At 40.6% G+C, this 60948-nt stretch overlaps 5 protein-coding genes across 6 annotated transcripts; all 5 read left to right on the top strand.

Moving 5' to 3' along the window:
* Positions 1–10952: 10952 nt before the first annotated feature.
* Positions 10953–14151, top strand: cfap97d2 (CFAP97 domain containing 2; the record flags this gene model as incomplete). Its single annotated transcript, XM_083995989.1, has 6 exons — positions 10953–10991; positions 11132–11221; positions 11397–11477; positions 12437–12555; positions 12647–12827; positions 14038–14151. The coding sequence occupies 6 exons, from the start codon at positions 10953–10955 to the stop codon at positions 14149–14151; spliced, it is 624 nt and encodes a 207-aa protein (XP_083852115.1).
* cdc16 (cell division cycle 16 homolog) lies at positions 14122–23356 on the top strand. Its single transcript, XM_083996268.1, has 18 exons — positions 14122–14315; positions 14509–14563; positions 14861–14958; positions 15117–15155; positions 15270–15410; positions 15693–15852; positions 15983–16077; positions 16680–16813; positions 17792–17871; positions 17989–18038; positions 18119–18192; positions 18293–18418; positions 19119–19271; positions 19942–20005; positions 20128–20189; positions 21014–21149; positions 21491–21581; positions 22538–23356. The coding sequence occupies exons 1-18, from the start codon at positions 14268–14270 to the stop codon at positions 22789–22791; spliced, it is 1860 nt and encodes a 619-aa protein (XP_083852394.1). The 5' UTR covers positions 14122–14267; the 3' UTR covers positions 22792–23356.
* Positions 23357–25360: 2004 nt separating this feature from the next.
* upf3a (UPF3A regulator of nonsense mediated mRNA decay) lies at positions 25361–28915 on the top strand (the record flags this gene model as incomplete). The annotated part of the gene is made up of 10 exons (XM_083996260.1): positions 25361–25501; positions 26491–26597; positions 26706–26812; positions 27047–27145; positions 27261–27371; positions 27479–27534; positions 27624–27782; positions 27888–28021; positions 28254–28554; positions 28727–28915. 10 exons carry the CDS (start codon positions 25361–25363, stop codon positions 28913–28915), a joined length of 1404 nt encoding a protein of 467 aa, XP_083852386.1.
* A 2321-nt stretch (positions 28916–31236) lies between these two features.
* On the top strand, positions 31237–34486 carry p2ry8 (P2Y receptor family member 8). The gene is made up of 3 exons (XM_083996350.1): positions 31237–31328; positions 32588–32907; positions 33477–34486. The coding sequence occupies exons 2-3, from the start codon at positions 32615–32617 to the stop codon at positions 34171–34173; spliced, it is 990 nt and encodes a 329-aa protein (XP_083852476.1). The 5' UTR covers positions 31237–31328; positions 32588–32614; the 3' UTR covers positions 34174–34486.
* A 423-nt stretch (positions 34487–34909) lies between these two features.
* On the top strand, positions 34910–42707 carry asmtl (acetylserotonin O-methyltransferase-like). Of its 2 annotated transcripts, none has more exons than XM_083997109.1 (15): positions 34910–34965; positions 35896–36011; positions 36542–36673; positions 36766–36813; positions 36898–36962; positions 37037–37101; positions 37248–37356; positions 37716–38064; positions 38148–38390; positions 39044–39206; positions 39327–39526; positions 39633–39765; positions 39854–39994; positions 40454–40576; positions 41483–42707. In XM_083997109.1, exons 2-15 carry the CDS (start codon positions 35919–35921, stop codon positions 41686–41688), a joined length of 2070 nt encoding a protein of 689 aa, XP_083853235.1. In that variant the 5' UTR covers positions 34910–34965; positions 35896–35918; the 3' UTR covers positions 41689–42707. The 2 variants fall into 2 exon arrangements, with proteins under 2 accessions (XP_083853235.1, XP_083853234.1); XM_083997108.1 differs by having other exon boundaries at positions 41011–41613.
* The last annotated feature ends 18241 nt before the right edge of the window (positions 42708–60948 follow it).

Below are 60948 nucleotides of genomic sequence, written 5' to 3'. Positions count from 1 at the left end.
ATGACAGCGTCTGTATGAGGCAGGTGTTGTGCTATATGTGCGCCGCATGTCAAAGAGTCCCTTTTTATTATTATTATTCACACCGATCATCTGCAGACCGTTTATTCTCGGCGTGACGTTTCTTTGCTCTCAGTTCTTTTAAGTTGTTGCAGCGCCGTGCAGCCAGGTGGGTGTTAATGAAGAAATTGTGCATAAACGCCACGCTAAAGTCACAGGTGTTAAGAGTCACCTGCAATATGCTCGAGTGTACCATGTGTCAAGTCATCTACTCTCGCTGAAGCAGGGCTGCAGAGTACCCACAGGGCACTGCAACAGATCACTATAATGTTCAGTCAGTGGATTCAGTTCAATTCAATTCAATCAGCTGCTGGAAAAAAATGCATTTTTGATGTAAGTCTATGCAAAAGAGTTCATGATAGCAGCATGAAAACACTGTCAAACATATGATAGTCATATAGGGCAAGACTTTCAGCATAAAAGTACATCCTGATTTGACAATTCAGATATTGTATGTTCATGTTTCCCAGTTCTGTTTTGTTACTTAATCCCTGAGGACAAAGGGGCAGTTAGTGTTGCTCATGACGACTGTTTCCACTGTGTGACTACTTTTCTCCAAGGATTAAAAGATTTTCCATTACAAACTAAGGGAGAGGAAGATATTGTTTTCCCCTGATTGTGCCCGCCGTCACCAGTCAGGAGTTGTGGAACAAAAGAGTGTGTGTCAAGTATCGAATGTCAAATGTCAGTTTTCACTTTCAGTTTTTCCACCAAGTACTTTTAATCTTTTCAAAACCGATTTGTCACCAGTTCTCGATGGTTCTCTGTTGAGCGCGTTCTCCCGTACTTCAGATCTGGGACTTAATCACTCTGTCAGCACGACTCCCTCCCAGCACAAATGGCAAAAGTCAGTCTCCCTGCCAGTATTTACACCCATTAGTTGCTCAGTGTAGTGATAACCCCTCTCACAGGTGTTAGATACTGTTTGCCAGTAAGCCATCTTCGTTAAGCCACAAAATGACCAACATTATGGCCCTGGCCGGCAAGATCAAATGACCTACTTACAAAGTGTATTTTTTCCCCTTCCTTCCTGTAATTTTCAATGTATTAGTCAGGAATGAGTATTGAATCCACACTAATATGGCAGTGATACACTGTAAATATGAGCTTAAGGCTTAAGGTTGATACAGAATATTAAGGAAACGGTGTTGTGCATTAGATCTCTTCATTGATTCTTTAGTTTTTCAATTTACCCCACATGTATGTAACATGTATCAATTTGACATGTAATACTTTTAGTTATGTGGTTGCAACACATGCGCCTACATTTCATGGACAAGCAGATGAACTCTGCATGCCATGAACGAGTTGGTATTGCAAGCTTTTTCTTTTTCTTCTTCTTTTTTTGTTCTTTTTTCTTTTTTAAAAAAATTCAATGTAACTTCAAGTAAGCAGAACAGAGAAACAGCCGAGGTTTGTGTAAATAATATTAACTACAGCACAGGAAGCTTGACGAGAGACTGGAGGAGTTCATTAGTGGGGTTGTGTTGTGTGTTCATCTCTGAATTACAGCATTAATCCACTTTAATGACCTAGTTTTGTGGCGCCCAGGTCTTGTCAGTTGTCTGTGATAACTGGTTCCTCGGGGATGTGGGCCACTTTGAAACAAAATGTTTCCTGATTGACTTTCTTTACACAGCATTACTTTTTTTTTTTTTTTTTTGCTGTGTCACAGTTTAAAGGCTATCTGCAAGGAATTTCTCGATTGATTTTTGAAGAGATGGTGACATTTCCAATTACAGTCACAGGTTGTACATGTTGTGTACATGCCAATTACATACTGTTCATACATACTTATCAGGTGCACACTCACATACTGTAGGACCCCCACCCCCCTCCACACACACACACACAGTTGTTTAAGCAATTTACATGTAAGGGGTCAAATGGACTCATTGTGGAATCAGCACAAGTTGGAGCAGTGAACTCCAGTCCTCTCCCTCTGCAGAGGCCTCTCATGTCATCCTCCCTATCGATCCGTCTACTGTAATGCAAAGTATCATCGCACCCTGGAGGATATCGTCTGACAATTTTGTCAGGGATCATTAGAATACTTCTTTTTGATTGCCCAGGCTGCAGCCAGCAGGAAGTGGCTCCCTTGTGAGTTTTTAACAGCCTGTTTTCTCCTGATGGGGAAAACAACTTGATTTAAGATGCACAGGGATAAATGGACAGGCTCCAGTTTTACTTATGGTCTCTGTGGTCTTGGATGGTATTGATGATTATTGTGAGATCGGCTCATATATGGAAGGATTCATATCATATTCATATGATATAAAGTTGTTTCAGGTAAAGGTCTCCGCACAAATTTTGGAATCAGATTGTGGATGGTTAAACTTTATTTAGGCAGGAAACACAATGACCTTTGTTGTGATGATTTATTAGTAGTATTTTATAATCATTAACTGCTAAATTTTAAGGAAATAGTCAGTACCTTGCCATGCTCCTGTGAAAGGAATGAATATTATAGTCCGTTGCATATTATGTTTTGAGCAGGAGTGTTTCCTTCTAATTAAATCGGTGGTTAAAGGCAAATGAATAAATTAACCTAAAAGTACTTCACTCTTTACCACAGGCTCATTTTTATCATGTTATCCTTGATAATGATAAATGGACTGTGATTGCAGCTTCTGGAAATCATGGGATCACATATTGTAAAACTGGACAGCACTAAAGATTAGATTACTATAACAATGAAGCTTATTTTCTGCTATTGTTTTGTGCATGTGATCGTTAGGAATAACAACATGGAGACAAATGGGTGAGAGCAAAGTCAGATCGAAGTCATTCCATCACTTATGTAAAAAAAAAAATGCAAGTTTCATAATTAGCCTGTTAAAGCTTAATTTAGAAAGTTGTGCTTTTGCCCAAGGCAGGGCCAGTGCTTTCAGGGAATGCTACACTGGGACCACTTGTTTTTCCATGTTCAGTATCAGTGTGAAAACCATCCGCTCCCCCCCCCTCACCCAGCGTGCCCCCAGCCAAGATGTCAGAGAAGGAGAATGAGCTGTGTTTGGCACTGCTTAGAGCAAGTGTTCACTAGAAAATGAACAGCTGCTGTGAACCACATTATGACCAAAGACTGTTCAAACACACACTCCCATATACATAAGCACAAAGTCAGTATACGCAAATAGCAACTAGCGTCTGCTCATTCCCACCCAGCTCTTTGCCCAGTAAGCGCCCCCTCCTTCAAGTTGTTAGCAGGTTATTCACTGATGTCTATAGGGACAAAGTTGAAAGGCCCGAACTACTCTCCCTGCATCAGTGGGAGCAAACTATTAGGATCTACTCATCATCAATCATAACAGAGTTGTTAGTTTTATCAGAGTGAGAGATTTATGTCATATACTTAAGGATAATGAAAATAGAAACTTTGTCCATTTTGGCTGTTGATATGCAAAGTAGATATTAGCACCCAGATTTCTGTCAATTCACTGGTACTTGGCTAAAATGCAACAGCATATGTGATGTTTAGACATCAGCTCTGAAACCTCTCCAGAGCACCCACATTGTGACTAATAGGGCAAAGACCAATAGAGCAAATTGAGGGATCCCACACACATAATAACCAACTCCTCTTTAAAATCCATTGTGACCAACAATATTCATTATTGCAGAGAGATAAGGTCAATGACACTGGCCCAGTGCAGATTTAGACACTCTCCACTGTATAAGCAAACCAGCCCACATTCAGGGAGTATTATAGTGCTAGTAATTCAGCCTAATTCAATCCACCAGGATGCACACTGTATGTTAATGGTCAGATGCTTGTGTTTCTGTTCTGTACTATAACTTTTCTCTTTCATCTGTGGTACATGTCAGTGTCATGGTCTGCAAGAAAAAGTATTTTAAAACAGCCATGCATACATCCATTAGCTGTACCCTGTATCCATGCAGGGTCATGGGGGCAGGGGGAGGATTAGCCAGTCTATCAGCCTCCAGAGCCTCCACAACTACTTTTGAAGACAAAATAAAGCAATTAAAAGATAGATAATAAACAATTCATTTCCAAAGAACTGACTTAAATCATTTCTGTCAGGGTTTACTGGACTGAGCCTGACAAAAGGTTTAAAATTAGGTAGTGTCTTGTTGTTCACAGACAGGTTGCCAATCATGAACCTCTCTTTCACTGTCACTGAAACCGCCCCAGCCAAACATTAGCGCACATTTCATAAATGTTCAATAAACCCTGTTGAGTTCCAGAAAATTCAACATGGAGATGGGATCAACTTTGTATCAATTTCAAGTCTTTAATGAAACTAATGGTGTCCATTTCAACATGGGGACAGGTGTTCCCTGGTTCTGTGGCAACTGAATTTGTCCCTTTTATTATTATTATTATTATTATTATTATTATTATTATTATTATTATTATTATTATTAAAATCCTCCCCAAAAAGCCATAATATCTATCTCTGGTTTTAATGCGGTCTCACAATGCTGTCTATATTTGGAGACATCTGTCACAAAGGCATGTGCTTGAAATATAGATGAAGATAGATGTTCTCAGTTTTGCTTTGGGGCGAGGCAGGAAGTGCCTTCACTGCATAGTCACCCCAAAGCATGAGGCAGAGCCCACGGTCAAATGGAGGAGTGAATAAGTGAGTTGATATTAGTGCTGAATGCTACAGTGGTCACTCTCATACCGAGCATCGTGGAGCTCTGGCACTGCTCTTTCTCTGGCCTTTCTCCCGATGCCCTCATCTAAACCTTACCAGAAGCGATGCATCAACACACACACACACACACACACACACACACACACACACACACACACACACACACACACACACACACACACACTCACGTCTTAATTATGCACAAGGCCTAAAATAAAGTCCGCTCTCCAATCGTGTCCTTTTATAATAATTTCTTATGGAGTTTCCTGTTCAGTAAGAATTGTCATAATCAGCATATTTGTTTCTTTGTAATGAAAACTCTTTACATTTTCAGCCTATCTCAGCTATTCTCCGCTTGCTTCACTGTTTAGCCTGAACCTACGGTGATTCCAGCAGCTGTATATTTCTCCATCTGTTATCCAAGTTGTCTTTTCAGTGTGTTTTTCTCAGGGAGATCCATCGCTCTTCTCTATAGGGTTGTAACAATGCCATTACATAGTTAAGCTCATGAAACCAGAGTCTACCAGAACATATACAGCCATGTGCGGTCATGCGATTGATTGTTTCCTGCAGTGCCAACAATATAATCAATATTTCAGCTGTTTCACTCCCTCTTTAGCCACTGATCTGTCATGTAGTGAACCAGTCTGTTCTGCTCTATACACTATCTTTATCCTGCTCCCCCTGTAGAGGAGAGTACAAGTCGCTGGAACAGCAAGCATAAAAGATTATCTTGTACGACTTGTACAAGAACAAAACGCAACAAGTAGGTGGACAACAACTGTGATACCATCAGGTTATTTTGAGACGTGGATGTTCCTTCCTCTTAAATTACTTTACTCCAAACTGGAGGTTCCAGGTTTTCTGGAGTATTCGACCTGCCATCAGTGGATGAAGACAACCACACTGTTTCACTTTGACACATTTATATTCACTGATTCTGCTGGACACGTAAGACTAACAGGCATACTTTAACCTTGTTATGTAAAAAAAAAAAAAAAAAAATGATGATCTTAAAACTTTTATTTTGAAGTTTTCTCAAACATGTTTTTTGTTACTACTGAGTTCATCACCTGAGGACAGAAACTATCTATTCCCTTTTTTTTTTAAGTTACACGTTAAGTATTTAAGATTTTTACATCGTGGGCCAGAAAATAAAATCCTACTGTTCTCTCTGTGCTGGCATACAATAATTCCTGATTGCAGAGCTGTTCAGCAGCCACTTTTCTTATGACAGTTTTTCTTGAGCTACTGAATGCAACACATGCAGACTTTTCAATTCAGTCCACACTTTCAACTGCATTAACCCACAACAACAAGAGGCGTCTAGTCCAAACAAGTTTCAAGTCCCTTTTTAACTCAGCAAAGAGTTTATTGTTTTCTCCTGTGAAGTACTTTGTGATGTCTCATGTAAAACAATGTGTCATTCAGTCAGTACTATATAATGCATAGTGTATACTGACACCTTATATTCTTCACGATTTGGACATGTTCAAATCGAATGTATGGGACTACGCTGTGTCCATGGACGTGTGGTCCTATAGATAGATATTACATAACTGGACTGGACTTAACTGGATTAAGCATATGAATTGAGGACATAGGGTTAGTAAATTTACATCATCATCACACTGAACTATTTTTAAGGTTTTCAAATGATACAGATTATTTTGCCCTTGAGAAATAGTAAAACAGAGACACATGTTAGGGATGATCCTGTCAGATACATACTAATTGAGAGCAATTGCTTTCTTTTGGCAGGTTTTAAAGATTCAAGCAAGAAGGACCTTGCCAGAAACCAAGGAGCCGAGATGTTCAGCAAAGGTGAAGTTGCCAAGGGAAACAGGAGAACATTTATAGTTGTGAACAAAACTGAGGTTACATTTAAGAGGACAAATCGGAGCATAAATCTGCATTTGTGTTAGTTTACTGCAGTCGATTAGTCCAGCATGTTACTGTACTTGGCCTCACTCAGGCTAATTTGTTATCCTCATAACTCATTCCACTGTTACGTAACAGCACTGTGGGTCTTTTTTAACTTGTAAAGACTGCATCTTTTATTATTTATACCCTTTCATAGCACAGATCTATCTGGGATATAGGCCTGTATGGGTTTGAGTATTAAAATGGGGCAAACTTCCTGCATTCAAGGAGGAAGTGCAGCATGTATGCGCCAAACTGTCATCAGAAGAGCCACTTTAAGAGGGATAAAGCCTATTTCCGAGTCAAAGCATCCATGCCTCTGTAGCTCCGCGGCATTAATGGAGCAGCAGGGCTGAGAGTATAGTGCCTTGGAGTCGTTACCTATTCTACCATCCATTAGCTGAAAATTGTGTTGGCTTTAAAACTACCATCTGTGTATCAAGTGAGAAGGTTTTTTCAGATTTTGTTGGGGTTAAAGTTTTGTTACTGTTAATCAGTAAAAATAGTTAGGTTTTAGTTTGTTTACAAAGGAAAATTGTAGAAGATACGGTAAATACAGCTGGGGCTGATGCTGCTGCTTCTGTATGCCAACAGCTAAGTGCCAAATTAGCAGTTCTTCAAATGGCCACTTGAGTCTGGTTCCAAATCCAAGTCAATCTCTATAGACTAACATGTTAAAATGCCCAAATTTACAGCAGTCATAAACACAGTCTGGTTTTGATCTTCAACACTATTTTCTAAAGCCAACTCCCATCTTTGTAGCATATAAACATTGGTGAGTTGGTGTTAGATTTTTACCAAATCTTAAAATTAAGTTTAATTGACCCCGAGTGACAGGTTGGTGAGCAAATGCTTAGCTGTGAGTTAGGTGGAGTCAGACACTGCCAAGATGGTGACATTGCCAATCCACCACCAATCAATTATGTACAGTCTATGGCAGTAGAACAGGATCAACTCCAAAAGGAGCAGTAACCTACAGTAGAGATAAGTCTAATGTGAGTTTCTATTTTTGAAAAGGTCAAGACAATGTTTGTAACCAATCTGAGAGGTGATCACTTAGAGAAGAGAGTTGTGTTGAGACACTTTCTATTGACAAAAGCTTCCCACCGCTTGACATTTGAAGCCAACTTGACACATCATGTCGAGGAAATTAAGCTTTAATTGCTCCAGCAAAATTTTATTCAATCTTAATCGCAAAACTTGATTGCGGGTGACTGCTGAGCAATACCTAACAAGCAGATTGGGAGCAAGTGTGATGCAGCCACCTCTAAACAGGATCTTCTCTTGGGACCTGTTACCATAGTCCCTTTCCATCACAGAGGAAGAAGAAAAAAAACTTCCTCACCTTGGGGAAACGCTCAGGCTCCCCTCGCTGATCTCACTGTGGTCGTGGCCACAGACAGAGAGACTAGGGGATGGTGAGCTCTAAGGGAACTCCTGGTGTCTGCCTCAATCAGTGTAGACAAAATTATCTTCAGTTGCATCTGACCCTGAAATGGCAGGACTTTTTTATGTCTTCTAATTTCTCTATGATTGTCAGAAAGTATCCTCATGCAATAAATTATTTTTTATTAGATTTTGGCTTTAAAATTAAAGTGTCTTAAAGCAGCTGAGATAGATGTATCCTACTCCTGTATATGCACACAGACAGTTTTTTAATGTTGATGTGTGTATCAGATCTTACTGAACTTCCACTCTCCCTAAGAGGCCGTCTTTCTTCGCACTTATTCCCACAACGACACGGTGAAAATCACCAGTGAGACTTCCCTGTAACTGGTAGGATCCCCTGCCATTCTGAAAAGGACATGAAAACAAGCTTCATTATCTTTAATGCATCATTATATCCCTTCATAATTAACAGTCATTCTGTTCTCTCTCTTTTTTCTTTTACTAAAAGGATATAAACAGATTTTTGAATGGTGATCAACAGAAAAAAAACAACTTAAACCAAAAACTCAGTGAAAATAATATGTGCTGGCCTAAATGTATTATAAATGTAAGATCAATACATGTATGAATATTTGCCCTCTTCATAATGGTGCACATAAATCAACACTGATGAAACCAGTTGTGGTGGAATTTTAATTTAAATGGAGAGCACCTATGAGTAATCAAGCTCCAACAAAGTGATTGATTTTTGACTCTAGAGTCTATAATCAGAGGTCCAGCTGCACTGGTGGTGAATATCCAGGCAAACAAAAAAAAAAAAAAAATAGACTTCATAAATGCAAAGGACGATTCATTCTACACAAACCCAGACCAAGGTTACTGAAAGTAGGAGTCACAGAAGGAGAATTTCTGAAGCCCTGAATATCTAGCAAAGTCATGAAAGGTCAGTCATGAAAATGAAAAGAGAGCTGAAAATGGGTCCATACCACACTGTCCTAAAATCTTGGGTTTTGTGAGAGAGAAAAAGCAGCAACAGAGGTCTCCAAGAAAACTGTGCATAACCACAAGGTTCACTGCCTACAACACACCTTCTGCGTGTGAATGTGTTTATGCGTGTATGTTTCTTTAATACAGGTCAAAGGCATGTCGATTAGGTGAACTAAAGACTGTTGCCTGAGGCTGTGAATAAGTGTAAGTGTGAATCGTTTAACCCTACCTCTTGCTTAGTGTGTGCTGTGATACGCTTCATCCCTCACAGATCTAAGCACCCATAGCTAATGGTTAAGTGTTCACTATAGAATTCGCATGCAAGGCTCTGAAAGTAAAAATAGGTTCTTCTGTCTGATAAAGACCATGATCCTATCGACACTGATTAGCTGAACTTTCGTGGGATCATCTCAGAATTGATCAGTACATCAGTTTGGTGTAAGAGAAACGCTACATCAGCAGAACCCAAAGTTTCCCACCATGAGGCCTGGTGGTGGCAGCCCCATGCTGTGGGGATGCATCGCTCTATAGCAGTCCTCGGAGGGCTTGTTAGGGTTAAGGGTCAAATGAAACCTATGGTCTGCTGCAAGAGAAGTAACAGCAACCGATGACTGAGCTTCCTCTATTTAACATTGACTCATTCACACAGGTACAAATTCATATCTACCTTTATGACGATAGATTCATTTCTGATCAGTGTCAAAAATGAATTAACTTCATCCAGAAGATCCACTTTGTCATCCTGGTATCCACCATCTGTCTCATCATCACGTCTCTTATACAACAAAGTAACAAATTAAACTGGAAATGTTTTATAGCTTATAATTCATTCATGAGGACTCTTTCCAAAGCACTAAGTCATGACTGCACTGGGGCGAACATTTAATTGTCCTGTGAGGGCATGTGTGAAGAAATGTCAGACACGAATAATTGCAGTACCCTCACAACAGCTTCTACAATCTTTAACAACTGTAATATTACTTCAGATACTCCTAAAAGTTAGTCCTGCAGAATCATTTTCTTATATGTTCAAGTATTAACATTTGCTTACATAGGTTTTGCATATGCATATGATATAATCATCTGTTATAGTTCAATCTATTACAGTTTCATGAGTGATTTGGTTGCTCATCCTGGCGTGGGATTTGAATTATTAACAGGGGTGATCTCAGCTGCACCATGAATAGTCATAGCTAGTTCAAACCAGTAGGGGGGAGTGTTGCAATGTACATGTTCATTCATGAAGTCACTTCAATGGGATTCATTCAACAAATCAGAAATAACGCTCCTTTGTGTTTTATTATTCAGAAGACATGATACTTAGATGCACATTATATTATAATTCAGCATGATACCACAGAATACTCTCTCTGTTTTGTGTATTGAATTGAATTGAAAAGTGTACTTTCTAAGTTACATTTGGTTTATGACAGCAGATTTTCTGTGGGTGTCTTGTGTACAAACTCTGTTATCACTAAGTGTGTAAGTTTAGGTTGATCTGAAGCAAGTCTCCAAGTAACTGTTACCAAGGCTCTAACTGTCTATGTGCAGCCAGTAGGAAACTGTAGTAACCTTCTCTCCCTTCTCTCCTGTCAGAATTAACTGTAATAGTTTGACATCTGACTTATCTAATTCGCGATCTGCCCATTTACAGTTAAAAATATCTCACACACATTTTGAAAACTCAGTTTGCCTCCCAGTTGATTTTCATCCTGTAAGTGTGACTAACGGTGTCTTCACAGAGCAGCTCATTTTGCAGTCACTGTCTCCACAGCCTCCTCGCTAATTAGCCTATCTCTATGCCTTTTCTCTGTGTGGAACTTGCTAAACAAGAACATCGTTTGAAACCATTCATTCATCTCCGCTCTCTACAGCTGCTGTCATGGCAACCTTTGCAACTGGCAGAAAACAGACTGCCGTCTCTGAGCTCCAGTCAGCCTGGACACTTCGTAGCCTGAACACACACTTGAACAGATGAGGAGCTGTGATACTGAGACTCCGGGGCAGCCACAGGTGAGTCGGATTAATTTGGATTATTTTGAACCATAACCAAAAGGATTAAAATATGTGGGTTTTTCCGTTCTAGTGAAAGTGAGTCAGGGGATGGGGGATTGTAATATTTAAAACTTTATTTAATGTTTTTTTGTCTGCAGCACCTGGCATGTCAACCCCTGCTTCCCACTGTAAACAAATATCTCCAGCAAAAATGGGACAAGTCTTCATATGATTTACACAGGATGAAGGTGAGGAGCTACGTGTATTTGTCCGTGGTGTCCCAGATTCAAAATGTCTTGACCACAAGCTTTTATTTGAGTCACAAAAGTATCAAATTAACCTTCTCCCCTAACTATTACGTGTGTACTGAAATGTGTACTGTTATCACTATTATATTAGTTATGTTTTTGCTCTTCTCCCAAGGTAAAGTCGGCCAAACCAACAATTAACATGACTCCACCAGAGACCTATGGTCACCTGGCTCTGAGGCTGAAGAAACAAAAGGTTCCTCTTCATTTCTCATTTTAACTAATCTCACCTGTTGTCCGTAGGATGGCAGCAGGTGTGTCAGTGCTGATACCAGTAAAGCCTCAATCTACAAAAATAAAATGAAAAATGATGACAAATTCTAATTAGAAAATAGAACCACTGTAAATATACAGTATTTAACCTCAGTTGAATATAGTGCACATCTTAAGTGTTTAAATTCAACAACTACAATATAGAAGTTCCTTTCAGGTGTCTTATAAACAGTACTAGGTTCTCCCTCTGTGGTTTAAAATATTCTGTCATGTTAAAGGGATAGTTCAACATTTTGGCAAATTGGCCCATTGCCATAATCGCTATAGTCATAGCAGTAGGTTCGTTACCTTTATTTGTCGGTGTAAGCTATTTTTAGAACGGAGGAGCGGAGCGGCAGGCTGTTCAGAGCTACACTATGGAGGCTAATGGAATTTCTTGGTTTCCCTCATCAAACTCATCAAATACAAAATCCCAAAACTCCAAAACGCTTTCGTGGACAAGTTGTGACCTGCACAATCACCACGCTATGAGATAATAATGGAACGTTACGAAACGGAGCCGTTTTCGAGGTAAATACAGAGTCTGCTTGCTGAAAAACTGTCCCTGAACGCAACGCGCATCAGCGGTTTTGTATGAATTTACCTCTAAAACAACTCTGTCTCGTAACGTTCTATTATTATCTCATAGCGTGGTGATTGTGCAGCTCACAACTTGTCCACGAAAGCGTTTTGGAGTTTTGGGATTTTGTATTTGATGAGTTTGATGAGGGAAACCAAGAAATTCCATTAGCCTCCATAGTGTAGCTCTGAACAGCCTGCCGCTCCGCTCCTCTGTTCTAAAAATAGCTTACACCGACAAATAAAGGTAACGAACCTACTGCTATGACTATAGGGATTATGGCAATGGGCCAATTTGCCAAAATGTTGAACTATCCCTTTAAGCTTGAAGAGGAGTGGGCATTGAAGATTCAGAGGGAAAACGACATACTCATGGAAAAAATATCACACATCATGAGGACAACTGGAGGAGTTGACAACAAAAATTACTATGTCAGGAAAAGGTGAGTTAAGGGTCGGGCTTTCTAACAGTGCAATATTTAAATTTAGTGATATTGCCATGGTTGCACAGCCTGTCTTTCCTCTTCATGATAGCCTTGGCAAGGAAAAGCGACAGCTGGAGTTGCTCCGTATTACCAAGGAGAATCAACTGATCCTGCTCCGCCTCAGCCAGTGCAGACCTCACTATAATGTGAAGAGCTGGCATGAGGACTGGCTCAAAACTCTGAAGATGATGGACAGCATCGCACGATACCCGAGAGGAAGAGCAAAACAGGTGATTTTCATTAAAGTACAATTCATATAATATAATATGCAGTGTATATATATATATATATATATATATATATATATATATATATATATATATATATATATATATATATATATAGTAACATCAGCATAATAATCTCTTCATAAAGTGTATAATTATCTTTATTTTATAGTGTAATAAAGATTTAATTGCATGTGTCACACCAGGGACAAGTGAAAGACAGCAAGCAGAGCAGTGGTTGTAATAAAGAACAAAAGACAAGCACAGATGCAACCACGCGCAGCCCTGCAAGTAATAAAACAAATGGCAAAGCAGAATCTGAAGAAACTGAAAAGAAGAAAGAAACCATCAAGGAACAAGAAGAAGGAGAAGAATTACATAAGGACACAGATCCACACCCTGTCCCTGAGAAATCCAGCTCATCAGATTCACCTGAAAATCCTGGTCCCTCTGACACTATTCAAGTTACAACACATAAACACTCTGTTGAACAGGCCTTGACTCCTGATAAGTCTGAAATGTCCAACAGCCCTAACACGCTTATAACACACGAACTGGAGACCACAAGTGTGGATGAAGGATAAAATACCTGGTTGCTTCACTAAAGCTTTATTTTTCTGTATAGACCGTATCAAAAATAGTCTAGACTCCAGAACTGGACACAGATATTACATAGCAGTATGGTATGATCTTTAGCACTGGTTTAGTCTAAATAGACCAGCTTTACTTGTATAGGCTTTGTATAATGAGATAATTAGTCAACGAGTGTATTTATGAGTGATGTCATACTACATTTCAGGGCTCCAGGCTCCACCTAAATGGGTGCATTTTGCCCCTAAAATTTGAGACAGTGCAAGTAAAATTTCCATCTACTTGTACAGGTGCCACAACCAGTGAATTTGCTGTTATAGTTTCAACACTGGTGCCGTGACTCTAAGAATCTGGAATCTGTCATTACGGGTGGCAGGCCAATGTGTCTGAGGATCTGAAATGTGAATATTTGCTGTGTAGTCGATTTACTCATTTTTAGGCTTGCCCTCCCAAAATTTTAAGTTAGTGGCCACTGTGCTCCTGGTAAAAACAAACAAACAAACAAAAAAAGTTAGTCTGGAGCCCTGCATTTTGTCATGTATTTATTAGAAAAATAAAGTTTAAAATAATTACTCAAACAATGTGCCTAATTTTGATATTTCTGAATGTGTTTGACATGTAGACACGAAGCAAAAGTTCACAGATCGTGAATGTGGAACTTTTCTTCGCCCCGTGTGAGTTTCCGTACGGAACAGTTTGGCGGTGCACGCGCTGCAGAAAGAAGCCGCGGATTTGATTTTTACGCAGCTAGCGAGCTAGCTATTGTCGAGTGTACAGTTTGTTACAGTTTTTCCTCTAAGAATGAAACATTTCTGATACTCGGTGCGTCAAATTAAAAAATAAGGAATCAAAATGAACCTTGACAGACTTCGAAAGCGAGTGCGTCAGTACATTGACCAGGTAAGAAGTGCGATATCTTGTTCAAGTTTCTGTCTTGCTAGCTAATGCTACCTTACGAACAGTCCAAGCTTCGGTGGTTATAATTATAAACCTTCTATCAGTTTGCCTCCCGGGTTCACCCAGCTAACCACCAACAACAAAAAACTACGTATCCCAGCCACTCTTACCCTTTCTTTTGCTTATGTGTTTACAGCAACAGTATCAAAGTGCTCTGTTTTGGGCCGACAAGATAGCATCTCTCTCCCATGGTGAGTGACGTTAACGCTGCTCTTGACTAACTTAGCCGGTATCATAGCGACCTGTCAAGTGATATAGCTGATGTTTCCAGCTCTGTTGTGTTACAGAGAAAGTGTTTATGTTTTGTTCCTGCTCTGCTTCGTGCCGTTGTATACCAGTATTTCTGCTAACAAACTTTGTGCTAGTGGTAATAGCGGTTAACACGTTAGCTTGCCATCAGTTATAATGTTGTTGTGTGTAACGTTAGCTCGCCCGTGATGTTTCTCTGCTAAGGAACTGACAGTCCTTTCTCTTTGATCGACACACAGAGGATCCCCAGGACATCTACTGGCTAGCTCAGTGCCTTTATTTAACATCACAGTACCACAGAGCCTCCCATGCCCTCCGTTCACGAAAACTTGACAAGGTAATTACACCTTAAATGTGATGCTATGTGCAGCACAGGTGTGTGCTGGGGTAGAGAGTGATAAAACATTGGATATGTAACAGGATTTTGGTTTGCATGCTTTGTGTTAAAGTCATGTCAGTCCCCATTCTGAAACGACGTTTGTCTCCCTGTCACAGTTGTATGGGGCTTGTCAGTACCTTGCTGCTAGGTGCCATGTAAGTAAATACATAACACAATTACTGTATCGTTTCTAAATCTAATTGATATTGTCAAGAAAACCCTGCCAGATTTTCCTCATGCTTTGTTTTTTATGCTATTTTTATTCTAAGTATGCTGCCAAAGAGTTCCAGCAGGCCTTGGATATTCTGGATTCAGAGGAGCCAGCTAGTAAGAAGCTACTAGACAGGAGTGGGAAAGAGGACAATGGGACACCAGAATCAACAAAAGATTGGGACATGTCCCCTGCCTCAGTAAGTCTGGGCTGCCTCTGAAATATATCGAAGATGGACTGAATAATTGGGACCAACTTATGCATCATTGTTGCTCAGCTTTGTCCTATAATGTTACTCTGGGGGACACATCGCCTGTCATGTCATGTGCAGTTTAATTTTTAATGCTTATTTTACCTTTTATGACAGGAGAGCCTTAACATTGCAATATGAAGATGTAGTGAAGCTCAAGCTGATTTTTTTTCTGGAGGCTCTGACCTCTCTCCTCTTCTTTCTGTTCTGTCCCCTCTGATATCATTTCAGATCAGCAGCTCCATTTGCCTCCTGCGCGGTAAGATCTATGATGCCATGGACAACAGACCACTGGCCACCTCCAGCTACAAAGAGGCCTTGAAGCTGGATGTGTACTGCTTTGAAGCCTTTGACCTTTTAACGTCCCACCACATGTTGACTGCACAAGAAGGTGAGGCATCATCTGTGGCAAAGATGTGCACTAATGTTTTAGTTTTGTACAGTGATGTGGCATGTTTTATTACTACAGTAACTTGTACAATGGCAGTCTATTGTGAAACATGTTTTTCATTTTTCAATAGAAAAAGACTTCCTGGACTCGCTTCCTCTGGGTCAACAGTGCACTGAGGAAGAAGAGGAGCTATTACATTTCCTTTTTGAGAATAAGTTAAAGAAGGTAGGACAGCTCTGCATTTAAAATTAATATATATTGCTTTTTTCTTATCTGTATTAGCCACATATTAATTTACATTTTCTTTGTCTACAAATCTCCTGAAAACACCAAACTAACAAAGAATTGATGCTACTACCATGTATTGTGTGTTTATCGTGTGTTTAATCAATACCTGAAATATTTTATTCTTCTATGCCATAGATATATTAGCCATACAAATTTTTTTTTTTTTAAACACAGTTATGGGTCTTAATTTTACACAGAATAACATGTTCTTGTCAATGAACATTGTTATTTTGCTCAATTTGTCATCGACCCTCCTGTCTTATCCCTGAATTTGAGCAGATTTAGAGAAACAATGCTGACAATTAAATTGTGCTGCTGAGCCACGTGGTTCATCTGCAAACAGGAAATATTGATTGAAATGCAAATGCCTATTACCGACATTGTGGTCTGTTTTGTCTCCTATTGTCTTTTCATCTGTCGCCTGTGTGCCTGCTTTCATGACCCTGCTTTGTCTATTCCCCCACCTACTCCATGTACCCACTTCTCTTATACATACTTAAACTTATACACATACTCTCCTGTTTTCCTTTTCCCTGCAGTACAACAAGCCGAGTGATTTGGTGGTACCAGAGATGGTCAATGGTCTTCAAGACAACTTGGATGTAGTAGTGTCTCTTGCTGAGAGGCATTATTATAACTGTGATTTCAAGATGTGCTACAAACTCACATCAATGTAGGTGTCTATAGTTTTTGCTAAATGCCTACAAGTCATACCATACCGCAACAAAAAGAAATGGCTTTGTCTGATACACATCTGTGGAGTTATTATTGTAATATAACAGTATCCCCCAAAAAGCTTTGAACACAATACCACTCATTTTAGTGGCACAGGTTTTAAAGTTAAAGGGATATTTCAATATTTTGGCAAATTCACCTATTGCCATAATCCCTATAGTTTTAGGAGTAGGTTCATTACCTTTAATTGTCAGTGCAAGCTGTTTTTAGATCGGCAGAGCAGAGACGTGAGCTGCTCAGCTAACACAACGGAGGCGCACGGCATTTCTGCTTTTCCCTCATCAAATGAAATACATAATCCAACAACTCCAAAACACTCTCGTGGACAAGTTGTGACCTGCACATTCGCTGCACTATTAAATAATAACATATCATTTTGTAACATTATGACACATGAAGCAAATACTCAGAAATACTGGCTCTTTTGAAGTCGCTCCGCCGTGTCTGGGATGTAGTTCCGGTTATGTATTTGCCTTGAAAACAACTCCATCTCCGTCATTGTGTATTTGATGAGGGAAATGCGGAAATACCGTGCGCGATGCAGAGCTCACATCTCTGCGCAGCGATCTAAAAATGGCTTGCACCGACAATTAAAGGTAATGAACCTACTCCTAAAACTATAGGGATTATGGCAATATACGAATTTACCAAAATGTTGAAATATCCCTTTAAAATATTTAAAAATTAGGATGTACCATTTTATTTACGATGGATATTTTAATTCTTAATTCATTTAATGCAACAGGAAAATGTTAGTGAAAGTGTATTTATTACATTAAATATTTTCATATTTGAGGCAATGAATATAAAATAGAATTCAACAGATATTTTGGATGAGACACTATGATGGTTTAGTCACTGAATTTCACCATCCAAAAAGCACAGGAATATTAATGCAGCTCTGTTTGTATTTCAGGGTGATGGTTAAAGACCCCTTTCATGCCAACTGTTTACCAGTCCACATAGGAACTCTGGTGGAGCTCGGAAAAGCAAATGGTAAAAATCAACCACTGATCCACATTTAAAAACGCTTACTTTGGATGCTACCTTTTGAATATAATATTTTAATGTCTACATGATTAAAGCTTTTATGTATTTTTTTTCTCCTTGCAGAGTTGTTTTACCTCTCACACAAGCTTGTAGACTTGTATCCCAACAACCCAGTAAGTGTTTTTTCTCTGATTTAAATTTTATCTCATTCACATTTCCAGGATTTGATAACCCAATAAAAACTTTTTATTAGGTTTCCTGGTTTGCTGTTGGATGCTACTATCTCATGGTTGGCCATAAAAATGAACATGCCCGACGATACCTAAGGTTTGTATTGGCAACCTCAATGGAAATAACTGTTTTGAGGCCACATTACAGGCATACATTGAGGTTCACTTACACATATTCAATATTTTTTCTCTGACAGCAAAGCCACCACACTGGAGAGGACCTATGGTCCAGCATGGATCGCCTATGGTCATTCATTTGCAGTGGAGAGTGAGCATGACCAAGCCATGGCTGCCTATTTCACTGCTGCCCAGCTGATGAAAGGGTGAGTACATGACTAGATGCGTGTCTTTTAAAGTGGTGTTAGTGGTGTTACCTCTTTAAAAAACACCCCCTGAATTAGAGGTCAATCGATTAATCCGCTGGCACGGATAGGACATTTTATAAACTATTGTTAATGCAGAAGTCAGGCTCAGATAATGGCCAATGACTGCGCAGCCTCCCACTGCTGTTAAACACTGCGGTTGTTTTATGCTGAGAAGGAGACTGTGGAAAGACAGTCAATAAAACTTCACAGCTAATGGCACACACAAATTATGCTTTGACAGATTAATTCTTTGCTCGATATTTGACACATTAAATGACCACAGGAAAAAGTATAAAAATAACTTTTTATGAATGAAAATAACTGCCTGCCAAAAACATCCCCCAGCCACAGATGTGGCCTTTTGCAAAACATAATTCTCATAAATAAAACGAGCTGTTACTTCTCTAAATGTTTTTGGTTTGTCTTTTTAAGTAACAAGTGTCTGGACTGGTAATTTTGCGGTTTTGGTTAACACTTCTAACACTGCATTCTTTAAACTAGTGCTTTCAGAGAAACTATATGAAAACATGAGAAACTGCAAAACAAACAAAAAACAGGTCTAAGTAATGACCTGCCAAATAATATGTGACTTTGTTTTTGTCAAAACACAGGGTGACCATAGCTTGGATCTTTATGTCTCTTGCTTTTTCTCATTCAGGTGTCACTTACCCATGCTCTACATCGGCCTGGAGTATGGTTTGACCAACAACTCCAAGCTGGCTGAACGCTTCTTCAGTCAGGCTCTCAGTATCGCTCCAGAGGACCCATTCGTCATACACGAAGTAGCAGTGGTTGCATTTCAAAACGGAGAGTGAGTCATACAGCCACAAACACACAATAAAGCTCACACCTCTGTTTTGACAGAAGTCATGTAAATTTTGTGTGAATGTTGGCACACTGCCGTGATATTGTAAAAGTGGTTGTAACTGGGTTAGTCTATTTGAGAAAACACAACCCGCATGAATCATCCATGTACCGAATGAAATTGCTGAATGAACTACAACTTGCTCGACAAAGAGAAGAGCAGTTTTTTTTTGCATTTGTGTGAAAGTTATTTTAGAATATATTGTTGCTGTAAGTGCAACCGCCTCTGCTGCTGTTCATCCTGTCTGTCAGTACAGCACCCAGCTTGTGGACAGTTTACAGTGTGTAACTCTACTTCAGCTTATACTCACACATTGATACAAGTGTATCAAAGATCTATCCATCAGAGTTGTTCTCTTATTTTACAAAGAGGTTAATTTTCTCATACAACTCCAGATGTACCCAACCATGCCCCAAAACATAATCACAACAACATCAAAAATTTGTACTTTTGTCTCCCCCCCCCCCCCCTGTAACCTAGTTACCAACTCTTCAAGGAAAATACACATACATAATTATAAGTACCGTACTGTACTAACTGCCCTAATCTTCATATTATATAGTTAAATTCAATTCAGAGGTGCTGTAGGGTGAGAATGTCACATCTGCTGTTTCAGCTGGAAGACTGCAGAGAGGCTGTTCCTGGATGCAATGGAGAAGATCAAAGCCATAGGGAATGAGGTAACTGCTGATTTATTCCACTGGAAAAGTGTCTTTGTGATGCATGTGAGAAAAACATTATCAAGTCTCTGTAAAAGATTACTTTATATGTGTCTAATACTGTTCAACCTTTAAAATTTAAGGTCACCGTGGACAAGTGGGAGCCTTTGCTAAACAACTTAGGTCATGTGTGTCGGAAACTGAAGTAAGTATCAAAAACGTTTTTCTCTTCGAATAAATGCTCTTGAATAGGCGGCAGGAGGGTGGCCTCTACTTGCGGCATCGTTCTTCTTAATGACACCATAGATTTCATTAATGTCTTTTTGAGTTAGCACACACACACAGTGCTGGTAAAATATGGGCAGCTAAGTTTTTTCCTGAGTGAATAATAAAAGAAGGTTGCCTGGAGTGCACTCTTCTCTGATTTGTTCGTTCCCCGTCTTATCTTTTCTGCTACAAACTATTTTCAGAGATGTCCTCACTTGTACTTGGCAATTATTCTGCATAGGTACTGTCCCCATTGAGAATTCATGCAAAGACCCTTTTAATGAATTATGCATAGCCACCGCTCAATAGATATAAGGAGCTTGCAAAATGTGTGTCACACAAGTGGTTGTTTTGAAAGGTTTGGATAGGGTTTTTTTTATGTAGGAGGGTTTCATCCACACAAAATGAGTACTTCACAAAGCTTATTGGTGTGTTATTGAGTGATTTAGAATTGAAATATTAATTTAATTTGGACGTCATCTTCTGTCTGTTTCATTTTGTATTCATACCGTATATCTTTTTGCCTTGAAAATAGCAAATACATTGTAGCATAAACATTTTTAATTTGTAGCTGTTGCACATTAATGATACCTGTTCTCCACTAACAAACTCATTCAGTTATTATCAGCAGATAGAAGTCACAGTTTGTAAAGCTAATAATGAAAACAGCATTTTACATTCCTGCTGACCTACTTAAATCTCACCTGCCTTTTTTGAATGCGTTGATATTGACTTTGTGTATTGCTGTGTTTGTTCCTGTAGAAAGTACGACCAGGCACTGGAGTACCACCGTCAAGCACTGGTCTTAATCCCTCAGCACGCCTCCACCTACGCTGCCATAGGATATGTACACAGCCTCATGGGCGACTTCGAGAGCGCTATCGACTACTTTCACACGGTAAAAACCACCTCACCCCCAGTTTAATGCATTTATTGTTGTTTGGTGCCGTTTGTTTGACACCACTCATAAAAAGGACAGATGATTGCTTCTTGTGTGAGCACAAGCAAGAAAAGGTGTAACCATGGAAATCAGAGCTTTTTAGCAAGAACAGAGGAGTGGATCTAGAGCAGAGACGACAAGCATTAAATGCAAGTGAGAAATGGATAGAAAATCACATTATATACGGTAATAAGAAAGTTGCGTTTTAAACTAGTGTGGAAATGGCCTGAAAAAAATGTGTTTCTGTTTTTATGAGAGGCTCAAAGTTTTTTGTGTTTTTTTTTTTTTTTCTGTGGCAGGCACTTGGACTGAAAAGGGACGACACATTCTCCGTGACGATGCTCGGCCACTGCATAGAGATGTACATTGGTGACACAGATGCTTACATAGGTATGATACGGCTCAACTGCAGTTTCAAAGGAGATACTGTGAAAATATTTTTATTTTATATTTTTGGTATTTTAAACCTTGGCTGACTTGAAAAATTCAATTATTTCATTGCTATAGCTGTGCTAGTATTCTTGACACTATGTTACTGGAGTGACTGTTTTTGGAGCTTATAGAGCTGCCACATATACAGTATCTCAGTGGCTGTTCAACACAAAGATTGAGCAGACAAATCCAAACCTATCTGTAGAACAAAATGCCACAATAGGAAATGTATCTTATCTTCTTTTATTTGCATAATCCTGAATTAGAGGTCAATCGATTAATCCGCTGGCACGGATAGGACATTTTATAAACTATTGTTAATGCAGAAGTCAGGCTCAGATAATGGCCAATGACTGCGCAGCCTCCCACTGCTGTTAAACACTGCGGTTGTTTTATGCTGAGAAGGAGACTGTGGAAAGACAGTCAATAAAACTTCACAGCTAATGGCACACACAAATTATGCTTTGACAGATTAATTCTTTGCTCGATATTTGACACATTAAATGACCACAGGAAAAAGTATAAAAATAACTTTTTATGAATGAAAGGAACTGCCTGCCAAAAACATCCCCCAGCCACAGATGTGGCCTTTTGCAAAACATAATTCTCATAAATAAAACGAGCTGTTACTTCTCTAAATGTTTTTGGTTTGCCTTTTTAAGCAACAAGTGTCTGGACTGGTAATTTTGCGGTTTTGGTTAACACTTGTAACACTGCATTCTTTAAACTAGTGCTTTCAGAGAAACTATATGAAAACATGAGAAACTGCAAAACAAACAAAAAAACAGGTCTAAGTAATGATCTATCATTGTCATTTGTCTACCAGATATTCTCTGTTCTGTGTCACTAATGAATCATTTAACCAGCTCTGAGGTCTCATTACCAACAATGTGTTATTATTTGTCTCCACTAAGGCACAGACATTAATGACAAAATGCGAGGCAGCTTGAACACGCCAGCGCTGATGAAGATGCTGAACACGTCGGAGGCAGGTGACCCTCTGGCCACTCCGAGACAGGAAGACACCAGCATCGCCTCTTTGGAAACACCTCTGTCAAATCACGACAAGATGATGCTGGAGACGCCTCTTCGACTCTCTTTGACCCTGGAGTGTGACATGTATGAGAGCGATGTCATGTTGGACACCTTGTCAGACACCAGCACGTGATCTCATCCTGTCAGGAGGTGGAACTGTCATAGCAACAGGTTGTCATAGGTCCGCGTATCCAATTCCAAGGACAACGTTCAAACCAAAACTTTGGCACCTGCTCTCCACCAAAGGCGTCCTGTGGATTCCCCCTCTTGTGCATTAGATATGGTTATCTCCGTAAGTGACAAAACATAGAACTTGCCATTGTAAACATTATGAACTTGAGTAAAAGTGAGGGTGACTTTGTACACAGCAACTGCAAGACATCATTTATATTTTGCAAGAATGCACTTTAAAAGGGGAAATAACACGTGCCTTGGTTAAAGGTTTGAGTACTTGGTTTAGCATTGAGCCTCAGGTTAAGCCTGAGGACAGTAGGAACATGTGATCCTCTGACACTTGGTTGGACAGAACAAACAGCAGCACATCTCGCATCACAACTAAAAGACTAACGTCACTTATTACTGCCTATGGCAGGACCCTCCATGTTGCTTAACCTGTGGATTTTCACCTTGAATAAAGAGCCAGCTAATTACAAGAGTTTTTGCTGAAAACAATTCTTGGTAATTTCAATAATAAACAATGCATTTATCTTTTAAAAAAAATTAAACATACCTGTTTTCTGTTTTTAGTGCTTAGTTTGTGTAAATGGGCAGAAGAAAAGATATGGCAATAAGACTTGTGTATACAATTTTACCAGGCTTATTGCTACATCATTTACTCTTCACATTTTTGATATATTAATTTTCTTCCACCACTTGTCATATTGACAGAACCAATAAATTATGGTTTAGGTTTCTGAATGCATGAGCTATGTTTAATAGAAGATCCTTGGCTGCATAAAAATCGTGCAACTTACAAAATTTTGTAATATTATAAATATAAATGTAAAAAAACAAATTTGCAAAATTGAGTAAATAAAATGGCAGCATTCTTTAGGAAATTCTAACATAATTGTGTTTTCAACACTAAACTATCTTTCATATGTATATAGATCTTTACAAGATACAAATACACAATCAGTTACAGAGTAGAGTTTCTGATCAGGTACCAGAGATGTTACAACTTCGTTCCCACCCCTCCAGAGAGAAGGATGCTTAGTGATTGATGTGCACTGTGAACTAGACTGCTGCTCAGACCTTCCCTTCAAATGTCATGCTCCGGTTAAGGGGAGGGGTGAGGTTTCGTGACCTCAAATGAAAACAACTCCTCTCATCTCGTACCTGACAAACAAACACACACACACACACACACACACACACGCCAAGTACCGTATTTATCCGTTTAGCTCCTGGACCTCCCTCCAATGGATGCTGACTCTAGCGATGGGCTGTACTCCGTCTAAGTCGGCCGTCGTCTACTCCCAGGACAGGGTCTGCCGGGACCTGGACACCTGCTCCACTTTTGTCCCCAGTGTCAAGAGCTCCGTGTCCACACCAGAGAGACCTAGGCTGTGCGTGGAGACCACAAGTGGCAGGCAAACTTTCCTCAGTGGTGAGTTTTTGGAACATCCAAAAATGTTTTACTTAGGCTACTACTGTATTGCCTTTAAAGGAGGCATAAATTCAGATGTGGATGGATTTTTAATGTTTCATCCTCATGGTTCAAGTGCGTTTAATTGTATTGGAGATTAAAATCAGTGCATCGTTGTCACATTTCCTATTCAAGCGTTAGATTCGTAGATCTTTCTGTGATCTCCATCTGCTCCCCAGTTCCTTCTCGAGATGACCACGGGCGGTCAGTGAGTCAGTCCTCCCAGTCCCACACTGACTCGTGGAGCTCTGCGGGCAGCGTCACCCCCGGCAGCTCGTCCTGTGTGGATCAGTGAAGCGCGCAGCCCCGCAGCCTGACCCCCGTGGACCTGCACGGCGAGGACTGCTTCAGCAACTCCAGTCTGCACGTGTCGAGCCACTGCACGTCCATACTGCTCATTAACATAGCAACTGGGACTCGGGTCTATTTCCACTCCTTTCTTGGCCTTATTTGGCATAACAGCTTTCTCTTAGTGCGCACCTATGACGCGTTATTTTCCAAGGTCGTGTGTCAGCTTTAGATATTAGTCAACTGTGACTGACCACATCAAATGGTACTGATTTTATGAATGATGTCATCATGTTGCAAGTTCTTTACAGGTTATAGTAATACTGCCATAGATTTGTATCAATATTACCTCAATATCTTGCTGAGCTGTCATCATACATGGCAGATAATTGACTTACATTTATTTATCTAAATAAATGAGCTGTAACGCAGATTTGTTGGATTAAGATATAGGTAACGACTTCAATTACGTTTCAAGTTATTTTATAATAGCCTATTATTTTGTAACTTTCTCATTGCTTGTATCAATGGATGAATCTTGAATATTGATGCACAATTGGTGATACTTTATTGAATTAAGAATAAAATGTTACTTACATTTTATAAAGGAAAAATAAGAATATACAAATTGTTTCAATTGTTTGATTGTAACTGCAGATGCACAGTAAAGAGCCGTCTTTCTAATGATTTCCCCGCTCGCGATATCGCCGAACTCTCGCGAGAACACAGTGACTTAACACCGAGTTGGAGACGGAGATGGAGAGAAATGAGGTCTGAAAAGGACCAAATGACCGTGGGCAAGGAGAAAAACGTCGTCGAGATCCAATTCAGGGACATCCCGAGAGTTCAGGAGAACACTCCGTGTAACCCCAAGCAGAAGGAGGAGAAGAAAGAGGTGTTTACAAAGGTAGGTGGGCGGTCGGCCGCTTGCGTCGCGTCGCATTGCTTATGCTGTGAGGAAAACAGACATGGAGGAGGCTTGGAGGAGGGAGGTGGGATCATTTCAGCACCGAGGACAGCGACAGTAAACATAACAACCTTGTGTCAGCTTCATTTTCACATTTCCCTCTGGCGTTGTTTGTTCTGGGAGACTGTTTAGTTTAGTTTGCAGGGGTCTAAATGACGCTGATATTTGCAGGTAGTGTTGACACATCGGCTGCAAGAGATTATCACAATATTATGTCCAGCCCATCCTGTCTGTGTTTTAAAACAAGCTCTGCAAACCCCTTCTCAAGCATTTACGATCATTTACGCAGTGTTGTGTAATTCTGATGATCATTTGGGATATTTATTAAAACAATTTTATTGTAAAGTATGAGAAAAAAAATGTAATGTCAATTTTAGTGTTGCCTGTAAAATATTTATTTGGTCTGTGTTAGCCTACATATCTGCATTCTTATAATTTCCTTTTTTTATGTAAGGCTCAAGAAACGTATTTTATTCTGCACTGTCAAACAGTGTACTCTGAGATCCAAACTTTTCCCTGAGATGGGTGAAACGTTCAAACCCATTCATCCCATCAGTTTAAATATTTTAGATGTACATCCTTTTACTCTCCATTCCCTAAACTCTAGTATGGCATATTTTGGGTCTTTGGAAGTTTTGAGATCATCTCTAGTGGTCAAAATACAGTTCAGACAACATAAAATATAAAACAGCCTTTTTTTGGCAGGCTGCGTCTTGATAAATTTAGAAAAGCAATTTCCCCATCACTGGATTTACAACTAAAATAAGCCTAATTGAACTTGCATGTTATTCTGAGTTTCACTTTGATGTAGAAACATTAATTTCTAAGGAACAGAAAGGCTAAAGCTTGAGGTACCTTTCTTGTAGAAATGCATAATTATTTCCACTATGGCCTGAACAAGAGAGAGATATTTAAATGATGTATTGCAGGTGGTGATTCGAAGGCTACCACCGAGCCTGTCAAAGGACCAACTAGAAGAACAGCTCAGTCCTCTGCCATCCTACGACTACTTTGAGTTCTTCCCAGCAGATCAGAGGTATACCAACTTTTTTTTTTACCCTTTTTTTAAAAGCCTGTTGCTTTTTCCTCCTCTTTATGAAAATCATTATACCTTCTCCTTCATTATCCTTCTCTTTCTCCACAGTCTCTATCCCCACCTGTTCTCCAGAGCTTACATCAACTTCAAAACCCCTGAAGACATCCTGCTGTTCAGAGACCGATTCGATGGCTACGTCTTCATCGACACCAAGGGTAATTCTTTGCTTTTGCTTAAGCTCTTTTTTTTTACTGAGTTGCCAGTGTGGTGGACAAACAGTGTGACCTGCTGCGCCATATTAAGTGCAAACAGAAACCTGTTTGTTTTACAGATAAAGGTTGGATTTTGTGGACAGAGAGGCGCCTTTAAAGCTTTCGTTGCCATTGTCGCTGTTTGATAATGATGCGTTAAATGATGAGCTGCCTTTTATTCCAATATTTACCCATCAGGCCAGGAGTACCCTGCTGTGGTGGAGTTTGCTCCCTTCCAGAAGATTTCTAAGAAGAAGCTAAAGAAGAAAGATGCCAAGGCTGGGAGTATTGAAGAAGGTATTGAAATACAGAGCTGATGCACAGTAGCAAATGAGGTTTTGCTTGTAAATATTTTCTTGCAATGTTACTGCATTACTGATATGTCCTTATCTTGGCCTTGAAACCCTCTCAGATCCAGAATATAAACGGTTTTTGGAGAATTACTCCTGTGATGAGGAGAAGTCGATGGCCAATCCTGAGACTTTGCTTGGAGAGATAGAGGCCAAGACCCGAGAGCTCATAGGTACAGTACAAGAGATGATTTCATTACCTGTGAATTATTGAAATAAGTGTCAATATCCATGTTTAAGCCATCCAACGTCTGTTTGCGTCTCTTCTGTTTGGTTTCAGCCAAGCGGACAACACCTCTGTTGGAGTACATCAAAAACAAGAAAATTGAAAAACAGGTAAGAAAGAAAAAAGTAAGTAAATGAAAAGAAATTGCCCCCAAACAGTGTGAAAAGTCTTTTTTTAATGGTTACATCTTTGCTCACAGAGAATAAGAGAGGAGAAGAGAGAGGAGAGGAGGAGGAGAGAGCTAGAAAAGAAACGGCAAAGAGAGGAGGAAAAGAGAAAGCGACGAGAGGAAGAGAGACGCAAACGGAAAGAGGCGGAGAAGCAGAAGAAGTTGTCTGACAAAGATATTAAAATCAAGGTAATCTCTAATATTCATTTTTATACTGTTGGTTCATACTAGATGTTTTGACGGTGCAGTGTGTGTATATTTATGGACTTTTCCTGTATTGTCTTGTGCGTTCAGCTCCTGAAGAAAAGTGACCGAGACGACGATGTGGACTCAGATCGGATGAAAGACAAAAGTGACATTGGGGAGACAGACAGGGGGAAATGGGAGAAAACTGGAGGACAAATGAAGTCAAAAGACTCCAAAGAAAAGTAAGTGACATTCAGGAGGCCATAGTGTAACAACTACTCACTAATATTTTTATTGGCACACAACTGAGAGAAAAACTACATTTCTTATCAAGTGATAAAATGGGTTTAGGTGTGAATATATGTCCTTATGTTATGGTAGGAAAAACATTCCTCTCACTGTTCCACCAATAATTCTCATAATAAGAATTATGACTTTGTAATAACTCTATGCAATCTTCACTTTGGCCACTAGAGGTCAGCCTGAGAGCGACAAGGAGCAGAGAGAGCAGCACGGACGACGACAGAGAGACAAGGATCACCGAGGGAAAGATGAAGAGAGGAAACGGCAGCGACACCACTATGAGTTTGATAAATTCATGCGACGCAAGGATGAAACCAAATGGGGAAAAGGCTACTGCCAGGACCGAGCCAAGAAGGAGGGGCACCATCACAGCTTCTCCTACTGTCCTGACAGTGGAGACAAACTGGGGAAGGAGGACAGGGAGGACCTGGGTAATAGGAAGGAACGCCTCCGAAACAAGGTGAGCGAGAAGGTGAGCATGAGTTTTTGCGGGTGGGGGAGTTGGGTGTCAACTAATTGCTTACATCGAGACTTCCAATATGATTATTGATATGTGGCTGTTCGCGTATGCATGTACGACCGTGCAGATTCAAATCGTGTGCTGCTCGTCTCTCCCATGTCCCTGCTCTCTTCTCTCCCTGCAGGACCGTCCAGCCATGCAGCTCTATCAGCCGGGCGCACGCAACCGCAAGCGCATGAGTTCAGCGGGCAAAGGCTACGACTGCATCCCCGTGGGCCCCTCACCCGAACCCGTGACGGAGCATTGCTACGATGTTCTCTCTATGGCGACGGGGCTGGAAAAGGGGTTCGAGAAGAGCAAAGATGAGCAGTGATCAACCTGGGTGTTCGGAGGAGATGCAAATAGATGATTCAGCTCTCGAGCCTCAGCTGACAGTGTCAGCTATTACTGGTTATTACTGAGCATAAAAAAACATTATAAACTCCACAGAGAAAGAGAGAGAGCACTTCACAAGCAAACAGTCTTTTAGTAACTGTCATCATTGTTTAGGTGTAACAAGCATGAAACATATGTGTCCCACTGGTTTATATTCAAATAGCCATTAAGGTGTACCGTTAGTTTCAGTCTTTGGGATACACTGTTTGTAGTTACCTTGGTGATAGCACAACAGCCAACTTGATTTTCTCACAGTTCCTTGCTATCTTAGTGCAGCTGAACAGATTCAATTTCATGAAAACCATCTCCTGTGAGTTAGTTGTGAGTTTCATCAACACTTTTTCTCACGAGGCAGTTGAGTGTCATTTCCTTTCCTGGTAGTGTTTTTGACGTGTGTTCCTCTGTCCCGGTGAGAAGCAGATGAAACCATCACCTCGTCCTCTGCAGCAGGACTTGTCACCGAACCTTTGTAGAGTTCCTGTATATTTTATTGAAATGAAATATAATGTAAACAGCACTTACAGAGAGCGGATGTTAGAAAAAATGAAACAGTGGAAACTCTGTGTGTATTTGTGTGTATGAAGATGGAAGGAAGATATGTTATTGATTATGAGGACAATGTTGAAAGTGTAACTACTCTAAAATCATTTTTAATTTCTCACCACATTTCATAAGGTGTAAAACAACAGAGAGATTTTTTTCTCAGCAAAGCTTTGTACGTGATCATCACCCACGAGCCAGGAAGAACACACTCTACATTTCTGTACAGCATTTCCTAGAAATAAAATGTGAGATTACAGAGTATGATACAGATAAACGAAAACTGAATTTTCTATGCTGTTTGCATGGTTTTCTATTAATTATGTCAATTAAATGCAATGAAAAAGCCACAAATATTGATCGATTATCATATCGTCTGTGTAACAAGCCTTATATTATTTTTGAATATGCCCTATCATACCTCTTGAATATATATTTTTTTCCTCCTTAAATTATGGGTAAATAAATCTCTTCCACCGCTACAACATGTGAAACTGTTTCAGTCATTGTAGTAGTTGTCTGACGGTTTGGGTGAGCCAGTGTCTGTCTGTAGCTCAGCCGGTATAGTGGAGTAGATATGAGTCAGATACAGGCAATCTATGAAGACACAAGGGTGTAGTCGTGCCTGGCTGTTTCACTCATACTGGAAGCAGATTATCCTGATCTTTAAAAAAAAAGCCCTCAGCCTACTCTTCCTCTCTCTCTCAGCCAGTTGATCTATATTGAGGTTATTTATCTGCCGTGGATAATGAGTGTTTTTTATTTTTTACTTATTGTTCTTTCTTGCAGAATATCATCAGAATAACCTCATTGTTCTCTCCACTGTCACCCAGATAAAGCAGAACTGTCACATTCAACAGGAAGCCAGCAAGAACACATCCTGTGAATCTTGTGAAGAACGACTTCTTTTTTTTTCACTTCACTAAATGGTTAATAGGGTATGTGTGAGAAAGAAAGTGTTTGTGTTGCAAAGGATGGTGGTTAATAGTACTATACTTAGGTTATAGTACTATTATTAAGGTCTCACCTTGTCAAGAGGGAGGGGGTATATCATATCTTATTTTAATTGATATTAATATTATTTATGATATATATATATATTAATGACAATGTCTGTTGGAGTTGGCACCACATTTTCAAGTGTAAATTGGATTGCATGTGGAATTACAAAACATTGCATACTTTTCCACAGGTTTTGTTTGATGGTGTTTCCATTCAGGTTATTTACACTGTTGCCAGTAAAGTTTTTATTTTATTTTACCTCTTCTTATGAAATGATTGTAACAATGTAATTTATTATTGAGAGGTAAAGTTTATATCTTCTCAAAACTGGTAACTGGGTATCAGTATGTAATAATTGCACCTAGTCAAAGGTGATTACTGATACTATACTGTATAAATAAGAATAAAAAGAGGAATCTGTCTGAAAAGAAAATTATTGGCAACAGTGTATATGCGCTTTCTAGTGTTCACCCATCCCACATTTACCACATTTGGTTGAGCAGAGATTTTAATTTTTTTTTTGGAAAATCCATGAACAGTTAAACATGCGCTGCTGCTGATCTTGATGACTGGAGAGGGGCGTCTCAGACATGTGCATGTGTTAAGAGTCATCCTGAGACTGCATGTACCGCGTGGCTGTAACTGCAGTTTGAAGGATAAAGGCATGTCACATGGCCCATTTCCTTTCTCTCCAGTACTCTAACAAGTTCTAACCACATTTCCTCAGCAGTCACAATATTTCTAACCTCCCATCTGCTGCTGGAGCAGCACACGTCTACCTGCCTCGCATCTTGTTTGTCTTCGTGTAGGTGAGTTCTCATCTGACTTTTTCTGAGGTTTGTCTGAAGAGCCGCTAACCATAAGTTGTTTCCAGTGATGACAGTGTTGTGAATCGGGCCTGAGCTGTACCATGTGTCGCTGGCTTTTTCCTTTGTGTTGTAGTATTATTTTGCTGTATGTATGTGCAGTAAAAACTCTTTGTTCAAGATTTGATATTTTTAAATGTCCTCAGAGACTTAAATAAGTCAAAACAGGAACTGAGATATCACCACGTTTATGGATATATATTCATATCAATGATCTATTGGAAGATCCATGAGTCATATTCTGCTTTTTAACACATTAGAACAAACAACTTACAACCAGGGTATAATGTAACGTAAACATAGTGTACAAGGCACATTACATGCTTTAAGTGGTAACTGCCCTCAGAATTATTTTAGAAAGGGTACGTGTAAGATAAGCAGAAGAAATACTTGGCCATACTGCTTGTAGAAAATGGTCATCTTGGAGGAGAGAGGGGAAATTATAGCAATTGTGTGTATTCTTTTTTCTTCATCAGTTTTGTAGTTGTAATTTAAATGGGGGCAAAAACAAATAACCCTAAAAATCTGTCTTTTTTTCTATTACAAAACATTTTTTCCACCACTGATGCTGTAATCGCGTACTTAACCGTTGCATAACTTCCAGTTTAAATGACAGCGCTTCCACAATGTGCATTATTTTTCTCTGCATTGTGGTATTCCCCTCACACCCCAAACCACGACCAACACCAACATTACGGTCACCATGTGTCAAAGAGTGTCAGAGAAAGTGTATTTCTCCTTGCCTCTTAGTTTCAACGGTCTCTAGATAGAACATATCAGTGGCAGTTGAGAGTGTTACCCCCCCAGAATATTTCGACAAAAAGCGACAGTTGACACTCTGCCACAAATCATCCGTGTCCTTTTCCTGTGTGAGAACTCCACCCGACACATGTGCCCCTGACACGCACAACAACAACACAGAAAAATGGCACCTTGACTGCATTGATACAGTATATATTTCACACCTCTACATCAATCAGTTTTGCAGTTGAGTTTTGCACAAGCTTACACTCGACTGCATGCATCACTTTAGATAAGGCCCGGGTAGATAAAGAGCATTCACCTTTTGTGGTTAATGGTATCTGATGGGTTTGTTCTCTGTTTCACAACCATTAGGCCTAGACGAGTTGCACTGATTAAGATAATCAGGAAACTGCCTTATGTCAGTATGTTTCACACGCCTCACAAACTCTGCCACACAGGTGATTGGAGCCGACTACCATCCAGACATGACGGGAAATCTAAGCAGCACCAAGCTGGACAACGCGACCCTGGCCCTCTTTAAGGAGACGAACACCAGCATCATCATTTCTGTCATCTACATGATTGTCACTGTCATTAACCTGGTGGGAAATGGCCTTTCCATGTGGCTCCTCATCTTCCGTACCTCACCCAAGAGTCCCTCCATTATCTTCATGATCAACCTCACCCTCACTGATATGGCCCTTGGTACCGCCCTGCCCTTCCAGATCGTCTATCAGCTCAGAGGATACCACTGGGATCTGGGATCCAATATGTGCAGGTATTTGTCATGACTGCAGGATGATGTTAAATCATTGATAGAGGTGTCCTTCGACAGAAATCCACAGTGCATATGGACAGCCCTTTTAATTTAACAAATTAACACTTGATGGCTTGTTTGATGAGCTTATACAAATGCTAAAGGTTACTGTGGGGGTTCAGATATCAGACTATTTCTTAGACCGGCACTGGGACTTGTTCTGTAGCTTTTGATAGTGTAGCCGATGTCGATCTGGCCCTCTGCGTTGTGTTTCTCACGGCCTGCCCTAGGTGAGGTTCGATCCCACGACCTCCCGCACCGGAGGCGACGATGCTAACCTCTTCGCCAAGAGGTTGACAACCACTTGGCAGGTCGGTTAGCACGTCTTTTATGGGTGGAGTGAGTGCACATCCGTTACAATAGCCTACTTGTGGACATAGCCAGACAAGTTCATTACCGTAGGCTAGATGATCAGAAATGAGTGTTCAGATCAGGATAAACATATTTCTCAGAATATCAAACTTTTGTTGAAAACATTTCTCTACCAGTGACTAAATAAAACGCTGCTCTTCTTGTCAATCCACCTACAGTCTCATGACCCTCGTCTTCTACACCAATATGTACTGCTCCATCCTAACCATGATGGCCATTGGTATCGACCGCTACCTGGGCATCGTCAGGCCAATGCGCTTCAGGGAAACCAGGGAGAGGAAGTCCATTGCTGTCATCAGCTGCCTTTTCATGTGGGGTTTGGTCCTGATTGTTTTAAACCCGCTCATGACCACAGACCTGACTTTTGCAATCCAAGACCTCGGGATTACAACCTGCTTTGACGTGCTGAAGAAAGACATGCTGCCTACACTGCAGGCCTGGGTGGCCTTCATCTTCGGCATGGTGTTCCTGCTCTTCCTCCTCCCGTTCTGTGTCACAACCTTCTGCTATATCAGTGTCATACGCAAACTGTCCAGAGATTCCAAAACAGCCCAAAAAAAGAGAGCGATACGCCTGGCCATCTTTGTTCTTCTGGTCTTCACCCTTTGCTTTGCGCCAAACAACATCCTGCTGCTGGTTCACAGTGTACTCAGGCTCTTCTTCGATAAGTCTGCCTACATGGCCTACAAACTGTCTCTCTGTTTAAGCTGCGTGAATAGCTGCCTCGATCCCTTCATTTATTACTTTGCTTGCAAGGACTTCAGACAGAAGCTGAGGCAGATAATGAACCTGCAGAGCCACAGTAGTGGCGACTCAATGAAGATGGATCACAGAGAGAATTTGTGCCCATCATAGTGTGTGTGTGTGTGTGTGAAGGTCAAGAGGAAGAACAACAACAGTGTTTTCTTTTATGCCAAAGCACAACGAAGTATGATAAACACGTGAAAGGAAGTGAGAGAAAAGTGTGCCAAATGTGTGAGGGTGCATGTGGCACGCTTTTGCGACATCTTTTCATGGGTCAAATGTCAAAATCATTTGATATTGTTTTTTTTTATGTGTGCCATGCTGCTACCACAGAACAAATCAACATGTACTTGCATACTTGAGTCTGTTTGCCTAAATTAATCTTTATCTGCATTAGCAAATCCGTTTATTGCCTAGGCTATATTTTTTTATTTTACCTGCCACAAGCATCATAGAAGTTATTCTGTCTGAATGTAGCATACACAGATGTAAATAAAATGTGAATAAAGAGTTTGATTTAAATTATCTCCACTGTCTTATCTGACCTTTGAATATTTCCAACATTATCTCTACAGTATGTCTTCGTTAATTTCTCTCTAAAAACAATTGATTATCTATGAATGGCTGATTTCCTTTTCTCTTTGATTTATCTCATGCACCTTTATTTACTTTAAATCTACTTTAATTCTTTAAAAAATAAAATGATCTTGTATTTTAGTAGTGGTGGCAGCAGTGCAGAGCCATAGATCGCTCTGGAGTAGTTTGGAGGCTCCTGTAACAAGTGTGCCATTGGTGGAACCCTGGTGGATCCGCTGACGTTGATTACGTCATCACGTATGCGCCGTTACGTGGTCGTCATCGCAAGTGGCTTCTCTCTCACTTGACAGTTTCCTTCTTGTGCGGGTAAGTGCTTTGCTGCGTAGCTACTATGAATCAACGCAAACACAATGAAATATGTTTTGTTTTTAAACGCCCGTGATTATTTCGTCGTGTCTGTTTGAAAATGGCGTAAACTCGTTAACCAAATGCTGCACTGACGCTTCGTTAACTTGGAAATTAATGGAGCTTTTTTTTTTGCACAAGTTAAAGAGGCTGAAATCTACAAAACAAACCAAGTTAGCTGATCTGCACGGTTGTAGCAAACACTAACAGCAGGTGAGGTAGAGCAGCAGCAAATAGTTACTATTAGTAGTAGCCTAATAGTTACTAGTTAAGTAGTTAGCTGCTTTGCATTATTAGCCCCATGTTGATTACGTAGGCACACATTGCATTGCATTACATCACTTTACATGACACACAAATTGACATTATGTGTAATTTTATTTTCATGTGTAACTTTATGCAGTCTCAAACAGCAATGGAGGTCTGTAACAGCAGCCCAACTCCACCTAGGATTACATCATTGTATTACTTGATTGGGAAATATGGGATTAAATCTGCAACTAGGGATTTCTTAATCATAGATTAATTAGTAAATCTTAGAGTAGCCTATAATCAAATATCCATTGTACTGCCCAAATAGACTCTTTTGTATTCCTTACTTAATGTCTATAGGTTTTGTGTAAACAGGGTTGTAAATCATGTAAAAGCAGCAATTCCCACTGAAGAAGCTCTAACATGTTAATAAATGTTTAGCTTTGATTTTTCTCTTAGCATATTTGCATTTTTTTTTAGTTAATCATGATTATTTGCTTAATCACCCTGATAATTATGGGTATATCCTCGATGACAGTGCATAGCTGAAACACTGCAGTCATGTGATTACTTTTTTGCAGAGTCTCCAGCTCAAACTAGGCCAAATCTGTAATGTTTAACTCTGTTCATTACCTACAGGGCAGTTCAACGAGAGGGCCACCATGGTGCTGAACCCTGTCATATCCAAGCTCTCTGGCAAACTGGTTGTGCTGGCAAGTGCCTCTCCAAGGAGACTGGAGATTCTCCACAATGTGGTATGTTTCCCTCTGGTTAAACTTAATGTATGTCACGACTGCTCTCTGTCAAAACATGAAATTTGACATTGAATTGAGCTCTGAAAAATGGCCTGTGTCAAATTGATTAGGCTATAGAGTGTGGGATTCTGTGCTTTTCCATCTGTAAAAAGTGTATTTTAGCATTGTTTTAACAATTTATTCAGCTCATTCAGCTTCCAGCTTTCAGCATTCACCCGCATTTCCTTCAGGAAATGCATTCTCTAGTTGTTTTAAATACACATTGTAAAAAAGAAAAGAAAGAAAGAATATTTTAACCCATTACACCTGCACATTGGGAGTCTGTATCTTCGCTTAAAAGGGAGCAGCTGACATTATTAATTTAATGGATTAAACACATCAGCAGCAATGTATGGTGCCACCTCTAAGGTTAACAAACATAGGCTGAAGGAATGATTAAAGGTTTGGTTTTCTTTTTTGTTTTCTTATGTGATAACAGTGATGTCAGTTTAAATTAAAACAATGATGCATTTTTCTCTCTTGCATGTCAGGGCTTACGCTTTGAGGTGGTACCATCCTGGTTTAAAGAAACTCTTGACAAGAGACTTTTCAAAGCACCTCATGAGTATGCAGTTGAGACAGCCAAGCAGAAAGCCCTGGAGGTGGCCAGGAGGATGCCCTTTGTGAGTTACACTCCTTTTTATATCGTGGTATACCAATCATTTTTGCTGAAGAATAACATATTCATGATGTATTATGTCTTAATTTGCTTTAGAAACACTTGAAAACTCCAGACATAGTAATTGGAGCAGACACTATTGTGGTAAGTGAAAGGAACAAAATACACAGCAAATTTGCAGTTTACTGTATGTGATGTGAACTTATTGTCCTTTTTTTTCTTTTCCAGACTGTGGATGGCATGATTCTGGAGAAGCCCGTGGACAAACAAGACGCCTACAGGATGCTGTCAAGGTCAGACTCATTTACGTACTTACTTCTCTCTTCTGCCATCCCAGTGTCTCACTTGTCTTTTCTTCCTCTTCCAGCTTAAGTGGAAAAGAGCATAGTGTCTACACTGGTGTAGCAATTGTCCTTTGCCATGAGAAAGAAAGTGAGTCACATCTGACTAATTGTTATTTGTACAGATCACTTCCATAGAAATTTTATAATGGGGATTTTTATTTTGAGGCTTTACTAGCCTGATGTGGTCATTCTGTCAGTGGACACATTTTATTTCTGAACTTCCCTGACCTGCAGACGAAGAAGTGGATTACCAGCTGATTGACTTCTACGAAGAAACAAAGGTGAAGTTTGCTGATCTCTCAGAAGATATGCTGTGGGAGTACATCAATAGTGGTGAACCCATGTGAGTATAAACTTTTGAACCTTCACATATGTAATAGCTATTGATTTCACATAGTGTGTAGTAACCTCATTCATTGGAGGCGGCTTCACTGGGCGTTTGTGAACCTTTTGCTTTTTGGACTTTGATGCCTGAGTTTTGTTCCACTTGTGTTTGTCTTGTCCTCTTTGATAGGGATTGTGTCAGCAAGAAATAAAATCCTGACTCAGGTCAGCGAGAGTTTATGGGCTGACCGACTTATTATTAGACATACAAACCCTGTGCACAAGTGTGCTGTTGTTTTTGTATCATTTTTAGTGCACATGTTGCTGTGTCAGTAAAATGTGTTTGTGTGTTTCTGTGTGTGTGTGTGTGTGTGTTAGGGACAAAGCTGGTGGGTATGGTATCCAAGCTCTGGGAGGCATGCTGGTGGAGTACGTCCACGGGGACTTCCTCAATGTTGTGGGTTTTCCGCTCAACCACTTCTGCAAACAGCTGAACCTTATTTACAACAGCGATGCCTCATCTTCTGACCAGGAAAGTGCCTCTGTCCATGTGAGCCACAACGGCACACACACCGCCTCGGGGTCCACTCCGCCTCCACCCGACCTGCCAGCTCAGTCCAGCCACAGCCCCAGCTCTTCAACCAAACACAACTCCTCACCCAGCCGCAGACCGAACAGCCCGTCTGCCAGTCAAACACACCCCACCAATGACAGCCCTGTCCATAAGGTCAGTATTTCTCACCCTATTAACACAATCCGTTAATACCTTTTTGTTTATAATTATTTACAAGAAATGATCTGTTCCTATAGGCGAAAAGGAAAGGCAGTGAAAGTGAACTGGGTGAGAGTTCGTGGATGTTGGTCAACAGCTTGTCTAAACATACAGAAAACAAAAAGGCTGAAACCCGAGTCTCTGAGAATGCAACATTACCGGTGCTCCCCAGCAGAGGGCAGGCGATGGAGCTCAATGTGACGGAGCAGGAGGACAGCGAACCTAAAGAAGAGGACTTGCAACGAATCACTGAGCTAATGGATGGCTTCAAAGCCTCAAAGGTAATTGCTAATGAATAATACATACATTAAGCTTTTAACATCTTCCGTTGTTGTAGTTAACTGTAGCAGATGTAATGAAGCGCTTCGTTCATCTTAAAGGAGTAGTTTGACATTTCTGGTCGTATTTTTTTTCTTGCAGAGAGTTAGATCATAAAATCTAAATCAACATGACTAGCAAAGGAAAAACTCAGGTGGTTTTGAGTGTGTATAAAACTCACTAATGAGCACGTAATTTTGTGCTCATTTAAATATCTGGTGCAAAACAACAAGATGTGGTTTTTACAAGCCACCTATTGCTCAGGTGTAGAGACTTCCTGTAATCTGTGCTGGTCGCCAGGCGACCACAAGGATAAGAAAGAAGAAGAAATAAACAAACAAATCCAGTGTGTTTTTAGAGGTGCTGGTTAATATTCAGCAGACAGTAGCAAAAATGTTAAAGTCTATTGAGTTGGTCTGTCCTTTAAACTATATTTCATTGTTATGGAACTGTAAAAGAGGACATTGTTTTTTTTTAACTAACAGAAATGAAATGAAAGTTACTATGTTGCTGTTCCAGTTTACTATGATCTGACAGCAGCAGAGGCATATCACATGCAACGTCCACATAACTGAAACCACATACTCTCTTCTGTATCCACTCTGCTTTCTTTCAGGCGCTGTTTACTGCATCCGAGTTGTGTTTGTTTGACCTGCTGCAGAGCAGGCCAGGGCTGGACGCAGCACAGGTGGCCCAGGAGATCAAAGCCTCCGTGAAAGGGACTGAATGCCTGTTGGAGGCTTGTGTGTCTCTGGGACTGTTGAAGAGCAAGGAGAAAAGTTAGTCTCAAGCTCTCAAGCCTGTTGATAATTACACAATAATCACTCTCTCTTGCTTAAAAGTGATCGGTCCATTTGATATTCATCTTCTCACATGTGTAATGTCATCTTCACTAATAGCGGGCCAAAAGGCTGTGTACGAGAACACAGATCTGGCAATGCGTTATCTGCGGACAGACGCACCTTTGTCACTGCGCGGATACATCCAGCACTGCAACAACACAATATGGCCTCTTTTCTCCCACCTTGAGAGCGCTGTGCGTGAGGGTACCCACCAGCATGAGAAGGCCTTTGGCAAGAAATCTAAAGATGTGTTTAAGGTGATTATCTTCAAGTTTAGCCTCAGACTATTATAACCCAGACAAATTAAAAATGTCTCACAGGTGCAATTTTCTATTCCTCTCTGTCGTTCGTCTGTGTTTAAAGGATGCGTACTACAACAGTCAGGAAGTGAAACTGAGATTCATGAAGGCCATGCACAATATTGCCAAAGTTACTGGAAAAGCTGTGGCAACAGCTTTTGACCTCTCCAGTTACAAAGTCGCCTGTGACCTCGGAGGTAAGGAGGAAGTGTCAGAGGTTAAATTTGGGTGGTGAGTGCTTGAAGAATAAAGCAGTTTTCTCATTGTTTGTTTTTCTCCCTCAAGGATGCACTGGTGCCATGGCCTATGAGTTTACTAAAGCCCATCCTGGGTTGTCTGTGACAGTTTTTGACCTACCTGCTGTTGTTGAGATGAGTGAGCATTTCCAACCGATGCAGAAAGACAACCGGGTGTCATTTGAAGCAGGTCTGTTTGTTCATCAACACCAAAAACAGTGTTTGACTATTAATATTTATGTGTAACACTGACTTAAAGCATAAGTAAGCAGAATATTTGTGTTAATATAAGTCTTAAATAGTTATATCTTCCGACAGCAATCACTTATATAGAGTATTTGGTCTGAAACACGGGTCTGTCAGTCACTCTGCTCTGCTGTAAGCCGAGGAGAAAACTTTCCTTGTATCCTACAACCTTTATCCAATGAGGAGAGAGAACGGCATAAAGGGGCGGTCCTCTCTGTGTGTGCAGCCAAGGGATGCGCGTGAATATGGTGACGTAGGGACAAGGGCGGGGACTGCTAACTCCATCAGCTGACAAGAAGTTAGCCAAAACGACCGGATCGCTTACTGTACTTCTGCTTTAATTAACTTGTTTTGTTTTACAAAAGTGACCCTCCCTCTCCCTCCCCCTTTGCTTTTTGAACAGGAGACTTCTTTGAAGATGAGCTGCCCAAAGCAGACTTGTACATCCTGGCGAGAATTCTTCATGACTGGCCCGATGAGAAGGTGCATGTTCTGCTGGGGAAAATCGCGAATGCATGTGCACCAGGTAAAACTGTTCAAGTCTTAACATCAAGTTGACTACATGTTTTTTGTTCAGTTCATACAAACCTAGAATGAAGCTTTCAGACATGTGTAGTTTCTCATTTCAGGATTAGCAGATTAGTTTTACTTCTTTCTTCCCTTATTCTGGTTAAAATCAGTTGCTGTTTTAGTCAGGCTGTAGTTGGACTGCTGCAGCAACCTGTTATTGCCAGTGCTCAACTGATATCAAACTGAAAGTGATAGCACTATTGTGTAATACAGAACAACTTTTTATAAAAAGCTGCTTAGTTCAAAGCCAAGCCAAAACGCCAGAACCATGATGGTATTTACTTTAAATGTATTATTAAATGCATGGTGATGAGGGAACACAAACCAACACTATTGCTCTCTAAAACTGTACATCTGCATACATATCATGCACTTGCACCATGCTGCCAGGATGTGGACTTCTGCTAAGTGAGATCTTCCTGGATGAAGACAGAGGGGGGCCGAGTCGTGGGCTGCTGCAGGCCCTCAGCATGAGCGTGGGGAGACAGAGGAGTGCGAGTGAATACAGTCTGCTTTTGAAGAGCCACGGTTTCATCACAAGACATGTCAGACACACAAACAACTTCCTGGATGCTATGCTTTGCATCAAAGTGTGAAAGAGAAAAATTCTGAACAACACCTTGCAAATGGCCTTGTAGTGTCTTGTATGTTTTAAAAACTCAATGCCAAGATGAATGTTTGAGTCTGTGGACCAGTGGAATATGCTTTTTGATTTTTGGATCTTGTAAAGATGGACTGAATGAAAAAAAAAACCTCTTATGTCTGAAGTTTTGGACACTAAACAAATTATATTATTGTCTATGTTCTAGTTGCAATTTTATAATTTTGAAAGTCTTGAACAGTCTCTCATGTTGGGCAGTAGGATGTGCAGTGCTCATAGCTGAGACCATGTTGGATGGACAGACGCCCTACTCTGCTCTGCAGTCTCTGAACATGCTCGCCCAGACTGAGGGACAGGAGAGACCAGAGAGCAAGTACGCAGACATGCTGAGCAAACATGGATTTGGGAACACGCATGTGGTTCACACCAAGAACTTTTTAGATGCTCTTATTGCCATTAAACTGTAGCAAGAAAATCACGCACACACATCCTCATATTCTTCATCCACACTGTTACAACACAAAGTCCTGGTTCAGTTTTAATTTGATCATTAAAGGAAAAATTACTGGCATCTTTCAATAAAGAATTTTCATGATTAAAAAAAAGAAAAACTCTTAAAGACCCCCTCCCATGAAAATCGTGTTTTTGGTGCTTTTCACATGTTCCTGTGGCATTTTTCTTGTGTTAGAGCACATATCAGCAGAAAAGGAAGTGCAAAATTGCATTTCTGAGTTTTTCTGCCTTCAAATTGCTGTGAACCAATGGCAGACGCAAACTGGCAGTTTCAGGCATAGATATATATAAGAAGACTAGATGACTCACCCGCAGCTGTTGACCCAATGACACGGCGTAGCCAGTACGGTGGCCATCTTGGGACGGGCAACTCTCTCCCTCAGAGCATTAAGCCTGTGGTGCATGTTCTGCTATAATGACCATAACTTGCTCAGTTTTTGTCCGATTTCAAAACGGTTTGATTTTTATGAACGTTTATGCAGTTATGATGCAGCATACTTAGAATCACGGATAATTTTAATAATGTTTTTTTTTTTGTAAAAGTAACATTATAGTGACATTATGCAAATAGTTAAAGTAATAGCTACATACTGATTTATTTTTCACAGAGTTATGAATCGTTTTTTTAGTGCAGATGACTGGATCACCATCTACTGCACTGTAACTGCAGCCAGAGTCAGAGCAAGTTGCCCATCCTCATATGGCCGACTGTTAGCTACGCCTGCGTGTAGTCCGATCTACCCCCTTGGTTTCAGGGAGACTGGAGCTGACGTGTCACAGCTCCAGGGGAGGGCACTAGTGCTACAAGCTCCCGCCCCGCTCTGCATCTGGCTCAGAGGTGAAAGCCTTGACAGCTCGGTGTAGCGGTCAAGGTATAACAGGTATAGCTCACCTGGTAGAGCAGCTTGCACCGTGAGCAAGGACTATGTTTCAGTCTGGGATTGAATCCCAGTGTGGAGTTTTACGCTAAATGCTCTGAATCTGTAATTGTACAATGTCCAGCTGTCAGCAAGCGGGGGGTGGGGTGCGAGGAGGTGGCTGGGCGGGTGCTGGGCGGGTGCAGAGCAGCGCAGTCTCCGCCCACCCTCCAGAGGTGCATTGCTAATGTGCATTGCTAATGAGCTGGTTTTAAAATGACCAAAAAGGGTGGCGGGAGGGGGACTTTAAGTGAAAGTATTGGCTCCAAAATTTGACTGAAACCACTTAAATAGCACCAAACTGTATTGAAGGACATTTGAAGGAACTCATGTTTCATAGTGTTTTAATTTACACATTTGTTATTGGATTATTACCACAGATTCATAAGGATGTAAGGAGCAATTTTATGTATGTGATTCCAACTATTTTACATAATGAGAAGTTTAGTATATAATAATCACATTAAATACACTTTTTAACTTAAGTTATGTGTGTTGTGGTAAAAGATGTGAACCAGGTCCCCCATGGGAGCTTCTGCATATGAAAACTACCAAGTGTTTTATGCAGTTCCACTCAATCGTGCAACCGTGAAAAAGCTGCAAAACTGTTCTTTCATAAGACCAATCTGCTGCTTGTTGATGTGATGATGAAGCATGTGAAAGTTATTTTTAAGATTCTAGCATCTGCAATATCCTGCTTGTGGTGCAGCCACTGCCTTGCTATCCGTTGTGCACTTAACTTGGGGCAAATCTGCCTTCAAACTAGTGCCCAACTGATATGGCGCTGATGTCAATATTGGAGAATAAAAAAATTCTGATAACAGATATATCGGCCAATTAAATTTGTAAATTTTTAAAAGAAATAAAAAAAAAAAAAAAAAAACTAACAGCTGCTTTTGATCCCTCAAATTTATATTTAAATTGAAGGCATAACATTTAACTATTTTTAAATACTTGTATCATCAAAGTATATGAACAAATCTAACATTACATTGCAAGCCCCTTTAATATTAAGCTTTTCAAAAAAAAACATGTGCAAAAACACAGTAAAGCTCTGCGAAATAAAATAATCAAAGATGGGATGTCATAAAAGTTACTGACAAAACATGATTTATAATCTCAGATGTCCTCTAAATGGGTGTTCACATTTTCTTTCCTCCATCATTTTGAATAGCACAAGAACATCATTTATAAGTAAAAACCAAGTCATATTCCCCGCACATTATTAGTAAAAATATAAATGTTAACATTGGTGTCTACCAGCCCCGACCAACGATATAATTGGTCAGGGCCTAATTCAAAATACTACAGTTTGTCAATCAGTACAGTGATAACAGGCTCACTGTGATATTTATCAACCAGGAACTTGCCCTCTGAAGTCTGCCTGTGATTTTATAAGACGGCCTATTATCTCTCTTTACCCTGATCGCCAATAGGTCCAGCTAACTGCTCACGAGTATAGCACAACGACATCCTAAAAGACCAAGCAGATGCCTATGATGTGGCAACAGTACCAGTTTTATTCACATGTTTTCCGACCCAGGCACTCAGGCTTTTGGGAAATACAGATCATCTTGGAGGGAGGGGATGACCCAACAATACTGAGTCACTGCTTTTCTTGTAACTTCAGCGCTGCTGCTGCTGCTGCTGCTGCTGCTGCTGCTGCTGCTGCTGCAGTCAAATTGATTGTGGATCCCCACAACCCACAAATTTTCTAGGCGGTACACCTGCAGTTATTCAGATAAGATGTGGGCAGAAATCTATACTACTACAGCTTCCTGTTTCCTTACCACTTACTTGACTACCTTGGCACCAATAATATGTTTAAAGGTAGATACGGTAAGCATTTTAGAACTTTGTGTCGTACCTCAAAATTTGTGCAAAATCAATGATAAAACTGTCACCAGATGTGAGATTTAGTTTGCAGTGTAGATAGTGTGGCTAACATTCTGCCTGGTTATGCATTAGAAAACAAGCTGTCAGGCTTTGGCTGGCGTGCAGATTGCTCAAACACACCCACGCTGTGGTCAGCTGGATGACGGCAGTGGCTGGAGCGTGAGCATCCTGCCTCTTAAACACTCTGAACCGTCATATTAGATGATGCAATGTGGACGCAATGGGGCTCAGATGATTAAAGAAGAAATAACAACATCGGAGCAGTGTTATCATCTAAATAGGATGTCATTTTGCCCCCGGCGGACATGACTTCATGTTTACTTCGACCCTAGAGAAGGCTGGGGGAAGATTGCCAGTGATGAGGCCTTTTATTCATGGAGGCCGCATCAAACAAACTCGGGGGCGTGGGTGGAGCCTTCTCCTTGATCTTGAATGATGGCCACTTTCCACTGATGACCCTCAATCTCCCATCATTACAAACTGCTGTAGCACCCATAACCATTAAAGCTCCAACCTACTCTTCCTTATTTCCCCCTTTGCTCTGTTTGGCCATGTTTCCAAAGCTGACAGCTGAGAGCTGCTTATTGCACATGCAGCTCGCATCCATAGTGATATTTGATATTCTGGACATGAGACCCAAATATTTATTTCGCAGCTGAAAGCCTTGCACAGTCCTTTGTTTTTCTTGCTATGTCAGTAAATGTCCTCAAGATGGCACCACAACCCTGCAGATCTGCCCTTGAAAACTTGGCGAGAGGCAAAGATCCTGTTTTGTTTAACTGTCTAATTCTTTCCAGTGGCAGCAGCAGCAGCTTGTGTGCTACGGTGATCTGAACACTGAATTACAGTGAGCTATCAGAATTAAGGTTTATGTTGCTAACTTTGTTAATTCATTTCTAATTCATGTGTGTGATTAGATGTTCCCCTCGTAATGCAGAGAAGCACATCTTTTTACAAACACACCTATTGAATTTCAGTGCATACTGTAGGCAGCAGATAGAGCAGCCAGGCAGCTGATGGGAACATGGGAATATCCACAGCCAGGATAAATAGCTGTTATTCCTTGTGACACTGAAAGTGTATCCGGATTACTCTTCATTTTGGATCCCTCTCTAAGTATTTTCCTAGAAGGGTAATAAGGGTGGTCATGTTATTCATGGCTATTTTCTTGTCAGTCTGGGCTCAGGCTCTGCGCGACATCTAACTGATTTCCATTACTCACATTTTATTCTTTCGATGGGGAGAGACAGAGGAGGGTTATTCTGAAGTTCAAATATGACAGCGAGTGTAAATCACATAAGGTTTGTGTTATTATGATTGCATCAAAACACTATACATTGCAGGACTTTCCCTGCCACACACTGGTTTTGAAAGGCTGCGTTGACTCACTTCTTCATACACATTGCATTACCCCTCAGCTCTTTTTTAAAAACATATAAGTGACACCAAATGGTTGTGTAAGGTTGGAAACACAGACGAGCATCACAAATCAAATAGCAAGAATTGCATGCTCCCTGAAAAACATGATGAAGCATTTCCATGAAAGGATTTGCATATCCTTTTCGCTGCCAGTGTCCCAGCTGCACCCGCTCACCCTCAACATGCCTCAACTTTTGTGTACGAGCATCAACAGCAAAGAGACTGCGAGGCTCTCTAATGAAAACCATTCAAGTCAATCAAGTTTACCAGAGACCAAAGGCCAGTGTAATTTGGGAAAATTGCTGAAACTCCAAAGTAATCTTCTGTAATGTGATCTTGCCTATTGAACACTGGCTGTACTGTACGTGTCGGATAAGAGCTCAGTCATTTTCTTCAAATGCAGTCTTGACAAGCAGCATGGATAGCCACCTGCAAGTAATCATCATTCTAGTGTTAAGTGCTTTGATATTAAAATGACTGATTTAAGACCATTTGCTGCTAGTAGATAGCGATTTGAAAACACTTCCATATGTTGATAGGGAGGATAAGCCGAGTTTGTGAACTGGGAGAAGTGCATGTTGTGTTTACTGTTGTAGAAAAGCCAGTGAGAACTCAACGTGGTCTACTCTCAAGCTTTTTTACTTTTCAGATGCGTAAGCAGCCTAAACTTTCAACAAGAACATTGCAATCAAAGTCCATTAAATAATAATGAGTGCAAAGCTTCATGAGGTTTAGTATGTTAATTGCTACATAATGTAAACTTGTGCCTCTTTGAATTTTCATGCAACTGCCAAGATAACCACTTGGGGGCAACGTTGACTAAAGAAATCATCAGCGCAGAAACTGATTTTTATTTCACGTTTTATTGTTTGTTGACACTTTTATCAAAGTGACAGCAGAGGACAGACAATTTCACTGCTGACTTATTTGACATTTTGCAAATATCCATGTCAAACTTTTAGTGTTATCTTAGTTGAAAAATAAATACTAGCCTATTGCTGTTTATACCAAAAGCCTCTGTGACTTCGGGAAGTATACACAGAATCCAAATGGTTGCATGCAGAATAACAAACAGTCTCTAATCAGTCAGTTTTCTGAATTGCCTCTCAAAACTGAACTCATGCTTGGGCACCTGTTTCAAAGAACAGGCTTGTTTATCAAAGTCCTCCTCTGTCAACAAACAGAATAAGCGCGATGATGGCTGGCTCCTCAACCCACATCTGATTTCAGCAAATGTGCAATTGTTCAAAGTGAGTTGTGCTTCATTGATTTGTTTCAAGGCAGAGGAAAAATAACCTCAGGGCTTCTACCAGTTAGAAATAACAATGGAGTCCTTCTCTGCTGTTTGTAGTTTTTTTTTTTTTTGGCCTGACATCAGTAGTCCTACATGGAGGGATTTTCACTGCGGATTTAACTGCTGGTTGGGACTGAATAAGAAAGTACTTTCCACTGGAGATAGTCAATTTTTGCGTAATAGATAGCCATTATAAATGATATATTATAATTGATTTCAAGTTTCAGGTTTTTTGATTTGTCACATAGCCTGCAAAATGTTTTCCCTCTGTCCTCTCTTGCTCTTTAGTGCTTCATACGCTTCTTGATTCGTGGACTTGAGATGATTTAAAGTAATAGTTTGACACTTAGCCCAAGGAAATACGCTTATTTGCCTGTTTCTTCCCAATAGCTTTAAGAGAAGATTTTTCCACTCTGTCTGTAGAAGAAGTATGGAGCTGGAGCAAGGAAACAATTAGCTTTCTTAACTTAGTGCAAAGGAAAACAGAAACTTTTGTTTTACAGGGTGCTATGTGTTGCTATTGGTGTTTACAGTCCTGTTAGGTAAAAAAAACAGGTCAACTGTCTACACTCTTTGTGCTTAGCTGAGATGAGATAGACAGTCTTTACTGCTTTGTGCAGTAAGTAAGGAGCTGGATCAATGACACGATTAGATCAGCATAGCTTTGCTTAACTTTGCACAAAGAAAAGAAAAGTTTTAGTTGCAGGCCTACATGGTGTTTTGCTGTCGCTGGTTTTGATGTTTACATTTCTATGTAGCTATGTGCAGAAGAAACCAGATACAACAAATGACAAATTGGCCTGTTAGTTGTAAAGGATACTGTAGCATCATTTTGAAAAACAGACTCTTTCCCTTTGTTTACATTCTTTATGCTGAGATAAACTGGTGGTCTGTACAATAAGTAGCCTATGGAGCTGGAGGGAGGAGATGAGATGATTAACTTAATTTAGTGTAGCTTAGTTTAGCACAAAGAAAAATCAAAACCTTTACTTTTACAAGGTTTTTTGTGTTGCAGTCAATGTACATTTCTGTTACTGTAGCGTACTGCGTAAAACAAACCACAATACAACATAAGTTGCAAAATAGCTAGCTTTTTGGAGTTAGCAAAATCTTGAGCATTTGAAAGACCCCGGGCTAAGTGTTTTCTATAACACTCTTTATGCTAAGCTATAGTCTTAGCGTTACCTGCAAACCTACAGTGCAGAAATATAACTGTCAAACTTATTTTTTTTTTTAAAAAAGGTACGCTATAGGAATAAGTCTTTGGACTCTCTCTGTCTCTTAACTTTTATTCCTACTAGTCCCTGGGGTACACGTGGGCATTAGCAGTGAAACAGTGAACCCACCACCTTTTGAGCTCAGAATCAGAGCCCATTTGGCACCTGCTAAAAGCCAACATGAGCCTCATTAACATATGGAAATATTTGTTGCGGTCAAATACGAGAGTCCGTTTCCCCTTCCTGTCTCCATGTGATGTGTGAGGTGTCACTCAGAGATACAGTAGGGGAGGAGACTCTATGTGCTGAAATGTTTGGTGACAGGGCTTTCATCCGACCCACTGAGGGCTCTTTGTTGTTATTTTGGGATCTCTCATGGGTGCAGTCTGAGAGAGCAGCAGACAGACTGGGTCTCATCACTGCACACACACATACACGCAGATATGCACATGCACATGCACACACTAACAGACACCTGATATACAAAAAAAAGAAAAGTAGTGACATGCTGACTGCCATGTCAGTCAAATTAGAGGTTTTCCAGAGGTTAGAAAAATCATAAATTCTCACCAATTAACAAATATTTCGAAATAATTTGTTCCACTTGTTCGAACATAATTTGAGTGTAGAAAGAAAAAATGAGACTTGATTAAACATCATTACCCATCACAAGTCAAAATTGTGAGATAAATCAACATTTTTGACCCAGTATCCCATATTTTTTGAACTTCTCACGAGCATTTTTATTTTCATCATATGTAACTTTTAATCTTTTTTGGTGGAACTAGACTTCCATGCATCTGGGCTTCATTTTTCATCTTTTGCAGTTGTGAAAGTCTTTGATTTAGAGACTTAAGTGAACATGTTCTTGTGTTGCTTTGATGTGAGTTATTTTTCTGTTGCACCAAATGTAACTCAGAGTTAAAGGCTCAGTTCACCCAAATAACAAGTACTAGTTTTCAAATCCAATTTTTAATGTAATCTGAAACCATACAGATTAGCAGTCCAGCAGATGTGATGTGTAAAAGTTTCCAGGCTAATTTGCTGCTCATGTCTTTGTTTTGGCCTTTAAATCCAGGTTAAAGTTGATCTTTACTGGCATCCAGCCACTTTTAAATTTTTTAATCTGCTAAGATTTTGAGATATCTTGATTATTAACAGGCATATTCGTGCTAAGTTTTCATTGTAAGTATTTTATGTGATTTTAATGAATTATGCATTTATCCAGACTAAGTAGAATGTAATTTCTGGAAAGGTAAATCGATTTCCTTTCCAGTTTGTTTCAGGGTTTTTTTTTTATAGCGTTTTATTGGCAGATTTGTGGCACATTAAAACAAAATAATCTGCATGGCTGGACCCCACTAAAATAAGTGACCAATCATGTATTTTGTAATTGAGCTGAACTGACCCTTTAAAACCCATTACAGTACTCGCCAGTGCTGCTTCATCGTTCTTCATTTGAAAATTACAGCGCATGAATGAAAATGAAAGTCTCCAGTTAACAGCGTAAGTCTATTTGATTTCACATTCAAACAGCAACAACCATCGTAACCTCTGACAGTGTAAGATGCAAAACAAATGTTTAGCCTATCAATGGTGCGCACCGATAAGATATTTATGGGGTTGACAAAGTTGTCTTTGTGTCTGTCTTGTTGTCTGTTATCACGAGTTGAAGGTGCTTCTGCAGTGGCCTCTGACACAGATCACAGACGGCTGCTGTTTAAAACAAGTGAGAAGATATATTCCTCTCACTGTGCGATGTTGACCCTTGCTCTTAACCCCCTCCAGCAGCAGTTCATCCTCCAAACAATAACAATCAATTCCCTCCACATCTGACAGAGCCGAAGAACAACTTATAAATGATATGCATCTCCTGCTGGTCCCATGGCAACCGCTTTGACTTTATTGTTGCGTTTCTTTGATCCCGCCAAGCTTTGATTCATTTCTCTTTCACCCTTTTAGCTAAACATATCATGTGAATTTGGAGCTTTGTTCCTGACAGGCCCCGTCTTACCTCGCTCTCTCCACAGGCTCCTGACGCCTCCCAGAGGAGCCGCGGAGGAGGAGAGGAATTCCACTGGATTCAAAGACTTCTCTGGGTTTCTTTTGACTCTTCCGTCTGCCTTGCCTTCCCCTGCTCTTCATGTTGACCTGTTCCTCGTGATCCCCTGCCAAACCATCTTCCTGGCCCTGGGGGACTGGGCCTGTATGTGCACAGGCGTATGCACACATGGGTGCATGGAGGTGTTGCAGTGTCCCGTTCAAGACAAGTTCCAGTGGTAGGTTCCTCCCGCATGTCCAGGCCTTTTGATTGAATGAATGAGGAGAATGAACTTGGCCTGATTCACTGGGCGTTTTTCATCGGGGGTTTTGTTGACAAAGCTGTAGATAAGTTGCCAGGTTTCTAACAAACTGCAGCCTTGTGTGTATTCTTATAGCTTCCACAGAGGAATTCAACTCAGGCAGTTTGACATGATTTTAAGACTCATCTTCAAAAGGGTGGGACATTATTTCCAAAGGACTCTCTCCCCAAATGAGAACGTAATGAAAAATGAAAAGTGTATGTTTTCCCAGTACCATCTGGTTTCAATCATGGCAATATCCTAAACATGACCAGTTTCTTGAATCAGCTACCCTCCGCTTGCCTCCCAGACGTAAGGCACTCATTATTCCAGTCAGGCCTCTCCGACAGCTACACAAAGTCGAACGTTTGCACCAGTAAAGTCCAAGTAGAAGTCGGCTTCTCTCGCATGGACTCCATAATCACTTTGCTATAGCTGTTTTAACCATTACAATGCGGTTCATAATGGTCCAACGTTTTTATTGTGGCCTGTGATTTATTACGAAAGAAAGTCTTAAAGTGTTGATCAACACTGTCAGAGAAAGATTAAACTATTCCAGCTTTTCCTGCTCAACTCAATTCATGCATCTTAAGATTGGACTCACTCATCACATTTAAAACTGGGCATAATTAAGCTAATTACTCACAGAAAATGACACAGAGCAAGAATACAGAGAATCTACCTTAAGTTCGGGTAGATGTAATGTTGGTGCTGTATATTTAAAGTTATGTTTCCTAGGGTTGAGTCTGCTTGTGCATGTGCTTGCATATCTTTATATTGACAAGCGGTGGCCAGACGGGAGGAGACCATCGGTTAAAGGCATTAAACACATGCAACACGACCTCCAGGCCTCAAACCAATTTATAGGAAATATAGCCCTTCAAACATCAATATATCATTTTATTAAATTAATTGCATGGCATAATAAGCATGAAGGAATTAAACTACTGTATGGTCCATATGACAGCTTTCCTTTGTCTGGTGCCAGATGTGCTATTAAATCAGACCCACATTTCCCATAAACTTCACCACTGCAAAGAGGGTGTTGTCACTCGTTAGAAGCTTTAAGGAGCAGCTCCAGCTCTTAGACCAGGCCTTGTTTTCTTGCAGTTACCTTTATCACAGCTTGTTGTGCTCAACATTTTGTCACTGATAGAGCTTTATTGTATGCAGCTCTAGTCAAAACACATTTAAATACATCCCTTTATAAAGCCACTCTCTTGTGACTGTTGATTCAAATCTTCACTCTGACACAACAGGTGCAGATGTGTTTTGGGGTGTTTGTGTTTGAGTAGAAAACAGGTCTGCACAACTTGCCCAAGTGTTTTTACTAATGAAATAATGAATTATTAATTCAGCTTGGAGGTGGGCGGAGCTGAATTGAGGATTACATTATAAAAATAAACTCATCAAACTGCATGGACCAAGAAGAACCATCCAGGTATAAATTGTGCCGCCCAGACAGGTGCAGCAGAGCTAACAGCAGATGTGAGTCGGGCAGTCGGGCTGAACAGCTGAGTCGTGCTTTAACTGAGGGGATACATGTGGCCTTAAAAGCAAACAAGAACCATCCATTTAACAGACGCACTCAATCACTCTGGGAATGCGCTGTTGCATGACGCAGTGCAGCAGCTCTTATGGCACGAGTGCAACATAAGTCTAAGGAGCATTTGTGACACTGATGGGGAGTTATGGGGAAAATGCTGCGCTCCTATATCCTCTGTGGACCATGTAGCGTAGAAATATGTTTTAGGTTTTTCTTTAGAAAGTGCTATTTCAAAATAAGACATAGTTAAGATAAATAAGTGACCACTTTTCCTTTATACTCTTCTTTTCCCTTAACGACTGAGAATATAAGTCAACTTGAACTTTACATGAACAAATTCATACAGATTTCACCCATTATATTTCCTGTTTGTGTACTATGCATATAGTAAGTGTATATATTTGTATTTTATACCGGAATGTGGGTCAATCAGTATTTAAGTACCATACCAAATACCTGGCTCATTTTAACTGGTTGCTCCCCCTTTTCTTTGACCACTTTCCTTACTTTGGCAGATAGTTAGAATAGTATGACCAGCAATATATTATGGTTCATTAACTGCTTTACCCTCAATGACAACCATGTGTGTAATGCAACACATCTCAGAGACATTTCTACACATTGTAATTTAGAAGAAAAGAGAGAAAAGTTGTTGGATTCATTGGGAATATTGCTTCAGTGATGACTAAGCTGAAATTCAAACACTGGCCAATATTATAAAACAGGTTTTTGATATGATGCCCACCTCTAATTGGACGGGAAGGGGAAGAAAGAAAACCGTTCGGGTGAAAGACTGAGGAGACTCGAGAGCCAAAACACAAGAGCAACTGCATCAAAACACATTGACAGAAGTTATTTTTAACAAACATAAACCTGCTCTGTTACTGTAGTAGTCTGATAAACAACTTGTTGGATGCTGGGCTTTGTAATGATTTACAGTTCTTCAGAGCGGCAGGCAACATCAAAATGAAGTCTTTCACCATCCTCAATAATCTCATCACACCTGATTCTAATAACCCTGAACGCTATTAGTCAAATTGGAACGTCAATACTGACTTCGCCCCCTCAGCACTGTTGTTGTAATATGTGTTTTCACCAATGGAGGGCAGTATGGCTATGATGACAAGCATCATCACAAAGGCTGGAACCCCTAAATAAAGCTCGGGTTCAACACCTTCAGATGCTGGTGTGCAGGAGGGGGGAGGGAGCCGGGGAGGAGTAGTGCATGATATACTGTATACTCAACATGGTGAATTTTCTACCTTGTGTCATTTAGATGTGACACTTTAACTTGTAAGTTAAGTCCTTGTGATTATAACTGATGAACGACAAGAGAGGGAAATGTTAGATTAAGTACAAAAAAGAGGGAAAACATTCTGTGTTTATTGCCGTATGATGTTGCAATCAAGTTTCTTTTTTCTTTTATAATGACGTGTATTTACTGTATCTGTTAACTGCTTCACTATCAGCTCAAAAGTTCCCCCATTTACCTCATACTGTACAACACCCTCCCACAGTAACTGATTTTCAATGATACTAGATGCAACTTTTCTTATTATAATGTTGATGGATCACTAATGTCAAAGAAAATAATTTTACAGATTGAAACGTAGCCATTTGGCCATTAATTTGTTTTACATCATCAGAACATTTTTTTCAACAGCTCATTTAGTTATTTTCTACTGTTTCTCTCTTTTTCTTTTCTTTTTTTTTTTACCTTGTACAACTATTCTGCCTCTGGAAATAAACATCACCGATGTTTTCCTGGTAATCAATGTTTAATCTTTGTGTGTGTGTTTCAAGCAGTCTTTGAAGAGCAGCAGTCGGAGCCTGGGGATGTTTTGGGGTGAGCTACGCCCGGACGTCAGACGGCACCTGAGAGCGAACCTCAAACCCGGAGGTAAGACCCACAACATGACCTCTGCAGTCAGAGCCAAGACACAAAGAAACAGAGACTTATGCAGAGATTACTAAGAGACACAAAGAGGAACTTGTCTGGCCCTCTGTGCGCGCCATTGTGCTGGAGTCATTTTCTTAATTGCGTTTCATGTAGTCGGTGATTTAGAAATGGGTTTTGACTGTATTAATTCTGGTTGTCAGCTCCACTCCTCTGCGTGCAGTGATGTTTATATCCTCATGAAGCTTTTGTTTAATCATCACTTTTTTCGCATCCAACAAAGTTCTCAATTTAGTTTCCTTCCTCGATTACTAATTTCACCTTAAAATAGCACTATGGCTCCTCTCCTCGTGCACACTCGCGCTGTTAATGCTGCACCTCTTCTTCTGCATTTCTCTGAAGAGCTACAGCAAACAGCTGCCTGATTAATAAGTTAAGTCCTCTAAATATGGCTCAGAGTCATGTATCTTTAAAAACTACTTAATAATGGTAATCAAGATTATCAACAACATACCAATTACATCTTTACACTTTCCTCTCTTAATTATGTATAGTTCTCCTTCACCGTGGATAAAAGGGCTGCTTTCTCGGTCTCAGGTGGATTGTTCATCTTAAGTGTTTATGATGGTGTATTTGTATCACAGCTAAGCTACACTCCCTTAAAGTGGCAGTGAGCTAAAAGGGGCCTGCGCCTCTTCTGTGTGCGAATCAACCACAATGGAGAGGTTCCTATGTTTTATTTATTGATATGTTTTAGTGGGGGAAGACCTAGCATTCATTATCATAAAGGCCTCTAGACATCAAGTCGCGCACACACACAAAAGAGCCAGCCATTTCACAGTCGCACACGCACACAGATCAACACGAGAGGAGCAGGCCGCTTTGCTGTAGCGACTCCTCGCCAGCAACCATTGGTAGCTTCAGTGACAGAAGCTGACAGTGTCAAAGTATCTTTGTCTCTCGCACATAAACTGTCCCTGAAGCTGTCGCTGTGAGAAAGATGTAAAACACAGGCTTTTTTTTTTCTCTTCATGGGGGGAAGTTGTTTTCATTCCCCCCCTTCTAGTTTTTTTTTTTTTTCAAATATGTCATATCTTTTCTGTCAGGGCCCTGGGGCGCCTGGTAGTGCTCATGGTAGTGGAGGAGGAGTGTAAGCATCCGCAAACCCAGCGGAGTCTGACCATATTGTACCTGCACTCATCTTTATCGCGCCTATTTTGTCAAAAGCTCAAAGCCATACATTTCAGACAGCTGTGTTGTCATGTGATCGGTGTGAGCGTGAATCTTCATCCGTGTGAGTGCGTGTGTGTGTGTAAAGGAAGACAGACAGTAGGAGCAGATGTGGGGAAAAAGTCAGTAAAAACTCAATATGAACCCTGCAGAGGCCTTCCTCTCTCTGTTCAATTATTTAGAGTCAAAGAAAAGAGGTAAGAGTAACATATTTCCTCAGAAGCCACTGTGTTCGGCGGGAATGAATAACATATTTATCTAGTCTCATCTTTGCCAAATAGCCGGAAATGGAAACAAATACCTTCAATTAGATTCTTGGCTCTGGTGTTTTCCTTGAGCTGCTGCTGTGTGTACTCATGCAGTCATATTGAAAAATTCCTCAGGACCAAAAAATTACGGAAGTGCTGACAAGCAGGATTTCTCATGGTATCTAGATGTACACTTGGCAGTTTCAGGCAGAGCTTATCTGCTCCCGTCTCATGTGATGGGAGAGAGAGAAAAAGAGAAAGAGAGAGAGCAAAATGCAGGAGAAAGTGCCCACCTATTTAATTTGATTAGAGATTAGAGGAGGAAAAGAGTCACATTTCCTCCCTGGCACGTCTCTACTTGGCGCACTCTGACACCTGATTTTATAAAGAGATGTCACAGCCAAGCACCATGGTAATGCCTGTAATTACTCTGAACTCAAATAAATAAATAAATTTGCTTTTCTTTGTGAGAGTCTGACAGGTTTTCCAACATCCTCGACTGGAGGAATTGCAGTGTGTGTGTTTGTGTGAGTGTGTGCATGTGTGTGGCGTGTACCTTCTTTCTGTGTGCGTCTGTGTGTTTAGAAGTGTGTCTTTGTGTGGGTGTGTGCTTGTGTTTACATATAGTGAGGCACTTGTAAAGGAGAAATTCAGACAGGATGAAATTTTGACAGCTACAGTATAGCTTGTTTTCCCCTCTCTTCTTTTTATGACTGTGATAATCTGCGCTCAGCCGCGCGCTGAAGGCAAACCTTCGTTTGAGACTGATAAGGTTCGAGGTGCAGCTTTGTAAATAATAAGGTTAGAGTTTCTACACAGTTGCTAGTGCCGCGGCTGATCTCGCTCCTATTAGTGACAATTGGCTGTGACCTCACCTGCTCAGCCATGCTGTCATCACTGAGGGTGTATCTACAGCAGCAGCAGCAGCAGGCGATTAGATCATCCACTCTGGTCATAGAAGGAGACATCCAGACAAACGTTGCTCTGCTGAACCAAAGGAGGTCTGATGCATGTTGTCATGGAGGCTGGCTCCCTGACTTTTGATATTGTTCAACTGCAAAAAATGGTTTCATATTCTCTCTTTTTATGGAAAAAAAACCCCAGACTCTCAAAAGCTCTCAAAGCAGCCATCCTGTTCACACATGCCGCACAGGTGTGCACTGCCAACATGGCTACTGTACTGTATGTGGCCCTTCGCTGGTCGGCAACACAAAGGGCCTTTCTCACAAAGCACAACTGAAAGGTGTTTCAATATAGCTCAATTTGAGATAAATATGTAATTATAACTGTATTATTGTTTTGAATGTTATTCCACATTCTAGCCCCCTTTTTGATGCTCAACAGTCTATTGTTTTGAATAACCTTCATGTGTGGCACGGTACAGCCCTGTCACATGAGATAGCATACACTACATGAGAGAACTGATCTTATATATTGGTGTTACGTAACACTGTTATTTCCATAAAAGTTTATATCATAAGCGTTATATTGTCATATAACTAAACTGTCGGTATTAATGTTAGTCTAGCTAAGTAAAACAATTAATCGTTGCTTTTATAATTTATGTCAGATTAGATATTCCAAATGAATTTGTCTCAGCAGTTTGTTTGTTTGTTTTTAGCTCTTTCCATAATTTGTAGTATTTTATCCATTCATCCATTACCTCCATTGCTTCTACTTGGAGCGACACAGATGTTTAGCCATTACTTAAAGCTGTTAAAATAAAACTTTTAGCTGTACTCTTTCTCCACCTCTATTTGTCTCTTTGAACTGTAGCCTGTTTATTATATTTACAACAATTTCAACTTCCCTGCTATTTTGCTATCTAAAACTAGTTTTATTGTTCTTTTCATGCTCTTATTCATGCTCTCATGTGGTGTCCGGGTGTTAGCCTCCAGCTGACTCATTTTTGAATTAATTTCAAAAGCAAAAAAACACATTTAAAATATTATGAATAAACCTTTTTTTTAATATTAATTTACATAAACTCCTGACTGCTGAAGTCCCCCCTGGGGCACCAGTATCGCCACATTGTAACTGCCCTGTGTACCTAATAAACTGGTCACTCAGTGTCTATATCCATGCATCCATTATAAGATGCTGATTTGACATGATATGAAGCTGCGGGAGAGTTATTGTGGCAGGACTTGTTTAAAGAGCTTCTTTAAAGTATTCTAAGTTATTATTATAACAGCGTTCATATCATGTAAAAGACTCTTGTGAATGTTTGCTTTGACAGAGAAAGAAAAATAACTTTGCTTCCCTGTGGTGCTTGTTGTTAGGGCTACTGTTTTATTGATGGGAAAACTCACCAGGAAGGAAGCTGAATTTTGAAAGGATCAGTTCTGTAAAGAGGACGTGGATCAGGGTGGAGAGCAGATAATTACAGAAACATCCTAAACTCAATCGCAGTCCACCTTCCTCCCTCACCTTCCCCCTCTCCCCTTGCTCTGACTGAGAGAGTCATGCTGATATTCAAGGCCTTCGCCAGCCTCCGTCCTCCTGCTCCTCCGGTCAGCGAGTGTCAATCAGCGGCTCCTCGTACAGCCTGCCAACAAATTATCCTCACGCTCACAATGACTCTATATCCCATGAGCCCCTCCGTACGCCACAGCAGTGCCAGGCAGTCACACCTCTGTGGCGAAGCAGATGTTCAGGATGCTCTTTACTGCCATGATCACGGATTCACATGTACAAACTGAAACTAGCCCTTTTTCCCTGACGAAGCCCTACCATATAAATTATAGATGGTGAAACAATCTTTAAACATGTTCATTAAAGACAACGCTTTCTTTAAAAAAAATCAGCTCATAAATATTTCTTTCAAGCAAATCTCAATACAACCCCCCCCCTCCCCTCCCCTTTATGTATTCTCTTTTCCCAGTCAACTGGTACGTGTGCGTGGAAAGAGAGAGACAGTGCATCAGCAACCTTGACTAGAGAGAAGCAGGAGTCACATGCGTGACTGGATCGACTTCGCCTGTGATGGCTGTTAGCTAGCTTTCCTCCAGAAGCCGAGCTGCCTGCCTGCCTGCCTGCCTGCCTGCTGATGTGCTATTACTCGCTCTGGAAGAGATGCTTGTGTGGAGGATGACACATTATTATCCTTTAATCTCGGTCTCAGCTTGTTGAGCATCAAATTGAAATATCCTGAACAGATGTAAAAACACATGTGAGCCTGGGCGCACAAGCTGTGCTGCGCTTTGTTTCATCTATCCGTGATGTGAGCCTTAAGGAGAAGCTTTTTAAAATTTCATCACTATTCAAAAGGATAATTAATACGTACCCCCAGGCTTTGATTATGCGATACCCAGTGTGTAGTGCTGGTGTTGCCATAATGAGCCACTCATCAGTGCTCTGCCTGTACCTCCCCAACAAACATACAGTTTGCATAAGGTACTTAAGATTCTGCTAAGGTACCACCATGCCTGTGCGTGCGTGTTTGTGTGTGTGCTTACATGTGTATGCACCTGCGTAAATTTATATGTAAGTGCTTGTGTGTGAGTGTGTGTGTGAGTGTGTGTGTGTGTGTGTGTGTGTGTGTGTGTGTGTGTGTGTGTGTGTGTGTGTGTGTGTGTGTGTGTGTGTGTGTGTGTGTGTGTGTGTGTGTGTGTGTGTGTGTGTGTGTGAGAGAGAGAGAGAGTATGGGAGGTGTGAGTACCCTTCTAATTTGCAGTACAATGCTATAGGTTAGATCACGACGGTTGTTACAGTTTGTTTACAAGTGGACCCCTGTCAGATTGTCAGCAGAGAACGGGGGGCTTTCTATAAAGCCTGCCTGTGCCCACACCTACACACTCCCTCCCTCCCTTGCACACACACACACAAACACACACACACAAATACTCTCTCTCCTTCCACCTCATTCCAAGCCTAAAAGCTTGGCAAGGAGATGGTGGTTGTCAGTGAGTGGGTGCTGAGGTGCTGCTGCAGCAAGATGGACAGGCAGTGGAGGACTGACAGGCCATGGAATACGAAGGGGAATATTGGGAGTTCACACATAATGAGACCTGTCAATTTGAATGCCTCAAGGCTAAGCAGTGAGCAGGCCGTTGCTGACGACCGAGGCAGCCATTTCTCCTCAGGAAAAATATTTCAGGGTAATCTCTCACCCTTGACCCTGACCAGTCTCTAAACAACACTGTTACCGCAGCAATTACTCTGTCATTGTATGGATGTAACCAGCTCTCTCTGAATGGTAAAACACACCGACCTGACGCCGCTGAGAATTCAGAGCTGCCTGTTGTTAGGTGTGATTTGGCTTGTTTTAAGGCTTTCGGTTGATGTCAGTTATACATTTTTTTCTTGTAATGGATCAAACCTTACCCAGAATGCACTTGTGTTGTGCATCCGGCTGACAGCTAACAGGACATCACTGTCACAGGGTCACTGAGTACCTATTCCCTATACAATGTGCTGCCTCTGCTGAGAGATATTCGGGGATCCAGGTCCAAAGTAGTGAGGTACATGGGGAATTGTGAGTGTCATCAGAGATTTGCCCAGGGCCTCAGATAACCTGTGATGGTGCTTTACCCTGTTAGGAGTTTAGCATGTTCACCCGGCGCTGAAGTGACACGCGAGAGGGGTTCTGGGACCTGCTGACAGCAGACGGACCCGCGCAACTTCTCTGTCCTTAAATCCAATTCCATGCTTGACACCGAGCGGAATTAGCTTTGGACAGGTGAGTGATAAGTTCCCTGGGTGCTTTCGCCAAATAGATCCAAGCCGTCCCACGGAGCGGTGGCGCCGCGGGTTTCAGATATTAAGTTGTTCTCGCAGAAACAAATTGAGCTATAGATCGTATGGTAATCACAATCAGTGTAAAGGATCTCTTAGATAAAGCGGACAGGCCTCTGTGTCTATTAAAAGAGATGATCTTATCAATTACTAATCAATAGTTCTCCTGCAGCTTAAAGCAGATAAAATATACATTTGCCCCTGTAGAGTATAGTGCTGAGAAAATCATTACGTTTGTCCGTGCTGCTTGTTTTCAGCCTTACTGCTTTATTGACTTGTGTAAATGATCGTTCACCAGGGAGATGGTTGGATTTTGAAGGATAAATAATGAAAGAGGAAACGGGATAATTGAACTAACATATAATCGTGATTATCACGCTTCGTTTTCTCCTCTTCCTCCTCCCCTCCTCTGCTTTTACTCCCACCCTTCCCATTACCACCACCCTCCCTCTCTCCTTCACTTCATAACTT

Source organism: Trachurus trachurus, assembly GCF_905171665.1.
Source record: "Trachurus trachurus genome assembly, chromosome: 21".
Classification (NCBI taxonomy): domain Eukaryota; kingdom Metazoa; phylum Chordata; class Actinopteri; order Carangiformes; family Carangidae; genus Trachurus; species Trachurus trachurus.
The sequence above is the reverse complement of the archived record's forward strand: the minus strand, read 5'-3'. Positions and strand labels throughout refer to the sequence as shown.

Excerpts from the sequence above, each read along its gene's own strand:
- p2ry8 (XM_083996350.1), top strand. The coding sequence starts at position 32,615 with ATGACGGGAAATCTAAGCAGCACCAAGCTGGACAACGCGACCCTGGCC. Across the intron at positions 32,908-33,476 it reads CTGGGATCCAATATGTGCAG|TCTCATGACCCTCGTCTTCT; the intron begins GTATTTGTCATG and ends ATCCACCTACAG.
- cdc16 (XM_083996268.1), top strand. The coding sequence starts at position 14,268 with ATGAACCTTGACAGACTTCGAAAGCGAGTGCGTCAGTACATTGACCAG. Across the intron at positions 14,564-14,860 it reads GATAGCATCTCTCTCCCATG|AGGATCCCCAGGACATCTAC; the intron begins GTGAGTGACGTT and ends ATCGACACACAG. Across the intron at positions 17,872-17,988 it reads GGAGCTCGGAAAAGCAAATG|AGTTGTTTTACCTCTCACAC; the intron begins GTAAAAATCAAC and ends TTCTCCTTGCAG.
- asmtl (XM_083997109.1), top strand. The coding sequence starts at position 35,919 with ATGGTGCTGAACCCTGTCATATCCAAGCTCTCTGGCAAACTGGTTGTG. Across the intron at positions 39,207-39,326 it reads GTTGAAGAGCAAGGAGAAAA|CGGGCCAAAAGGCTGTGTAC; the intron begins GTTAGTCTCAAG and ends CTTCACTAATAG. Across the intron at positions 39,766-39,853 it reads AGTCGCCTGTGACCTCGGAG|GATGCACTGGTGCCATGGCC; the intron begins GTAAGGAGGAAG and ends TTCTCCCTCAAG.